This window comes from Dromiciops gliroides, chromosome 3 (genome assembly GCF_019393635.1).
Source record: "Dromiciops gliroides isolate mDroGli1 chromosome 3, mDroGli1.pri, whole genome shotgun sequence".
Taxonomy (NCBI): Eukaryota; Metazoa; Chordata; class Mammalia; order Microbiotheria; family Microbiotheriidae; genus Dromiciops; species Dromiciops gliroides.
Genome location: NC_057863.1, coordinates 341840793 through 341912881, shown reverse-complemented (window position 1 = coordinate 341912881; position 72089 = coordinate 341840793). Strand labels below are relative to the sequence as shown.

The 72089-nt window shown below is 41.8% G+C and overlaps 1 protein-coding gene and 1 pseudogene across 2 annotated transcripts; both read left to right on the top strand.

The window, feature by feature from the left end:
- The first annotated feature begins 32720 nt into the window (after positions 1–32720).
- AMOTL2 (angiomotin like 2) lies at positions 32721–61172 on the top strand. Of its 2 annotated transcripts, XM_043998308.1 has the most exons (10): positions 32721–33105; positions 36032–36850; positions 44095–44389; positions 46532–46676; positions 47626–47718; positions 53296–53591; positions 55733–56025; positions 57602–57816; positions 58242–58433; positions 59752–61172. In XM_043998308.1, the coding sequence occupies exons 2-10, from the start codon at positions 36108–36110 to the stop codon at positions 59808–59810; spliced, it is 2331 nt and encodes a 776-aa protein (XP_043854243.1). In that variant the 5' UTR covers positions 32721–33105; positions 36032–36107; the 3' UTR covers positions 59811–61172. The 2 variants fall into 2 exon arrangements, with proteins under 2 accessions (XP_043854243.1, XP_043854244.1); XM_043998309.1 differs by lacking the exon at positions 47626–47718.
- An 8302-nt stretch (positions 61173–69474) lies between these two features.
- LOC122752335 lies at positions 69475–69574 on the top strand (annotated as a pseudogene).
- The last annotated feature ends 2515 nt before the right edge of the window (positions 69575–72089 follow it).

Here is a 72089-nt window from a genome sequence, read left to right as displayed (position 1 = left end):
TAATTTGCCATTTCTATCTTTACAACATCTCTTAAATCCCACACCTTTTCTCTACTCATATGAAACAGCACGTGCCTTAGTTCAGGCCCCCATCACCTCTCACTTAGATTATTGCAACAGCCTCATAATTGGACTCCTTCCCTCAATTATATCCTCACTCCTCACACATTGCAGCCAGGCACAGATCTGGCCACGTGATTCCCCTTCTCAATCGACTCCAGTGACTTCTTATGGCCCATAGAATAAGATAAAAACTTCTCTGTTTAGCTTTTAAAGCCCTGCATAACCTGGCCCCAATCAATCATTCTTATCTTATTGGGCATTACTCCCTCCCCTACCCCACCCCCCAAAATTGACCTTTTCTCTGTTGCTCACACTCGACCTTCTATCCCCTCCCTCTGTCCTAGTGCCGCATGTCCTACATGCCTAGCAGGCTCCCCTCCTTGCATCTGCCTCACAGGGTCCCTCTCTTCCTTTAAAACATAGTTCCAGTACTATCTTTTCTATGGACCCCTTCCTGATCCCTCAACTGCTAGGGCTCCCCTTGCCAAGCTATTTTGTATATATTTCTACTTGTGCCATATGTATTTAAATATCTACTTCTTGTCTCTCGCATAAGGATTGTTACATTCTTTGTCCTTGAATTTCTAAAACCTAGCATAGAGCTTGGCACAAAGTAGGTACATAATACTTGCAGACTGAAAAAAATACTACATAGGATATAGAGCTGTGGGGACTTTAGGGACAACTTCATTCAATCACCTTATTTTACATAGGATAAAAATGAGGTCTGTGGAGGTGAGGTGACTTTTCCCAGATCTCACAGCAAGTCGATGGCTGTAGCCTGTATTCAAGTCCAAGGCACCTGGCTCCGAATCAAGTGCTCTTTCCACTATTTCTCATTAAAATGAAGAGTCAAAGTAATAGGGGTAGGGATAGTATTTTCTAGAATGAATATTTCTAGAAGGAATATTAAGAACATTTATTAAAGTATTACATAAGCACATAGAAAAGCCAGTATCATTTAAGCCATTTGATAAGCCAATGGTAAATTAAACTTTCACTCACACTGAGTATGTGGGTCTTCTACCTTCTTGTAGACTGCTAACATGGCCATTCCCAAGGGTGCCAAGGGTTCTTACTCGGTAGGAAGGTTATTCTTGTCTCTGAAGTTCTTTATTTTCCTTTTGGCTATATTCTGTTTTCTCTAAATAACTTTAATTTGTTTCTTTGTACTTTTTTATGCCTGATGCTCTATTAAGTTCCCCTAAACTTCCTTTATTCTCTTTCATTTTTTACCACATCTTCCTTCCTCTACTGAATTTCAATATATTTCTTCACCTTCACCTAGTGGGAATGGTATAAACCCATCCCAGGTCTCCCATTATGACTTGTGTAACCTTGGATAAGTAATTTACTCAATATGGACCTGAGTTTTCTCATCTGTTAGATGAGGGAATGGAGCTACTTGGCCACTAATTTCTCTTTCAGCTCTAAAGCTATGACACTATTATACCACAAGCACCTCCCATTCCTATCTGTCATTTGCCTTCTATACAAATTCCGTATTTTTGCCTTATGTTTTTGACTCCTAGGTTTTTGCTGCTTCTCTACTGTCTTCTAATAATTCCTACTGTGATCTTGACTTTTGGGTCATTCTCTCCAATTTTTCACATCTCTGAACTGGCTAAGCATCCTCAAGTCCTTTAAACTATCCTCATATGATATAAACTCGTGACTCATCTCTATCCTGGATACTCTCTCATTTATCCATCTTATTCCTAAATGGGGGTACTTTGCAAATGATCCTCTTGAAAGATTTACTCTTTGTTACTTCTTTTAATTTCTTCTAAGAAGCCAAGCTATATAACTCAATAATGAGGGCTTCTCCCTGAAAGCAAGAGGTTAGAAACTCTGAAAGACTTTGCTATGGAAAACAAAACATCCAATATAATAGCCAGAAGCACTAGGCCTGATTCTAGGATGCCTACTGACAGAGTTTTCTCCTTTGTCAAGAGGAAAACATATACTCCTTCAACTGGGAGAGCCTTGCAAAAATCCATCCATCTTTTTGCTTCTAACAATGACTGAATCTAAACCATCCCAGACAGATGAATACTGTTCTCATCTTAAAGTATGCTATTAATATTTTTCATTCTGATTCATCTCTGACCTAGGAAAGGAGATGCTCTATATTTCATGGACTAAATTAAATGATAGTAATAAAAAGAATAACAAGACCTTACAATTACTTAGCAGAGATTCCTGAGGTAACTTGAAGAGAGTAATCAACTTGCAATGTCCAGTCATCAAGCATAACTAACAAGTCTTGCTAATAGGAGAATCAATCAACCAGTGTTTATAAATCTCTTGCTATGTGCTAGGTATTATTTTAAGCACTGAGGATACAGAGAAGTACAGACTGTCCTTGACTTCAAGGAGCTCACTTTCTAATGGGGGAGACAACATGGAAATAAGATTTATATAAGATCTGTACAGAAGGTGAATGGAACTCTTCTCTTGTCCCCTTTAATCTGGTTAATTGGTTTTTCCCATTGGGTGTGCCTGAATGGGTTGACTTCCCATTAGTGTAAGCAAGTTTAAAAGATCCTGCCTGATTCCCTCCCTTTGTTTTTGTTTGTTTGTTTTTGGTGAGGCAATTGGGGTTAAGTGACTTGCCCAGGGTCACACAGCTATTAAGAGTCAAGGTCTGAAGCCAGATTTGAACTCAGGTACTCCTGACTCCAGTGCCAGTGCTCTATCCACTGCGCCACCTAGCTGCCCTGATTTCCTCCCTTTGAAGGGGACATGTATGGCTTGGCCTGAAATGTGGCAATGGCATCTGTACTGCAAAACCTATATTCAAACAATTATTAGCCTCAAGAGACCTGTTGAATTTCATGAGGGCAAGAAAATTTAGCAGAATCAAGGACCATAAAGGAACTTTCAGCATTTTGTTAAACATAAGAAGCACCTATATTTATTATTTGTAGTATCTTGTCCAGATAGATTTTTGTTCATTGATATTTATGTGTATAGAAACAGTGCTGCATATATGCAACCTATAATGTTCAATGTATAATATTCCTAGTATTCTCCCTGGATTAATCTGGAGAATGATGAGAATGGCCTTGAAGTCATCAGACTATTAAGGTGGAAGCATATTCCACTCTGTTCTGAGCAGGATAAGAGGGATTCAGGGTCTGGCCTGAAGCATAGGATCAGTCAGTGAATTCATGAACATTTATTAAGTGACTACTATGTGCCAGGTACAGTGCTAAGTGTTGGGAATACAAAGGAAAAGTTTAAAAGTCCCTACCATAAAGATCACATTGTCTCTTTAAAAAAAATAATAAAATTTGTTTTGTTCAATATTTCCTAATTATATTTTTTTAAATTTAACATTCATTTTTTTATTTGAATTCCAAATTTTCTCCGTCTTTTCTGTCCCTCTCCCAAGCCTTGAGAAGGTTACCAATAAGATATCAATTATATATGTAAAGTCATGAAAACATATTTCTACATTAGCCATGTGTCAAAAGAAAAATACACACAAACAAGAAAAATAAAGTTTAAAAGCTATATTTCAATTTACATTCAGAGTTTATCAGTTTGTTCTCTGAAGGTGAATAGCATTTTTCATCAATGGTCCTTTGGAAGTATATTGATCAGAGTAGCTAAATCTCTCATAGTTTATCATTGTTATAATATTGCTGCTACTTTGTACAATGTAGGAGATTTCATTCTAATCAGAGAGACATCATGCGTAAAAATGTTAAGTTAAATACAAAGTTAAGTGCAAAGTAGTCATACAATAAGTATTAGGGTGAGGTGGAGTAGGAAGACTAGGAAAGGTCTCCTGGTCATGCTTGGCTGATATTTAGCACATGATGGGAGCTTTACTCAATTGGATCAACTTGAGGTATACACAGTGCCTATCTTTGTTGAATATCTTTCTTCTGCTATGGCTAAATAAATCCCCTTTTGCTACTTTTAAATGATCTAGAAAGAAGTCTCTTGTTTAGTTCTAATATCAAACCTAAACTACCAGGCATCTGGCCTACAACAGGGCCAGCCCAGAACAATTGGCATAGTCTGGCAGGTTGGACTATAGAGAGTTTGTCCAAATGATAGAGATGTGCAGTACAGAGGAAGGTGAAACGGGATTGGCCTTCGTGCTGCTAAAAGATGGTACTTTGGGTGATGCCTCTATAAATGGTGGTTGGTTGTTTATTATGAGTCACTAACACATACACCCCCACACACCCCAACTCCTGAGAAATTTTTTTTTTTTTTGCGGGGCCATGGGGGTTAAGTGACTTGCCCAGGGTCATACAGCTAGTAAGTGTAAAGTGTCTGAGGTCAGATTTGAACTAAGGTCCTCCTGAATCCAGGGCTGCTGCTCTATCCACTGCGCCACCTAGCTGCCCCAAGAACTCTATTTTAAAGATAATTATGCTCAAATATGTTTTATTCCTCCCACCTTTGATGGGCCTTCCAGCCTAGTGCTTTAAGTCTTCTCCAAGTTCTACAAGGGGATTTCTTCAGAATTCAGTTTACCCTCAAAGCAACCTAGAGGGACTAAAATTAGGGGAATGGAGAAAGAAATGTTTCCCTTATTATTATTTTTAAAAAAAAAAAAAAAGGACAAATTTGGAGGAACTAGTTGTACTCAGTCCTTTCTGGGACTGAATGCCTTTTTATTGCTAATGGTCATCATCACCCAGTTGCCTCAGGGGAGATCAACTGAAAAGAGGCACATCCCATCTTTAAGGAATCATATTTGTGTAAACTGGTTTTGAATGGTTTTTTGGAAATGACAAATGGAGATAAACCAGAAATTTTCAGCTCTCTAATTGTATATGGACATAGCTAACCATTGATGAGTAGTGTGAAGAATCACCAAAGAGATTATAAACCAAGCAAATCCCTGGAATTTTCTAATTGTCTAAGAGCTCTCCTGAAAAATACTGAGTTTTGTTTGCATATTTGTTTTTTAATTTGGAATTTGAGAGAACAACCACAATTGTGCCACATGGATTTCATAGTGATTCTTTGGCACAAACCAGAGACGTTTCTAGAATTGGGGATATGGACAAGTACCCCATTGAAATAGCCGAGGACAGGCAGTTGTGCTACACTCCTGAACTATGAATTGTAATTCTCTCTGTGTGTTTGTCTGTCTCTAGCTTCCAGTGAGGGCCCCTTGAAAAATGCAGAACTCAGACCCCAAGAGCAGTTTCTCAACCCCAGAAGAAATAACCATAAGAATGAGAGCTCCTATGGTGGCCCAGAAGAGTGACTAACATTGTGGCTTTCATACAGCATAGGAGGACAAAGTCAGGTCCCAGTAGTATCAGCACCCCCGGTTCTCCTGTAGAACACAGTAAAGCAGTGGCAGCATTGATCTTCATCACCACAATGGGGCAGAGTCAGGCCCAAGCAGCAACAGCACAACAATACTCAGGCTTTACTCTAGTAGAGGGGACACCAACTGACTGTCAGAGGAAAGGGACCCAGAGAAGTGGGCCCCAGCAATTGCAGACAGTGGATCAGTTCTCAGCAGCAGTAGCAGCCCAGACCTAAAAGAGTGGATGTTGGCTTTGAAGGTGACAAAAGGCAGGGCCACTGTAGCCCTCTGCTGCTGGTATAATATGCAATAATTATACAACAATCCAGGAAGGACCAAGGGGAGGCATCATTGGGATGAAGCTTTATAGCAATAAGGGAGAGGTGAAACTAACCAGCCCCTGTAGAAGAAGGGAATACATCCCTCGGAGGCCTCTCATTAGGCAAAGATTTTGTATTTTATACTCCCCCAAAGGGGAGGTGCTGGCTGGTAGGCCAAAGAACACCAAATGGGTGACAGTACAGAGCAACTGACTATAGCCAGGGGGTACATATAGTGAGTGTAGTGATGATGACTATATTGAAAGTGACATCATCTTTGCTATAGTCCTGATTTTCCAGGTTCTGCTCCTGCTCATGGTCACCTTAATACACTGAGGGGAACCACTGTGAACTATAAATATTTGGCATCCCTGAATAGACAGTAAAACTATACTAGTGGAGGACCTTAACTTTCCCCTCTCAGAATTAAATAAATCTAACAAAAAATTAAAATAAGAAAGAATTTAAGGAGACAAATATAATTTTAGAAAAGTCAAACATGATACACCTCTGGAGAAAATTAAATGGAAATTGAAATGTGTCTTTTCCCCAGTGGTACATAGCATCTACACAAAAATTAGCCAAGTATTAGGGCATAAAAACCTCACAACCAAATGCAGAAAAGCAGAAATATCATATGCATCCTTTTCAGGTCATAATGCGATAAAAATTACATTCAATAAAACACTATGGAAAATAGATTTAAAAATTAATTGAAACCTAAATAACCTCATCCTAAAGAATGAGTGGGTTAAAGAACAAATCATAGAAACAATCAATAATTTCATGAAAGAGAATGACAATAATGAGAAAACATACTGAAATTTATGGGATGTAGCCAAAGTATACTTTGGAAATGTATATCTCTGAGCACTTAAATCATTAAAATAAAGAAAGAGCAGATCAACGAATTGGGCATGCAACTAAAAATAGAAACTAGAAAAAGAAAAAATTTAAAATCACCAATTAAACACCATATTGGAAATACTGAGAATCAAAGGAGAGATTAATAACATTGAAAGTAAAGAAACTACTGAAGTAATAAATAAAACTAGGACCTGATTGCATAAAAAAATCAATAAAATAGATAAACCATTGGTTGATCTGATTTAAAAAGGGAAAGAAGAAAAACGAATTACCAGTATCAAATATAAAAAGGGTAAATTCACCACCAATAAAGATGAAATTAAAAAGTAATTATTAGGAACTATTTTTGCCTAATTATATGCCAATAAATCTAACAATTTAAGTGAAATGGATGAATATTTATAAAGCTATCAATTGCCCAGATTAACAGAAGAGGAAATAAACTCCTTAAGTAACCCTATCTTAGAAAAAGAAATTGAACAAGACATTAATGAGCTACCTAAAAAAAAAAAATCACTATGACCAGATGGATTCACAAGTGAATTCTACCAAACATTTAAAGAACAATTATTTCCAAAACTATACAAACTATTTGGGGAAATAGGTAAGGAAGGAGTCCTACCAAATTCCTTTTATGACACAAATAACGGTGCTGACACCTAAACCACAAAGAGAAAAAACAGAAAAAGAAGACTACAGACCAATTTTCCTAATAAATATCAATACAAAAATTATTAATAAGATACTAGGAGGTTACAACGATATATCACTAGCATCATACACTATGACCAGGTGGGATTTATACAAGGAATGCAGGATCAATTCAGTATCAGGAAAGCTATCAGCATAATTGACCATGTCAGTAAGAAAAAAAAATCATATGATTATCTCAATAGAAGCAGAAAAAGCTTTAAACAAAATATAACACTCGTTTCTATTAAAAACACTAGAAAGCATAGGAATAATTGGAGCTCTCCTTAAAATGTTAAGTACTTTCTAAAATCGTCATCAAGCATTATGTGTATTGGGGATAAGCCAAAAGCCTTCCCAATAAGATCAGGTTGAAGCAAGGATGCTCATTGACACCACTAGTGATCAATATTGTACTAGAAATGACAGCTGTAGCAATAAGAGAAGAAAAAAGAAATTGTAGGAATTAGAATAGGCAGTGAGAAAACAAAACTATCATTCTTTGCAGATAATATGAAGAGAATCAGCTAAAAAAAATAGTTGAAATGATTGACAACTTTAGGAAAGTTGCAAGATATAAAATAAGCCTATATAAATCAACATTTCTATACATTAGTAACAAAGTCCAGCAGTAAGAGATAAAAATAGAAATTCCATTTAAAATAACTGTAGACTAAATAAAGTACTTGGGAGTCTACCTGCCAAGACAAACCAAAGAACTATATGAACACAATAGCAAAACAGTTTTCACACAAATAAAGCCAGATCTAAACAATTGGGAAAATATTCATTGCTAATGGGTAGGCTGAGCCAATATGATAAAAATGACATTTCTACCTAAATTAATTTATGTATTCAGTGCCATACCAATCAAGCTACTAAAAATTATTTTGTGGAGCTAGAAAAAATAATAAAATTCATCTGGAAGAACAAAAGTTCAAGAATATTAAGGGAATCCATGAAAAAATGTGAAGGAAGATGACTTAACTGCATCAGATATCAAACTGCATTACAAAGCAGTAATCAAAACAATGTGGTACTTGCTAAGAAATAAAGTGATGGATCAGTGGGAAAGATTAGGTACACAATACATAGTAGTAAATGACTACAGTAATCTAGTGTTTGATAAATCCAAACATCTAAGCTTTTGTGACAAGAACTCACTGATTGAAAATACTGCTGGGAAAACTGGAAAGAAGTTTAGCAGAAAGTAGTATAGTATAGTATATCTGACACCATATACCAAGATGAAGTCAAAATGGGTACATTATTTAGACCTAAAAGGTGATACCATAAACAAATCAAGTTTACCTGTCAGATCTATGAATAAGGGAAGAATTTTATGACCAAACAAGAAATAAAGAGCATTACAAAATATAAAATGGATAATTTCGATTACATTAAATTAAAAAGGGTTTGCACAAGCAAAACTAGTTGTAGCCAGGATCAGAAAGAAAGCAGAGGGGCAGCTGGGTGGCGCACTGGATGGAGCACCGGCCCTGGAGTCGGGAGTGCCTGAGTTCGGATCCGGCCTCAGACACTTGACACTTTCTGGCTGTGTGACCCTGGGCAAGTCACTTAACCCCAATTGCCTCACTAAAAAAAAAGAAAAGAAAAGAAAGCAGAAAACTGGGGAGAAAATTTACAGCAAGCTTCTCCACTAAAGTCCTTGCTTCTCAAATATTTAGAGAATTGAATCAAATTTCTAATAAAAATCATTCCCCAATTGATAAATGGTCAAAGGATATGTATGAACAGGCAGTTTTCAGAAGAAGAAATCAAAGCTATCTATAGTCATGAAAAAAATGCTCTAAATGACTACTAACTAGAGAAATGCAAATTAAAACAACTCTGAGGTACCATCTCACACCTATCAGATTGGCTAATATGACAGAAAAGGAAAATGACAAATGTTGGAGGAGATGTGGGAAAAATTGAGACATTAATGCATTGCTGGTGGAGTTATAAACTGATTGAACCATTCTAGAGAATACTTTCGAACTATGTCCAAAAGCCAATACAACTGTGCATGACTTTTGACCCAGCAATAGCACTACTAGGTCTATAACCCGAAGAAATTTAAAAAAAAAAAAAAAGGAAAAGGACTTATATGTACAAAAATACTTTAGCAGTTCTTTTTGTATGGCATCGCAACCCCATTTCAGAGGACAATTATAGTACATAAGATGAGAGCTATAACTCTGTCACAAAAACAACCTGGGTTTTGGGAGGCTAACTTTTCTTTCAGAAGGCTGCCTCTACTTATGGGCATGCCTTTTTTTTTTCGTGTCTGGCATCCTTACCCTAGTGTTTTCAGAAATTGTTCCACACTTAGAATTTTCCATGCTGGAAATATACCTATAATAAAGACCTATATAAAGAGGACTTGCCTCTTCCGCAAAAATCTTCATGCCCCAGTGTGACTACATTAGACTGGGATAGGCACCAAGGAAGATGACGCCACCTCTGAGAAAGGCAGACCCTCTACAATGGGGTTAAATGCTATTACTCATTCATTGATCAAACATCTATTTCCTGGCTAACTACAATGGAGCCGTCTAAGTGGTCTCTTGCTATCCCTCTAACAAGGTACTCTGTCTCCAGACTGCAAATGTTTTCACTGCCTGGAATTCTCTCCCTCCTCATCTCTATTTCCTGCTTTCCTTCTCTTCTTTCAAGTCCCAGCTAAAATCCCACCTCTTACAAGAGGCCTTTCCCAATCCCCCTTAAAGGTAGTGTTTTCCCTCTTGTTGATTATCTCCAATTATCCTGTTTAGATCTCATCTTACATAGTCATTTCCATGTTGACTCCCCTGCTAGACAGCAAGTTCCTTGACAGCAGGGACTGTCTTTTGCTTTTCATTATATCGCCAGTTCTTAGAATAGAGCCTGGAACATAGTAGGTGCTTAATAAATGCTTATTGTCTGATTGACGCTCCAGTAAAGCCCCTTATCCAGTTGGAGGTCTTGGTTCTCCCTTTAAATTTATAAACTGAAAGTTCCAGGTTGGGTAAAGGATAGTATTTGCCCTCAAGGAAGCCCAAGCTACCATATCTGACCCAGGCCAGAAGATTTCACACACAACCAGGGCCAGTTGAATTACATAAGATAAAAGTTCCCAATCTACAGATCTTCTTCCGTTAAAGCATTTATTTCCTTGATCCTGCCTGATTTAATGTGAACCATCCCCCCCCCCTCCCTCACCTCCACAGCCATTTGATTGCCAAAATTTTACCTCTGCAATATCTGATTGACTCATAGGACATTAGAGATACAAACGATTATCTAAATTACTTAGTCCAACCTCCTTATTTCACAGATGAGGAAACAGTCTTTTGATTCTGGACTCTCCTTCTTATCCCCACTGCCACTATTCTGTTCTTCTCACTTGGACTATTGTTATAACCTCTTAATTGGTCTCCTTGCTTCCAGGCTCTGCTCCTCCAATCTACCCCCACACTATGGCCGGATCAATCTTCTTAATATGGTTGGACCCTGGATTGACTAAGTCCTGCACAAAACATTGAATTGATTCCTATTTCCTACTGAATAAAATCCAACCACCTGCATTGAGTAGTAGTGGATAGAGAGCCTTCATGAGACCCTGGGCAAAATCATTTAACTTCTGGCAAAATTCTGTCAAAAATCAAACTCAAATGAAATGGAGTCACTTCTCCATGCATCAGGATCCCTGTGCCTGCATATTTACTTAATTTTAAAATGTTATATCATTTTTATTGTATTTTTATTTATTTTGTTAAATATTTCCCAGTTCCATTTTAATCTGGTTCAGGGGTAGGCCTGGGAAGTGTTGTGGGCTGCACCAGTCCTGCAGGCCTTGTGTCTGACACCTCAGCTCTCATCTATAAATTGCAGAGAAGCCACATTGGTAGAGGGCAGTTTCCTCCTCTGAGAGTTTTCTATAGCAATAAAATCCCAGATCCAGTCTCTATCACAATCCCCTCCTTTATGTAAAATTCAGGACCTTTCAAAATCTGGTTCCAACCTATCTTGGCTGCCTTATCTTATATTGCTTCCTTTCCGGTTCAGTCACAGAAGGCTCATTTAAACTAATCCCTCTATTTGTGCCCTAGATCCCATTCCTTCCTGCTCCCTTCAGTAATCATCTTGTTCCAGCAATCACTCCCTCTCCTATTTATCTTCAATCTCTGCCTCCAAGGGTCTGTTTTTGGCTCCAGTGTCTATTCTCTACATGCTTTGTGAAATCTCTTATGTATAAAACAAGGAAATTCTTTTTCTATTTACATTCCCAATAACTCCTTACTATACCCTACCTTCCCTACTATACATTACTTTCCTTAACATACTGCTAATGCTACTTCCTGCATTTAGAATGGTTTCTCTACTCCATGCCCCCGACCCTTGTTGAAATCCTATAGAGTAGGGGGCCAATCCTAGCAAGTGTGATGCCAAAAGAAAAAAATGGTCATTGAAATATTTTTAAATGATAAAAAGTGAAGAGAGAGAAGTTTAGAAGGAAAAACAGATAAGCAGGCTAGTTTTGAAAGTTATATGTTTAATGTATTATGTACTTAAAGGGAAAAACAAGATGTGCATAATAAGGCTTCACAGTTTCATGTAAAATCTTTTTCTATTTTATTTTGTGAATGGGATGTTCATTTTTTCTAGTGTCTGTTAAGAATTTTTTAAAATTTAAAAATAAAGAAACCCCATTCATTTGTTTTTTTGGTTTTTGATTTCGGGGGGCTTTTTGGTGGGGCAATTGGGGTTAAGTGACTTGCTCAGGGTCGCACAACTAGTAAGTGTCAAGTGTCTGAGGCCAGATTTGAACTCAGGTCCTCCTGAATTCAAGGCCCGTGCTTTATCCACTGTGCCACCTAGCTGCCCCCCCCCCCATTAATTTGTAAAGATCTGGATTGAATGCCACCTCTTCCATGAAAACTTCCAGAATTAATCTCTCTTTTCTGAACCCTCATAGCCTTTTGTTCCTACCACTTTTGTGAGCCTATCATGTGAGCTTATCTATATTCTAATTCTTTGTACACACGTCTTATATTCCTTAGAATATTGTGATCTCCTTGAGGAAAGAGCCCTTGGGAACACCCACAGTTAATTGGCTTGACTTGGATGAATATCTAGGGAAGAGACAAAGAACAGTCAGATAGGTAAAAGGTGAACGAGGAAAAAGGAGTGTCACAAAAACCCAGAGACGAAATAGTATCAAGCAGAAGAGAACAATTGACAGTGTCCAACACTACAGAAAGGTCAAGAAAGATGAGGATTGAAAAAAAAGCAATTGGATTTGGCAATTAAAAATATCTGGTGACTTTGAAGAGAGCAATTTTGGTTAGACAAGGTCAGAAGCCAGAGTATAGAGAAAAAGAGGAAAGGAAGTGGAAGCACCTATTGTAGACAGTTTTCTCAAAGGGTTTAGTCACACAAGGGAGGAGAGATATGGGATGTTAGCTTACCGGAATGATTGGATCAAGTGAGGATTTTTTTGAAGATGGGAGACATGGGCATATTTATTGGCAGTGAGGAAGCAGACAGGGAGAGAGTGAAGATAAATGAGAGAGTGAGGATGATAGAAGGAGCGATCTACTGGAGAAGACAGTATGTGATGGGATCACATGTGCATGTAAAGGGTTTTGCCTTGATAAGGAGAAGAGCTACCTTGTTATGTGAGATAGGTGGAGGAGATACTGGCAGAAGACATTATGTGAGATGAGGAGGAGAAGTAGAGAAGAGGGAGCTCTCAGCATTTTTTTTTTTCAGTAAAATATGAGGAAGGTTCCAGGAAGGATGAAAAGATTTGAAAGATCTGCTGTGGTGAGTGGGATAGTGAGTTAATTAGAAAGGTGTAAAAGAATTGCCTTGTAGCAATGAGTACCCAATCAGGTTATGTAACATAAATTTGTGGTGGACCCCATCAGCATAGTTGAGTGATTTTCTCCACCTTTATTAAGCAATACATGTGTGAGAATGAATGCTGTGTATGGTGGGATTGATCCAAGGCTAAGGCTTTGTAGGACAGGTTGGACAATAAGAGGTCAAAGGACCCAAGAGAAAAGAGAACATTGTAAAATCAAACTGATTCACCAAGTAATAAAGATGGTGAATAGAGGAGAGTATAGTTAATCCAAGGATGATGGTCTGGTAAAGGACTGAGGAGTTGAAGGATTAGAGATCATATCGGACAAAGAAAAGGGTTTGGGGTTTCCAGGCAGAAGAAGAAGCAGAATGACAATAGACTGTGATCAGATAAGGGAATTTCAGAAATCATTAATATGGAAGTGGTACATTTATGGGTGATAGAAAGATCCAGGGTATTCGCATCATTGTGTGTGACTTTGGTGGGGTGGAGGAGTAGGTCACGGGAAATGAGCAAATTGAGGAACTATGAGGTTAGGGTTCTTGAGAGTATCAATATGGATGTTGAAGTCCCCTAGTATGAAGGTAGGAATTGAAGAGGAGAGAAAAATTGTGAGCCAGGCACTGAATTAACTGAGGAAAGAGGAGAATTATCCTGGTAGCTAGATAACAGCTACTGTATTTTGATTAGATGGTATGATATGGATTGAGTCAACCTCCAAGGAGGAGATTTTACTGAGAGATGGTGGTCATGGAAGAAGTTGAAGTAGCAATGGGGAGAAAGGAAAGTTCTGGAAAGAAGGCCAAAGAGTCTGTGTCAGGATGGTGCTAAGTCTCAGTGAGTGTCAGAAGGTAGAAGGAATGAAAGCAAAAAAAGATGAAAGCAAGTTTGTTGCCACATTGTTGGTAGAGAATTGCTATGAACATTTTGGAAATCAATTTGGACTTATGAGAAAAACATGACTAAAATGTTCATAGCTTTTGACACAAAGATTCCACTCTTAGGCATATCCCACCAAGGATGGGGGGGGGGGGCTGGCAGGGGAGGGGGAAGAACAGGCAACTAGGTAGTACAGCCCTGGAGTGAGAAGGACCTGAGTTCAAATCCAGCCTCAGATACTTACTAGTTGTGTTACCCTGAGCAAGTCACTTAACCCCTATTGCCTCCCTCCATGCCCCCCCCCCAAAGTTGTGCTACATGAACATAATGGAATACTGCTGTGCTGTAAGAAAAAACAAGCATGATGAATATAGAAAAGCATGGAACGATTTCTACAAACTGATACAAAGTCAAGTAGGAAAGTCCATGGGTAATTTATTCCTATGAACAAAAAAAATGTGAAATATAAAAGGCTCAAACTATGCATTAACAGAACCGTCTAAAACCAGATTCAGTAACAACCTATAACTACTATGACAATTTGCTGGTTATCTCATCAGAACATAAAGTAGTTTGCTCCCTTAAGAAATAGAAATGGATGCAAGAATCATTGACTAGCTTAGATTTTTTTTTTAAAAAAGATCTGTACAGAAAATGGAAAGGCAGGTAATATAAGATAATATACAAAAGCCATGATTGTTTAAGAATAGCCTTAGAAACTGTGAATCTTGGAAAGACATAAGGCTAATAAGAAAAGCAAAAACAACAAAAAGGGCTTTTAAAGCCATGTTGGGGAAAGAGCTAAGAATGGGACTGCTACGAAGTGCATGTGAGTTGATGACAAACACATGACTGAGAGAAAGCAGAGGATGCCCCAATCCTCTCTGGCTTCTATTTGCTTATGCTGAAGAGATGGTCTTTGGACTGGAAAGGATAGAACAAAATAGGTTAATGTGGAAGGGAGATAGTAGGGGAGCACTTTGTGTCCCTTAATTGGTCCAAGTCATTAGGCCCAGAAAAAGCACATCCTGAGGCAGAATTAAACAAAGATAAATATTTTCCAGACTTTTAAGGAGAAAAGAGATGGGAAGGGGGTAGAATTGAGCATCTAAACTATAGACCAGTGAGTTTGATTTCTGTTGCTGACAGAATCTGAGAGTATATTAAAGAGATGGTCACTAAACATTTAGAAAGAGCCAGCTTGAGCTGAATGTGCCAAACTAACCTCATTTCTCTTTTGTACAGGGTTATTAGGCTAGTAGATCAGGAAAAATGTTGTAGATAAAATAACTAAGAATAATAATATGAAAAATATAATATTTTAATATTTGCAAATGATTTTACCAACATTGTCTCAGTTGATCCTCACAATAATTTTTTTAGTTAAATACTAAGATAAATAAGATAAAGTCTTTAATGTATTATTATCTCCCTTTCATGCTGACACTGCATTTTGACAAAACATATGACAAGCTTTCTTGGGTCTTCTTTTGTGGACAAGATAGCTGGGGGTAAGTTAAAACATAAAATTGAGTGGATTCAGAAATTCAGGGCTATACTGAAGATGATTCTAACCTGATGAAAAATAGATTGCTAAATTTTTCAGTGTAAACACTTACACCTTGTAAATTGGCTTGATTTCTCATTTTGTCAATTGTCTAGACTTAAGAAAGTGATGGAGAAAATGTTAATAATGTTGATTAAAATTAAGTGTTTTGGGGGCAGCTAGGTGGTGCAGTGGATAAAGCACCGGCCCTGGATTCAGTAGGACCTGAGTTCAAATCCTGCCTCAGACACTTGACACTTATTAGCTGTGTGACCCTGGGCAAGTCACTTAACCCTCATTGCCCCACCAAAAAAAAAAATTAAGTGTGTCTTGGTTACATGCACACACACACACACACACAGAGCTGATTTTTAAACATTTACCAGCATGTCTGAATGATGGAATGGCTACGTCCTAAGAATAGTTTTTAATTACTTGATGTCAACATGGAAAGGCATCCCTAGCAGGATGCCCCTGGGATCAGTATATAATAATTTTATTGACAACTTGGATAAAGTCATATATGACATGCTTGTCGATTTTGTAGATAACACAAAGCTTGGAAGAACAACTAATATAATGGATAAACATACCAGAGTCAGGATTCAAAGAGCTCTTGATAGGCTATAATATTGAGCCAAATCTATCTAATAAGATGAAATTGAACAGAGATAAATGGAAAGCCTTACTTCTGAAGTTTTTGTTGTTGTTTTAATCTTTACAAGTATAAGACGAGGAAGCCATAGATAGAAATTGGTTGACCCCCCTAAAAATAGATTTGGGGATTTTAGTAGAGTACAAGCTCAATATGAGGTAGTAGTGTGATATGGTGGCCAAAGCAAATGTGACCTTAAGTGGCACTAAGAGGTATTAGTGTCTAGGTCTTCTTACTCAGTTGTTTCTGACTCTTTATGAGCCTGTTGGGGTTTTCTTGGGAAAGATAATGGAGTGGTTTGCCATTTCCTTCTCCAGCTCATTATACATAAGAGGAACTGAGGCAAAGAGGGGTTAAGTGACTTGCCCAGGGTCACACAGCTAGTAAATATCTGAGACCAGATTGGAACTCAGGTATTCCTGACTCCAGGCCTACGGTTCTATCTGCTATGCCATCTAATTGTCCAGTATCCAAGACTAGGGAGGTGATATTCCTTCTGTGCTTTGCCAGGGTCCAAACACCTCTGGTATACTGTGTTCACTTCTGGATGCCACATTTTAGGAAGGCTATGATAAACTGAGGAGTGTCCAAAGTGGGGAAGGCAAGCAGAATGAACAATAGCCTGGAGATCATCCCCATACAGTAGGTGCCTGGAAAAGAAAAGACTCAAGACTGAGGACAAGGTCATTGTGTCTACTTCTTTGGAGGCCACACACAAAATAAAAGGAGGTATAGAACGTTGCCAAAAAACAGATTTAAGGAGAAACTTTTTTAACAACTAGAGTGGCCCCAACCAAAGTGGAACGGGATACTTCCTGAGGTGGTAGACTCCCTTTCAGTGAAGGTCCTCAGCTGAATTACCCTTGGTCAGATAGGCAGTAGAGAGCATTCTTGGTCAAGAAGAGGGAAAGAGACAGCTATAATGGGGAAGGAACATGATATAAAAACAAAGGAATCAGTCCTTTCAAGTTCCAAGTCACTTCGGGCTGGAAGAAGGAAGCAATCCCGCTTGAGTTCCACAAGGAAAAAACCGAGAAGACATGAGGGGAGCAAGGAGCCTCCATCATGTCCCTATCCCCAACTTACTACTCTAGAACTTTGGGGAGTTTTCCCTTGGGCATGGATGGGGAATCTCTCCCTTGTTTGAGCTGAGTTACCTTGCTCCCAAGGGAAGAACTCCTTCACTCTCAATTATTTGGTATATATTCACCTGTGCATACTTTCTCTTGTCTTTTGTTTTGTAACTGATTTTGGATGAATTGATTTCTTTGCTATTTTCTATATGTGTTCATTGTGGAACTGGTATTGGGTAGGGAAGGGGCTAAGCCTTGGATATAGATAGAGCTTGGGGTCCTCCTCCCCTCCCCTGAGGACAAAGCAATCAGAAGGTGGATGGAACCTGACCATATTCCCCTAGATGGGCAATATTTAAGGGAGCAGATAGATACACTTCTAGCCTGATACTCCCTCTGGCTTGTACCACTCTCCCTGAGGAGACTTGAAAGATCTCTAGCCCCAACATCCGGCTTCTCCTCCTGGCAGGAATGAAAGCCTCCTTTGGAGAAGACTAGAGATGTCTATTCTGCTTCCCTTTGAGCCACACAAGGACAAGCCCTAGACATATGTGGGCCACCCACCACACTTGGGCCTCTCTAGACATGTGGGACCCACTCACTTTCCCTACAAAGATAAGATAAAGTCTTTCTAAATGTTTAAACATGAACCAAAAAATACCCCCCAACCCCACCCAAACCCATGAAACAAGAAGTTCCTTAGCATTTTCTACACAAAAAGCTCCTTTAACAGATAAAAGAATCGATCAAAGACGTTGACCACATTCAGACAGCTAGGGACAGAGCCAGGATTCAGAGCCACTTCTCAAGTCGGAATTTAGCGTTCTTTCATTCCTCTGTTTTCCTCTTCCATTGTCTCTCTGCTTCTGCCCAGTGGTTCTCAGGGTCATGATGGAGGTCATCATACTACACTGAGATCATACTTCAAGGTTACAAAGCAACTAACTCCCTCGGGCTTATAATAGACCAACTCCTGGATCTGGTGCTGATAAGAAGCCTAAAGCCCAACTTGGCTGCTTGTCCTTAGGGGGCTTAGAGCAATCTGGAGATTTGTCCCAGTTTAGGAGGAATACATTAAAATTTGCCACCAGGTCCCAGAACTGCCAGAAGTTGACCCCCCACCCCCACCCTCCACCCCTGCCTCCGGTCCTTAAATCTGCCTGTGCAAAGAGTGAGCTATCTTTTACAAAGATATAGTCGGGGGACGGGGTGCTGGAGCCAGCTCAGATTCAAGAAACACCAATACCAATAGGAGGAAAATCTGAGACCATGACTAAGTACTAGGCCAACACAATCCTAAAGGAAGGTCAATGGCAAGTATGTTCTAGAGACAAAATAGTTGTGGGATTGAGTATGTCGCTGTCATTCAGTCGTTTCAGTTGTGCCTGACTCTTTGTGACCCCATTTGAGTTTTTGTGGCAGAGATACTGGAGTGGTTTGCCATTTCCATCTCTGGCTCATTTTACAGATGTGGAAACTGAGGCAAACAGGGGAAGTGCCTTGCCCAGGGTCACCCAGCTAGTAAGTGTCTGGGGCTGGATTTGAACTTGGGATGAGTCTTCCTAACTCTAGGCCCAGAACTTTATCCACTGTACCACCTAGCTGCTGAGATCAACTATGAAGTATAAGCAGAAAAGCTCTAGATTTAAAAGAGGTCTTGGTTTAAATCGTGGCATTGCTGCTGGTTATCTGTGTACCCTCAGTCAAGTCACGACTATCTGATTCTCATTTTCCTACTCTGTAGAGGTAATTGGAGTCAGGAAGACTCCTCTTCCCGAGTTCAAATCCATCTTCAGACACTTCCTAGCCCTGTGACCCTGGGCAAGTCACTTGCCCTTGTTTGCCTCAGTTTCCTCATCCGTAAAATGAGCTGGAGAAGGAAATGGCAAACCACTCCAGTGTCTCTGCCAAGAAAACCCAAATGGGGTCACAAAGGGTCAGACACAACTGAAACGACTTAACAACAGAGGGAATTGGACTGGGTGGTCTCTTAATAGTCAAGCCTAACTTGCTGGGTCAGTCTCAATTTAGCCCCCTGTTGTATACTAATATGGATCCACTAGAGGGCGGTCTTCTATCATTTTATCATTGCCCCTACAGGGCAGTAGCAAACCCAGGATTGAGGATTGTAGTGCTAGAGTTGAAGCTTAGAGCCAAGATGATCAAAGTAAATTTAACAAACAATCCTCTGATCCAATCCCTTTTTTTATTTTTCAGGGAAAGATCGCTGTGATGCAGAAAGAAAGTTATCCTTTTTTGAAAGGAAAACACTGATGTCTTCAGGGCCAGAGAAGGACTTTTATTAATGCAACCTGCCTTTTTTTTTTAATAGGCTACATAGGAGGGGCTTTCCTGACAAAAGCCCTGGGAAGTAAGCATTATTGTCCCTATTGTAGAGATGAGCAAAACTGAGGCTCAGAGATGTTCACTGACATTCAAATTGGCCAAGCTAGGAAGCAACTAGAACTGAGGCACAATGGCGGGAATAAGAGGACCCAGATTCAAATCCTGCCTCTGAACCTTACTTTCTGCATGACCCTGGCTCAATCTCTTAACCAACTCGGGTCCCAGGCTCTTTTTCTGTAAAATGAGGGGGTTGGGCAAGTTGGCTGCTAGGATCTCCGGCTTTTGTTGGCAATTCAATTCACCTGATATTTATTGTACACCTACTGAATGTAGAGAACTGTGCTAGGCACTTGGGAGAAGCAAAGATAAATAAGACAAAGTCCCTGCCATTTAGGAGCTCATAGTCCAGCAGGGGAAAGTAAGACTTGCGTACAAATAGCGATGATACTAAATAGAATATGAAAGTACCAGAATAGTTACAAAGCCATTGGGAAAGTTTACTGGAGAGAGGGATCAATGTTAGCTGGAGGCTGTCCAACATACACCTTGTAAAGGACTTATAGAGAAGAATCACATAAAATGAGAAAGGATGAATAGGTCGTAAACCATCCCATTCACTTGGTGCAGTGGGAGAAAGCATGGATTTTAAATCAGAGCACCTGGTTTCAAATCTGGGCTTTTCCACTTATTACTTATATGATCTTGGGCAAGTTAGTTAACCTTTTGAGACCTCAGTTTCCTCATCTGAAAAATGAGGGGGTTAGAATCAATAATCACACTTTAAAAAAACATGTTGTTTAGTTTTGCAGGATTTTTCTTTTTCCCTTCCTTTTAAAACCCCCTGGAGTGGGGGGGGGGGAGAAGAAATTTACATAATTTTAATTTTTACAAGGAATAACAAGTTGTACATAATAGATTTGCATTTTCATATACAATCATCTTTTTATTATACTATGTTATGAAAATGTTTGTTTTATTCCATAAACTAAAAATAAAATAAATTTTAAAATATATTTTAAAAGGACCTTTTATTATAATGGATTGTATTTCTGCAAAAGGGAGGAGAGTAGAAAATGTAAGTGATGTTGGGGCAGCTAGGTGGCGCAGTGGATAAAGCACGGGCCCTGGATTCAGGAGGACCTGCATTCAAATCCAGTTTCAGTCACTTGACACTTACTAGCTGTGTGATGCTGGGCAAGTCACTTAACCCCACTTGCCTCACCAAAAAAAAAAAAAAAGAAAAGAAAAAAAGAAAAAAGAAAAAGAAAGAAAATGTAGGTGATGTAAAAGCAAAAATGAAAAAGTTAGTAAAAAGTTTATTTTTTAAAAAATAATGCTATGCTTCAGAGTCTCCAGAATTTTTAGAGTTGGCTAGCTCAATGTTCGTTCTTAGCCTGAGGTGGGTAGATGTATTTTCCAGGCAGATAAAGCTCATAGCTTGGAAATAGGCGGAGATTCCCCCAGGAGGGATGATATAAACCCCAAAGTGATATTTTTGTTACTCAATGAAGCCTTGCAGAAAGATGCAAATCAGGAAGTCTTGATAACAAGGAAATCTTGATAGCTTGTACAATCTGCATTAAGAAAGTATTTCAGAAAATGATTCGCCACTTACCAACCAAAATGTTGGCAAACATCATCCCACATTTCCAATATAAGACATTTAGTCTTATATAAGAAATGTGCATGCTGTTCTAGGACCAGAAATACACAGGCTAGACTATCATCTTGGGTTCTACAATTATTAAATACTGAAACTCCTTCATGACTTTTGGCCCACCCTGTAGAACGCTATTAAAGAGCAATAGTCTAGGGGCAGCTAGGTGGCGCAGTGGATAGAGCACCGGCCCTGGAGTCAGGAGGACCTGAGTTCAAATCCGACCTCAGACACTTAACACTTACTAGCTGTGTGACCCTGGGCAAGTCACTTAACCCCAATTGCCTCAATTTAAAAAAAAAAAGAGAGATTTAAAAAAAAAAGAGCAATAGTCTGGCAGATTAGGTCAAGCTGCAAAGATCTCAAGGATGGGATGGTCCTTTGACATGTTTGTTGTTCCTGAAGAACCTTAGATAAGAATGGAAAGGCTTATAGCCAGAAGGTTGGCAGTTGGGCTAATTAAGTTTATGGTTTACCAAGGAAGTAAATGAGAATACCGAATGGCCCTAAACTGGGGAAACACCCTGTTCTAACTTCCTCCAAAGACAATCAACATGTCCCTATTAAGCACCCATGCACCAGGTACAGTTTTAGGTTCTGGGGACAGAAAGACCAACATGAAAGTTCCTCCCCTCAAGGAGGATGCAATGTATATGTAAATACATTTATACAGGATACATGCAGAATAAACACAAAGTCATTTTAGATGGGGTGAGGACACTCAGAGCTGTGGAGATGGGGAAAAGGCTTCATGTAGAAGGTGGGGTTTAGACTTTGTCTTAAAGGGTTTCTAAGAGGCCAAGATGAAGAGGAAAATGTGTTACAGGAAAAGGGGAACAGCAGGAATAGAGTTGAAAAGGCTGTTCTGGGTGAGGGACAGAAACGGGGACTTTTTTCTGTAGTCAAGAATTGGGAAAGGTGAGGCCCAGAGAGTCTGCCCCTTATTCACTCTCAATTAATGAGTCTATGGACTCTTAAATCCAAATCACTGATAGATTTTCCCAGAGGGTTATGAAGCCAAAAGCATCAACCTTCATAATACAGGCATTAGATCAGATTAGAACCTTAAAGATTATCCAGCACAGGGGTTGCTTAATTAATTCAACATGAATTTAGGGCCTTTTACCCCAGTATGTCAGTAAACATTTACTAGCACCTATCATGTGCTGGGCATGGTGCTAATCTCAGAGGATAGAAAGAAAGATTAAAGATAGTCCCTGCTCTCAAGGAGCTCACAGTCTCATCAGGGAGACAACATGCAAACCACTATAAATCTACAAACAAGCTACATACAGGACAAATTGGATAAAATCAATAGAGGGAAGGCATAGAATTAAGGGGGATCAGAAAAGCTTCCTGGAGAAGGTAAGATTTTAGCTGGGACTTGAAGGAAGTCAGAAGGCAGAGATGAGGAAGGAGAGCATTGTAGGCATGACAGACAGTCAGTGAAGATGTCTGGAGTCTGGAGGTGGAGCCTCTTCAACAGCAAGGCCAGTGTCCTTGGATCATAGACTACATGATGGGCTGTCTGTGTAAGAAAACTCAAAAGGAAGGGGTTGGGGTCGGAGTGGCAGGCAGCAAGTATGTGATCTCTGTCAAATGACCGCAACAACTGACACACTGCCCAAAGAGCTGAACTTCATCTCTGTCATCACATTCACTCTATAAATGAAGACAGAAGTAAAAGTCATATATCCAGGACATGTGAGATGGAAAAAGGAAATCGGTTGGCCATTGATGGGGAATGGGAAAGAATAGTTAGACAGTCCAAGCAATGTACTGGTACCTTAGTGATAGGAAAAGAACCAGAGGAAAGTCTATACTGGAAATTCTTCTTCTTCTTCTTCTTCTTCTTCTTCTTCTTCTTCTTCTTCTTCTTTTTGCAGGGCAATGGAGGTTAAGTGACTTGCCTAGGGTCACACAGCTAGTAAGTGTCAAGTGCCTGAGGCGGAATTTGAATTCAGGTACTCCTGAATCCAGGGCTGGTGCTCTATCCACTACACCACCTAGCTGCCCCCTGGAAATCCTTCTTTTTTTTTTTTTTTTCTTATGAGATATTTTATTTTTTCCGTTACATGTAAAGATAGTTCTCAACTTTTGTTTATACATGCTTTACAATTTCAGATTTTTCTCCCTCCCTCCCCTCCCTCCCCCCTCCCCTAGACAGCAGGTAATCTGATATAGGTTATATCTATATATCTCTATACATATACATATAGATATATATATACACACACACATATATATACACATAATAACATTAATCCTATTTCTGCATTAATCCTGTTACAAGAGAAAGAATCAGAGCAGTGATGCAAAACCTCAAAATAGAAAAAAAAACACAACAGCACCCAAAACAAAAGAAATAATATGGTTCAATCAGCATCTATACTCCACAGTTCTTTCTTTCTTTTTTTTTTTTCTTGGATTTGGAGATCCTCTTCTATCATGAGTTCCCTGGAACTCTTCTGTACCATTGCATTGGTGAGAAGAATATAGTCCATCACAGTAGGTCAACACTCAATGTTGATGATACTGTGTACAATGTTCTTCTGGTTCTGCTCATCTCACTCATCATCAGCTCACGTAAGACCCTCCAGGTTTCTCTGAACTCTTCCTGCTCACCTGGAAATCCTTCTTAACCTGTTTTGTGGCATAGACCCTTCGGGCATTCTCGGGAAGCCTATCGATTCCTTCTAAGGACAAGGTCTTTAAAGGCATCGAGGAAATACATAGGATTCAAAAAGAAAATGATTATATTTAGTTTTTTAAATATTTTTAGGGGCAACTAGGTGGCCCAGTGGATAGAGGACCGGCCCTGGATTCAGGAGGACCTGAGTTCAAATCCGGCCTCAGACACTTGACACTTACTAGCTGTGTGACCCTGGACAAGTCACTTAACCCTAATTGCCTCACTAATATATATATATATATATATATTTTTTTTTTTTAAGAGCCTCATGGACCCCAGATTAAGAATGTCTGATCCAGGTAAAGAGGAAGAGGATTAAGTAAGAGAAGGGAGCTTTTAACTAGGAATTTTTAACTAGTCCTCATATGATGGGGAGTGGGGAGCCTTAATGATGTGAGACTTTTATTATGAGCTGAGACCCTACCATGCTTGACTGAAATGCCACCAAAGGCTCTGCCTATGTGAGCTACTGAGGCAGAAAGTTGCAAAGGAAATAGAAACAAGCTTCATAAAATCCGAGGGGGAGGTGGGTGGGTGTCAGGGGAGGTGTTGTTTCCTGAGCTGTTTATCATCTTCTCCCATCCTCCCTCCTTTTCAAAGAGCAGGTGGAATTAAGCTTTCTAACGTCCGTCGTCCTGGGCTGTAGCTCCCCAAGAGTGGCTGGAGAGATAGCCTTAAATTAACTCACAAAGAGATAAACAGCACATCGGGAGCCAGCTAATCAACTAGACTCCAGACTGGGGCGGGATGGTGAGTTAACATGGAAAGAGACCACCTGGTTCAAACCCCTCATTTTACTGTGGCTTAAACTGAGAATCAGAGGGGAAAGTGACTTGTTCAGAGTCACACAGGATCTGAACTAGGGCATAGGACTAAAGCCTCTTTGGAACCTCTACACTCTCCCCAAATGGGAAACCAGTTTTCATTCCCATCCTCTTTCATTCATTCACACAGTTCGGCTTTGTTTTCTGGGACTGGAAACCCCACTAGACGGATATTCTTCTCCCCGCCAGCCTTTCGATTCAAATTCCTAGCCTTTGAATGTTAATTTGTGACCCTCTGGTTCCTGTGTACTAATTGCTAATGAGATGCTAACCTGTAGACAGGAAGTTGTGGGGGAGGGGGAGGTTGGAAATGGGAATTTCACAAGTGTAGGAGCTTCCTTTGATGTAGCCACCTAGCCCTTTGAAGTCTCCTCCTCCACAAAGAAGCACATTCCTGTCTTGCTGTTGTTCAAGGAATCATGCTGGGCTTGTAGCTCCTGGGGAGCTTTCCTCTGTTGGCTGAATCGGGTGGCCTACAGAAAGTAGGAGATGAGACCCAAGTATCAAAAATACAACCATTTCCCACCCCCACCCCTCCTTCCCTACCCCACTGCCTCTTCTCTTTTTCCTGGTCTAGGGAAAGGAGAAAGGGAAATCATCGTGGTATTAGGAGTAGCTAAGGTGGCACAGTAGGGATATAGAGCTCTGGGCTTGGAATCAGAGGCTCCTGTTCCTAAATTCAAACACAGTCTCAGATGCTTACTAGCTATGTGACCCTGGGTAAATCCTTTAACCCTGTTTGCCTCAGTTTCTTCATCCATAAAATGAGGTGGAGAAGGAAATGGCAAACCACTCCAGTATCTTTGCCACGAAAACCCCTGGGGGGGGGGGGGGGGTCACGGAGAATCACATAACTGAACCTGGGACTCAAGTCGCTTAATCTCACTGTCTCTCAGTTTCTTCATCTTTGTCATCAGGTTAATAATACCTGATTTCTCCTAGAGTTTAGAACTGGGAGGAAACAGAGATCATCCAACAGCCTCATGTTACTGATAAGGAAACTAGGGCTCAAATAGGAAGAAGTGACTTGTTGGAGGTCACACACATAGTCATTTTATTCCTCTCCAGTAGAATGTAAGCCTCTTGAGGGCAGGGACCGTTTCATTTTTGTTTGTTTTTAATATCTTCACCACTAGCACAGTACCTAGCTGTCAGTCAATAAACAATTATTAAATGTGCAAAGAACCTAGGCTAGGTATGAAAAATAAAAAGCAGAAACAAGGGTCCCTGCTCTAATGAGAAGACAATATTCAAATCAATGATTATATACAAGCTATACGTGGTATAAATGGTAGATCATCCCTGAGGGTTACTGCACTAGCAGTTATGGGGTGTTTGGGGGGCTGGAGGGAAAGCCTCGAAGCAGGGAGGGAAAGAGGTGCCACTGGAAAGGCCTCTTGCTGAATGTTAGTTGAGCAGATTCTTGAAAAAAGTCAGGGAGGGAACCCATGAGGTAGAGATGAGAAGGGAGAGGCACCTAGTGGGTGCTTCACAAATATTGAGCAGAATTGAGATGGAATTCAAACCCACAACTTCTGACTCCACCCCTACTACTCTTTCCATTATCAAGGGGCATCTCCCTCATCTGATAGTAGTAGAAAAGGTGTTTGTTGTTAAGCGTATAGTGTTCTAAGACACCTTGGAGTTGCTATTATTATTATTGTTGTTGTTGTTGTTTCTATTATCATTTCTATTCACATACCATTAGCTAGGGAAGGGCATCTTCTCTTCCCCCAAGTGGGTAAACAGAGGTGCAGGAAAAATGTTAGCTATAAAATGACAAACCCAGCAGCTGCTATGCCTGGTCTAGAATCCACAGTTTCTGAGCCCCATGTGTGCACTTGGAGACAAAAGGAGTAGGGCTCAAAAGTGAGCAGCTTGGAGAATAGCTCATTCTATGAAGTGGATCAGTTAATAAATATATCTTTTCCAGGCAGACCGCCCATAAGGGCCAAGCCACCTTGCTGTTTCTTAATAATCATTACCTGCAAGGGGGAAAAAAAAAGCTCCGCAGAGGGAGGGGCAGGAACAGGGGTGGGTTAGGGGAGAGCAGCAGATGGTCAACGTGGGATGGAGCAGACTGGCTTATTTGGTATTAAAAACAGTGCAGAGTCTTTCCCAGCTTTGATTAAAAAAGATTTATTCCCTAGACAGCTGGCTAGCACAATCCTTTCAATTCCCCACCCCTTGTTCTTCTTCCCTTTACCCCCAGGGCTTTGGGACCAAAATTCTCTACTTCTGTACACATGGAGACCAGGGTGGTGTCATGGAAATATTCCTGCCTTTTTGGAGTCAAAATGTTGAGTTACAGACATTGGCTCTTGCTAACTGTTTGATCCTGGATACCTCATCTTATACCTCTGCACCTCAGTTTCTCCAGCTGTAAAACAAGGAATGCTTGCCCTGATTATCTCATATGGTTATAATGGAAAAAAATATTTTGCAAGCCTTAGAATGTTCTTATATATGAAATCAACCTAGTTTATTGATTAATTTCACATAGACAATCACATTTATTAATTGCCTACCAATCCACAATATTGAGTCACTTCCTAGAGTGTCAGCTAGGTGGTGCAGTGGATAGCATGCCAGGCCTGGAGTCTGGAAGACGTGTCCAGATCTGACCTCAGAAACTTACTAGCTGTGTGACTGTGGGCAAGTTATTTCATCTCTGCCTCAGTTCCCTCATTCGTAAAAATGGGGATAATAATAGCACCTACCTCCCCAGGTTGTTGTAAGGATCAATTTAGATAATAATTGTAAAGTGTTTAGTACAGTATCCAGCATCTGGTAAGTGCTATAGAAATGTTAGCTATTATTATTATTATAAAAATGAGTTAGAACCAAATGTGATGTCTTCTTTAAAATTTCCCAACCTCCATTAAAAAAAGGGCCCAAAGAAATTTGTCATCATTTCTTAAATAGAAAGATAAGAATAGGAAAAAGTGAAATAGAAAAACACTGGACTTGGAGGCAAAAGGCTTGGGTTTGAATCACAGCTCTGCCATTTAATTGACTGTGAGACCTCAAACAAGTTACTTCACCTTCTCTGGGCCTTAGTTCCCTCATCTGCAAAATGAGGAGTTTGGACTAGATGACCCCAGAGATCTTTCTTGGCCTTAAAATTCTGTGTGACACCAGACTACCTTGTGACTGGCAGGATGGGGCATCTGGGCTATATTTCTTTGGAATTTATTAAAAAATAGAAATACAGAACCTATATTGTGTTTTGCTGGATCATGGAATTTAGAGATGGAAGGGATCTTTAATGCATTTTTTTTTTTTTACAGATGAGGATAGGATACAGAGTTAAGTGACTTTTCCAAGATCACGTGTTCAATCCCCAGCAACTGAACCCAGGTCTTCTTACTCTAAAACAGTCATCTTTCCACTTTTTCACTAGTTTATCCTCTTAGAAATGAGAGAAAGAAAAAAGGCTTTGCAGTTTTTCCAATGACTGTTTTAACTTAAACTTCCCCTGCAAAATATCCACTTAACTTTAGTCTAGATGGACACTTTGGACAACAGCCTCTCTTATTTTAAGTGCTTTTGGGGGGTGTCTCCTCAAACACTTCTGAATAACCACACTACATGCCATATCTTCTCTTTCCTCAAAAAGCAATATTAATCACTCTCACTCACACATATGCATCGGCTACAACTCACCATTTCCAAGCAAAGCTACTGCCTATACAGTTGCCAAAAACATATACACAGATAACTTGCTGTGCAGCATATGGGCATAGAGCAGACTACATAATCAGCTAGAAACTACATACACACATGCACACACATACACACACAGAGTATGTATCTGTCTATATCCATCCATCCATCACCAGTTAATGTTAACTATGAATCAATAGCCAGTTGACTTTAGCAAAATCTCCTTTTGCTGATCAACCATTCAATCTATTGACCTATTTTATCACTGCATCCCTCTAGGGATCACTGGCTCAGTACCTCCCAGTCCTTGGCTTTATTTTAGGGCACCACAGAGTTGGGAGAACAGAGCCTGCCCTGTGAGTCCCTCCTTTGTATTTTTTATGCTGGAATCTGACTGTTCTACTTGGGAGCTGTAGAAAACCACCTGAGCTTTGTTTCTCTCGACAACCAAAACTCATGGAGACCCTGAAAAGAGAGAGCTAAGGATCCCCAAATTTCAGCCTCTAGATTCTCCCACTGCCGGGACCATCCATCACACCCAAGTTAGAAGACAAACTTCTTTTGCTACCATCAAACTGTGCCGTGTTTATTCATCCATTTATTTATTGATTTTTGCTTGCTAGGTAACCATGTGAACCTACAGCACAAGGGAGAAGAGAATGCTGAGCATGCACATGTGTACATAGGCACAGGTGCAAACACGTATGGTGTTTAATATTCAGCAGAATGTTAAAGGAGGGCAGACCCAATGCCCAGTTTAGCTAGGGAAGAAGAGGCTGAAAAACACACTTATACTCCCGGGCTGTGAGGAATCCAAGGATCCTTTTCTCTTGAGTGTTGATTTTTAAATTTTTTTTTGGTCATTAACATTTTTTTAATCCAGTAAGAATAATTCAGGAAGCAATATATTCAAGTGGTGACTGCAAAAGAAGAAGAAAACTTCTGCCAGGTCCTCTCAAGTCTCATTCCCTCCCCCAGCTAAGCTGACTAGGGGTTTGTATGCCCTAGAATAGGGCTTCTTCAATTTTTTCCACTTGAGACCCCTTTTTGCCAGAAAAATGTTTACATTACCCTGGGTATATAGGTATATAAAATAGGTATACATTACCTCTTACTGGTGCCAAGACCCTAACATTCAGTTGCTGGGCCCTAGTTTAAGAAGCTTTGCCTTAGGGGCAGCTAGGTGGCGCAGTAGATAAAGCACCGGCCCTGGATTCAGGAGGACCTGAGTTCAAATGCATCCTCAGACACTTGACATTTACTAGCTGTGTGACTCTGGGCAAGTCATTTAACCCCCATTGCCCTGCAAAAAAAAAAAAAAAAAAAAGAAGCTTTGCCTTAGGTAAAGGTTTGAAAATTGAAGGTTCCTTTTCTATTACTCCCCCTCCCCCACTAGGGGCTTTCCGCTAAATACCACATTTTATATATCACAAAGTAAAGGCCTACAGACGACGGAAATGAGGTTTTTTATGATTATAACATTATCATCTATGATAAGTAATATGGAATAGCAAAAAAAATGCCCAACACATTTGAAGTGTTCTATCTTTTTCATTTCTTCTTCCCTTGTTGGGACCTAGGGGGCTTGGCTAACTTGCCTTCTTATAGATAAGCTTACAAAATCCTCCCTTCATTTTGAACAAAATTGAGTTTTATGTAGAATCACAGATCTAGAGCTGGAAGGGACTTTGACATCTAGTCTACCCCCTTTATTGTATAAATGAAGAAACTGAGGCCCAGGCATATAAAGTGACTTGCCCATGGACACATAAGTGGTAAGGTCTGCACTAAAGGCAGGAAATAAATTCAGGGGCTCTAAATTCAGAGATAATCCATTTTTTTAAACTTTACTCTGTTTACTTTTCAAAGAATATGAGAGGTAAAAGGATCTTAGAGATCATCTGGTCCCTCCCCCTCATTTTGCAAATGAAGAGAGTTAGGCCCACAGAATCAGGGACTACCCCTGCCTGGCCCTCACTGCTCTTAAGTGTCAGACTCTGGACTCACCCCCAGGTGTCCAGATTCCAATTCCACGGGACCATACTCCCTCCTGGGACTGTAGCACTCACTTTCCTTTTTTTTTTTCTTTTTAAATAGTAATTTTTTTCTAATTACATGTAAAGGCACTTTTTACCATTCATTTTAAATTAAATGTTGAGTTCCAAATTTTCTCCCTCCCTAAGATGGTAAGCAATTTGACATAGATTATATATATGTGCAATCGTGTTAAACATATTCCCATATTAGTCATGTTGTTTAGGAAAAAAAACAGAACAAAAGGAAAAAACTATGAAAAAATAAAGGAAGTGAAAATAATATGCTTCCATCTGCTTTCAGACTCTATCAGTTCTTTCTCAGGATGTGGAAAGCATTTTTCAACATGTCTTTTGGACTTGTTTTGGATCATTATATTGCTGAGAAGAGCTAAGTCTATCACAGATGATCACCACACAATGGTGCTGTTACCCTGTATAATGTGATCTGGTTCTGCTTACTTCATTTTGCATTGGTTCATGTAAGTCCTTCCAGGTTTTTCTGAAATCTGCACCCTTATCATTTCTTTCTTTCCTTCTTTCTTTTCTTCTTTCCTTCTTTCCTTCTTTCCTTCTTTCCTTCTTTCCTTCTTTCTTTCTTTCTTTTCTTTCTTTCTTTTCTTTCTTTCTTTCTTTCTTTCTTTCTTTCTTTCTTCTTTCTTTCTTTCTTTCTTTCTTTCTTTCTTTCTTTCTTTCTTTCTTTTTTGGCTGAGGCAATTGGGCTTAAGTGACTTGCCTGGGGTCACACAGCTAGTAAGTGTCAAGTGTCTGAGGATGCATTTGAACTCAGGTACTCCTGAATCCAGGGTGGTTACTTTATTCACTGGGCCACCTAGCTGCCCCCCACCCTTATCATTTCTTATAGCGCAATAGTATCCCATCACATTCCTATATTACAACTTGTTCAGCTATTCTCCAGTTGTTGGATATCTCCTCAAATTTCCAGCTCTGTCATAAATACTTTTGTACATTTGTACTTTCTGCTTTTTTATAATCTCTTTGGGATACAGACCTAGTAGTGGTATTACAACATTTACTTTCCAAGAAACACACACACACACACACTTCAGTGGGCTTTGTTAATAGCTTCTTGTCCATTAGACATCTCTTGGGAAGCCCTGTATTGATAAACCCCATCACTGGGACTATGCAGAAACTCTGTGAATTGCAGTCAGGGAAATGCAACAATTAGGTAACAAATGGGCATCGTTGGTCTTTTTGAGTGAAGTGTTTTGATTTGGGTTTGTTAAAGAAAAAAAACTACTAAGAAAATTATCCAAATAACTAACTGTCCAGTTTTGTATCTGCCTCTGTAGTCTACCCAAAACACCACTGGGTCAAACTCAGATGGAAACTGGGGCCACTAAACTGTATATAAAAAGCCATATTTTAACGTTAACCATGTTCAATTGTATTTTTCTTTATTTTGTTGAATATTTTCCAATTACATTTTAATTTGTGAGGGTCTAGAAAATTTGGAAATGTACTGAATTCTATTGAATGGAGTCACCAAACTCTAAGTTCAACTTCTGCCTTAGACAAATTTAGTAATAGCTGTGTGATCCTGGCTGGGCTCATCACTTAACTCTCTTTGCCTCAGTTTCTTTATCTGGTAAAATGAGGATAATAATAGCACCTACTTCACAGTGTTGTTGTAAGGATCAAATAATGTGTGTAAAGCGATTTTGCAAACTTTACCTTATATATAAATATGATGATGATCTGCAGCTTGAACCCAAACCTTCAAAAACCAGCCAACTTTCCTTAGAGCTGCATTTTCATTTATTTATTTGTTTATTTATTTATTTTTTTTGTCAGGGACACCTACGGCAGTCTAGTCACTACGTGGGATTATATAGAATACAAAAGCAGCCAATAATGTTTAAATATTGTTTTAAAATTTTTTTTAAAAAGTTCACCGACTCCAGGTTAAGAACGCCTTATTTAGAGGGTCTGCACTAATTAAAAATTTAGATACCTAGATGTTAGGGTCCAACAAAAATATCCATTGGAGACTACTCAGACACAAGTATTCATTTGGGAGTGAATGAGTTAATGGCAGCGAGAAGCCTGAGCCAAGTAGAAAGAAAAAATCAGAAGAAAAGAAGAAAAATTGGGGGGAAGAATCTCTCTTTGGGCTGTGGAGCCATGTGGTGAAGGGGGCGGGGGAGCCCAGTTAGTCGCCCCTGCAGTGCGCAGCCTCTCACTGCTGCCGCTGGAAGGGCCGAGCGCAAAGAGGTTATTTGTGGTTAGCTTTGATCCCAAGGGGGAACCTGAAACTCTCACATTCCTGGCATAGCAGCCGCCTCTTGCACAGTCCAACCTCTGTGGCTCGCGGTACAGCTGGAGGAGCGCAGTCTCGCTTCCAGCAGTCACAGAGGCAGGATCTCTGTGCAGGGGAGCTGAGCTGCGTGCGGACTTTTCCTTGCGCTCCTGTGATTTTTCCAATTCTTTTAAAATTTTAAAAAAATTATTATTAAAGTTTTGTTTTGGCACTTCGGCAGCAGGGGTAGAAAGGGGCCGCAAATAAGTCAAGACACGCACGCATTCTGCATTTTCTCCCTCCGAAAGAGCTCTGTACGGCGAGCTCCCCAGCGACTTCTGTGTGGCTGGGTCTGAAGTTCTAAGACTGAGGCTCTCAGGCTATGGGTTGGTAAGTTTCACCAGGGAAATTAACGCGTTCTGTTTGGAAGTTCGTAACTTCTAGAGTACAGAAAGCCGGCAGTGAGGGCTCGAGCACCTCGGACAATTCAGAGAGATCCTAGGGGAGGTGAGAGCGGATAATTGGGAGCTGGGAAAGGTCCCATTCTTCGGTTCTTCTAGCGATCCCAGTGCTTTGGCTACTTTGCGCGACTTTTGGAGGTTTTTCCCCGGTTTGGATTGGGGAAACCTTCCCGCAAACTGGATCATTCCAGCCTGGGGATACTTAGGGATAGGGGGACACGGGGGGATATCTTAGCTCTTGACCCTGGCTCTTGCAGTGTCCTTGAAGCCTTTGGATTTCCAAGTTTCCTGGTATTTGGAAACGGGAGGAGCGGGGAGGGGAGAGAGAAAGCTGGAATTGATTAAAGAAGGGGGGGAGGGCAATCCAAGAATTATTTGGTTAGTTTTGAGTTACAGGTGCTTTTGCCCCCCAACTAGTTAAAGAAATCCTCTTTGTCTTGTTTGGAAAAATGCTTTCCGGAGCCATAAGCCTGGCTCTCACTTAGAAAAAATGTTAATTGCAATCCAAACCCTGATGATGTCAGGGCAGAAATATTTGGAAAACAAAGAGGGAGCAGAGCAGCAAAGGAAATATAAATACTTTTCAGATGGCAATCGGTCGAACACTTTGGAGGTGAATGAATGTTCCCATTGGTTCTAAAACTAGACTCAGAAGTTATTTGTATTGGGAGAAAGGGTGGAATCTAGTTACAGTTTGGGGACTCTGTTGCACAATTTGTTAGAAAGCCTGGTTTAATTTAGGCACCTAGGAATCTCAGTATTTTGGAGAGGATTTTCAGGGGATTCCTTTTCCCCCCATCCCGCCTTATTTAGTGGAACATTAAGTGTTACAAAAAGCAAGAAAATTAATACTTTGGGGGGAAGGTGATTATTTTTACAATAATTTATAGCTCCAGCACCCTCCCTAAAAAAACAACCCAAAAAGGACCTGTAGTTTATGATGGTCTTATGATTTAGTTATTTGATATTTGAAATGCGTGATTTTTCATCAGATCCAACATTACAAATAATTAGCTTGCCCTCAAGATGGGACGGCTTGCATAGCACACCTTGGGTGCTCAAGTGATGGAGTGTCCGAGGTAGATTCTGTATTGTCTTAATATTCTCTTCTGACAATCTTCATTAGTGAACCGACTACTTATTAGACTGTGATTATTTTAGAAAACGGCCTCTTAATTATGAAACATAAGGGTGGTTTGGCTCCTGAGGATTTTTGTTGGTTCTGGTAAATTGTGGATTTCAGAATCTCTCCACTCCTTGCCTAGGAGTGGTAGGCTGGTATGATGAAAAGATTGGGTGGAAAGTTATGCTGCTTATGCAATTTCTAACTTACCAAAGATCCTTCCAGTGTCATAATTAGGTTGTGGAGTTTGGTATGGAATGAGGGGGAGGGGAAGGAGGATGGTAGCCTCCATGAGCAGCTAAGTGACACTGGATAGAGCCTGGAGTCAGGAAAACTGAATTCAAATCCTGTGACCCTGGGCAAGTCACTCAACCTTAGTCTGCCTCAGTATCCTCCTCTGGAAATGGGGATAATGATAGCATCTACCTCCCAGGATTTCTGTGAAGAGGAGAAAATATTTGTCAAGTGCTTTGCAAGGCTTACGGCTCTATATAAACGCTAGCTGCTCTTATTGTTGTTGTTGTACTCATCAAACTAAACTGGTGATTTCTAGATATCACATCAGCTTAGAGACTTGTATGGATGCTAAGGAACATCCCCAAATTCATCCAGCTCTCTTGAGATGGTCACTTCAGTATAGCTTGGGAAACAAGGCCCCTCTTCAGAATCACTATCATAGACTTCTATTTTACAAATAAGTTTAATGTACAAATCAGTTTGGTTTTTGATGGCTGAAGAGCTAAGGAGCATTGTGGTGATGGTGTTGCCTTAGGAGTCAATAGCTTTCTACCTGCCAGAGATGATGATTTGGAAAGTTCTTCCCTCACACACCTTCACTGCAGCCAGGCCATTGGGCCCCTACTAGACTCAGTCCTGGGCCATATTGAAATTATGGCCTTCCCTCACCCCTAGAATTGCCACTGTCGGGAATGTGCTATTACTGTTAATTATGGCTACAGCTATTATGAATTACTATTAGCAGACTGAGGAGGAGAGCCACTTAGACTCTGTACAGATAGTGTAGAAAAAATATCCAGGGAAATTACCTCTTTGTTACCTTGGATTTTTCTGCTGCATTAAGACACTGTAGATTAGACCAGGTGAAAGGGTGTATGGTTTTTAGCTTCCAGGGACCATGTGACTTAACTAGTGCCTGTTGGCAGGACATTCTTGCTCCAGTGGCTTGTTAAATAAAGTCTCTGTTCACAATACCATAATTCATATTGGATCCTTTCCTCCTTTATCTGACACTGTGGATTCATTTCCTCCTTCTTCATTTCTAATACTCACTGTCTCAGAGTATCCCCAAGGTCAACCCATGACATTGGTTCAAACATGGAAAGGTTTGTACAAGTCAGCTTAGCTTGTGCCCATTCCATTTGGGGGGGGGGTGGAACTAACACTTAGGCTAACCTCCTTGTGCCATATTGATGTGAGTTATAGCCTTTTCATGATTAGAATTGGTTCACCTTCCCTAGGGAGTGGGAATGGGCATTTTCTATAGGCGTCACTGAACTCCTTTGAATGACAGAGAAGGCAGACCCTACAGGGGAGTTATTGGCCCTTATCTGGGGTGTAGGGCTAAATGATATGTTTTTCTGGACAGAAAGAATAATGGGGTTCCATGAAAATGAAATCCCATTAAATAGTGTTCTATGGAAAGTCCTTCTCCCCATTCTCCTGGGCCAGTGGAAGGAACCCCACCCTTAATGACTCTACGCTTCCCTTGCAGGTGTTCATCCCTGGCCAATCGCTATTAGATCGTCAGGTAATCAGGAGACCTCCGGTTGTTTACAAAAGAGCAAAGAATGAGAACTGTGGAAGATTCTTCGGGGACCGTCCTGCACAGGCTCATCCAGGAGCAGCTGCGCTATGGGAACCTGACAGAGAACCGAACCCTGCTGGCTATCCAACAGCAGGCCCTTCGAGGAGGAGGTGGGGGCACCGGGGGCAGCCCCCGCTCCTCCCTGGAGAGCCTGACTCAAGAAGAGAGTCAGATGGTCCAGCAGTCCACCCGGCAGGAGCCCCAGGGCCAGGAGCACCATGGCGACCCTGCCTACTTGGAGAATGCCCTCTACCGCTTCTACCAGCCCCAGAGCAAGGGCGAGGAGCTGCCCACTTATGAAGAAGCAAAAGTCCACTCTCAGTATTACGCCTCGCAGAGAGGACAACAGGCCGGCTTGCCTTGCCCGGGGGCCCCTGTGGACAAGGAGCCCCGCCGAGGCAATGTGGCCAGCAGCAAGAGGCAGGATGAGTCTCTGAAGGAGCTGAAGCATGGGCATGTGAGGTCGCTGAGTGAGCGCCTCCTCCAGCTGTCCCTGGAGAGGAATGGTGCCAAGGCCTACAACCACATGAGCTCCTCGCACAGCTTTCCTCAGCTTTCTCGCCACTATCAGCTGTCAGCCCCGAGGGGGCACCATACTGAGGGCCTGGAGCCCCGGGGTCCCCCGCCAGAGTACCCCTATATCATCCCGCCCCAGGAGCCCTTTCCAGGCGGTGACCCCAGTCACTATTCCAGAGGCAGCCCTGATTTCCAGCATCCTGAAGTCAGGTAACTCACAACAGCTCTCCTACCTTGATTCAGAGGTTTAATGGGGGAGGGGGTGTTTCTTTCCCTGACCCCACCCCCACAATTAGGTTTTCTAAGCCTTCCTTAGAGTCATAGACCTAGGGCTAGAAGGGATCTTAGACTGTGCTGATGAGAAACTGAGTCCAGGGTTAAGTGACTTGCTCAAGGTCAGATAGGTAATATGGATTAAAAGCAGTATTTGGACACAAGTTCTGTGACTCGACTCCAGAGCCCTTTAACCTGTATTCAGAAAACCATGTGCTCTTCTGTTAGCCAGGTATGTGAAGCATTCCAGGTACAAGTCTGTCTGAATGAGCCAGAAGAAATAGTAGTGGTGGCTGACATTTGTGTTTTCTATGCATGCACACCTTCCTAACAGCCTGTGAAGGTAGTCTAGGTAGGGTGCTTCATCGTCATTTTCATTATTCAAAATATTTTGTATCGGCCTATTCAAGAATACACAGGTGGGAGGTAACCAAGACAAATCTCAAACCTGGGGCACCCTGACTCCAAATTTAATGCTTCAGGAAAATCAAAGTAGAAGCAGAAGGAATGATTTGAACTTGGATATATATTAGGAAAAGCTTCCAGCAACCAGGGGCTGTTGCATGTTGGGGATATATTTTATTATTTTAAATTGATGCCTTTTGTTTTTAGATTACATTTATTTCTGAATATCACCTCCTAACTCCCACTGATAACAAATTAAAAAGAGGGAAAAAAAGTTCAGAAAGACCAACTACTTCCCAGCTACCTACTTAAGATCAAGATGCCTGTAGTTCCCCCCCACTGAGCCCTAATACTAAGCCAAGATAAGAATAATAGCATTTATATGACACCTACTATGTGCTAGACACTGCTCAGAAAATATAATCTCATTTGATCCTCACAACAACCTTGGGAGGTGGGTGTTATTATTATCCTCATTTTACTGTTGGGGTAACTGAGGCTAAGAGGTTAAGGGACTTGCCCAAGGTCACACAGCTAGTAAGTGTCTGAGGATGGATTTCAACTCAAGTCTTCTTGACTACAGGCTAATCCACTTTACCAACTGGCTGTCTGTAGATGAGTCCGTGCAGAGTCATCTTGAGTTGGGAATGTTCCTGTCTGGAACCACAGTTTCTACTTTAGAACTGGGGCCTTTCCCTTTCTGCCTTGGCTGCTTCCTCCCTTATTAAGGAAGCAGTGAGAGCCCTGGGAGGTGGGACCAGTGTGTATCATCTCCATTTCATACTTGCCTTCTTTGGGGTTACATTTCATTTTCATATTTGAAACTTGTGACTTTGTCTGTGACCTGTTTGCTCAGGGGAAGAGATCTCTTTCTTTAGTGAGAAGGTAGACTTAGAGAATGTACCTGATGGTAGAGAAGGAGCCAGGCGACATGTTGACTTATAGTTAATGGTTAGGGATTCGGAGTGTTGTGTACCCACTTTTATCTTCTCAATCTGTAGGTTATCTTTGTAATTTTAGGAATATGGACAATTGTCTGTAATCAAGAATTGGGAAAGGTGAGGCCCAGAGAGTTTGCACCTTCTCCTAACCAGCCCTCTCAAGTCGAGTCTGTGGACTCTTGATTCCAGATCATTGATAGATTTACAGAGGGGGCTATGAAGCCAAAAGCATCAACCCTTATAATATAGCCATGGAATCAGAGTAGAACAATCAGAGATTATCTGGAACCAAGGGTTCTGAATGTTTTTTTGGTCTTAGACCCCTTTGGGGGACTGGCGAAGCCCATAAACCCCTTATCATAATAAAGTTTTTAAATGCCTAACATAAAATACATAGAATTCCAAAAAGAAAATAAACTATATTGAAATACAGTTAGCAAAATTTGAAGAAAATACCCTAGTTGATTGATCTCAGGTTAAGAATCAGTAATCTGTGGTCTCATATCATTTGACAAGTAAGGAAAGTAAAGACCTGAGAGTGACTTAACCAGGGTCACAAAACCCCAAATCTCCTGGTTTTTAGTCTGCTCTGTTCAGTGGTGCCTTTTTCTTTCTGTTAATTATGCTATTCTTAACTCCTTACTGCTATCCATGGCATTAGGGGGACAGGTGTAACATGGGTAAGGCTGCCTGGTTTTAATTTGGAGAAACAGGACAAAGTCTAAATAAGTTAAGGAGGAGAGGTTATTTGATGAGAAAAGTCTTTGGCAAGTCTCCTTGGGTTTAAACACAGGCTCCTTATGTCAGAACAAAGTAGACTATGGGACAAGATGCTGATCTAATGAATTGGTCTCATATTTGTGTATAGAGGACTGACTCTTACTTACATGGCGAATGGTGACCTTAAGAAGTAGCCATTTCCAGATGGACCACAAAGCCAAAGGCATCCTCTTGCAGGTCATCCATTGCATATTAAAGGAAAAGAGATTGTTAGGGGTGGGGGAGAGAAGGGATTAGGGCATAAAAAGAAAGGGGAGGGGTCTGGAGAAAGAAGATAAAGCAAAAGAAGAAAAAAAAAAAGATGCCTCCCCACACATAAATATACCTACATGATTTTCAGGACCTAGTTGTCTGTTGGCCACCCTGTCTTCTCAGTGCCTGAGGTGCCCCTGATCTTCATTCTTCAATCCCTAGACCTCTAAGACTAACTGGTTAATTCTCAGTTAGGACCCACCTGGAAACCCTACCCTGGGTGACTTTAGCTCATAGAGAGATAGCCAAACTTTTTTCAATTTGCCTAACTGGTTAAGCTTCTAGTCTCCTCCTTTGTTATTCTGTGTTTAGGAGAAGGTAAGACTTCTGACTGTAGGTGGCCCCCAGAAGCTCTCTAAGGACAACCCAAGAGCAGTACTCAGCACTGTGTTAAGCACAGTGGGCACAATGAATTTTTGTTGTGTTGAAAGTAGAGTAGTCTCCTAGACCACATAGAGGATCTGGTCATTTGACCTAAATAACCCATTTTATCTGGCACCTTCAGTTCCTTCCTTTCCTTTCCCAAGCTTTTACTTAAATTCTGTTCAGTAACAATGGTGTACACTTATATGTTGGCCGAGCCCGTTATTATCTATATTATCCTATATTATCTTTATTATCTCATTTGATTCTCACAACAGCCCTGTGAGGTAAGTGCTGTTATTATCCCCATTTCACAGATATGGAAACTGAGGCTAAGAGAAAGGTTAAGTAGTGCCTTGCCCAGGGACACACAGCTAGTGTCTGAGACAGGATTCAAACTCTGGGCTTTCTGACTCCAGGTCATCTATACCACCCAAGGTAAAACAGACAGATTTGGGTTTATCCTTGATTTACTCCACCCAGTAGACATGCATCAAAACGTTACTCTTTGCAAGTAGAGAAATGGCCAGAACGAAGTTGGAGAAGAGCAAAAGAGGTTCGACTGGCTTGGAAAGTCCCCCTGACCCTAATGCTATATGCCAAAGCGGGAATGAAAGTCCACAGATAACAGAGCTTTTGAACAACAAGGGAACTTAGTGATCATCTGATCACTAACCTTTTATTTGACAGAAGAGGAAACAGATCCAAAAAGTTCAGAGTGGACTTCTCCAGGCTTACCCAGACCTGGAGATTGTTGCCCCTGTATTGGGCTTTCCTAAACACTGGACTGTTAGCTCCTTGTGGGCAGGGACTGTCTTTTTGCCTCTGTCTGTATCCCCAGGGCTTAGCCCAGTCCCACCCCACCATATAGTAGTTTAGTAGCTTAATAAATGTTTAGTGATTGATTGACTAATTGATTACTTACTGGCTTCTTCTCCAGGAGGAAGCATTATATTTTCCTCAACCAGGTACAGCAGAGAATGCTTTGCTTTGGAGTTAGACAGCACCAGGGTTCACCTGGCACCTCTGACTCTATTTGAGTGACCTTGGCCTCCCATTTAACCTCTCCCCTCAATTTTCCCATCTGTGAAGTGAGTGGGCTACACTAGCTGGCCTCTGAGGTTTCACTCAGTGCTAGATTTGTGATTCTAGGAATCTGCTTTCCAGGCTTTATTCCGGGGCCAGTCAGGGCCCAGGGTCAAGGGAAAAGAAGCTTGTTTTCTGCCATTTCAGCACAGATACTTCCTTTTTTTTTTCTTTTTCTTTTCTTTTTTCAGGGCAATGGGGGTTAAGTGACTTGCCCAGGGTCACACAGCTAGTAAGTATCTGAGGCTGGGTTTGAACTCAGGTCCTCCTGAATCCAAGGCTGGTGCCTTATCCACTGCGCCACCTAGCTGCCCCAGCACAGATACTTCCTCAGGATAGGAACCCCTTGCTGAGCACAACAGTCCATGTTATTTTAGGGCCCTATTGTTCCATCTTGACAACCCTTGGCCTTTGCCTTTCTTAGGCCTATAGATTTAGACTTGGAAAGGCCACCTTGTTCAACTTTCTCATTTTACAGATGAGGAAACTGAGGTTAAGTGACTTGTCCAGGGTCACAGTATTAGTGGCAGAACTCTTAAGATTCAAACCCAGGTTGGAGTGACTTTGTAAAATACCTACCCAGAAAAGAGTTTTCAGAAAACGCTTGGCTCCCAGAAATGATCTGCCCACCAGGGAAGCATTGACCTTATCTCTGTTTTCTGTTCTTTGCTCTTGCTGGGGTCCCACCTTCCTTCCATTCCTCTTTCTTATCACCAAGGTAAGTGGAACCGAGCAAGTTTCTCCCTTGTAAAATCCAGCTCTGACTTCTCCTGGTTCTGTGATACCCATACACAGAGACCTATTATCCTCCCTTCCCCATGAATCCCAAGGATTTCCCTCAACACTCAACAAAGAGTTAAACAGGGGGAAAAAAGAGGTGGGCCTGGTTCACTTTTCATTGTCTGCCTGATTTTCATTCTGCTTGCTTATTTCACCTTTAAGTCATATGGTTTCTCGGTTTCTTAAAATTAATGACTTAACCTAGTTGGAATGAAGGGGGAAAGAAAGCCTAGTTATCCATTTCGCTGGTCCCTTCTAATCCCTCCCACTCCTCTCCACCTTCCCCCACCCCCACCCAAAACAAATGGGGGGAAAAAAACCCTACCCACATTATCTTTGGCTTCTCAGGGAACTGTCTGGGAAGGATTTTGGAAACTAAGTAGTGGTTTCTCCTTTTGGACCAGCCTTATTGAACTCTGACAGGAAAAGATAATATCACAGAAAGGAAGCGGACTGTTTTCTGGAGAACAAAAAGTAAGGGAAGGGGGAGGGGAAGAAAAGGAGAAGGGAAGGGAGGTATGGGGCAGAAAGGAGACTTCTTTATTCTTTCTTGGAGCCAAGTCATCACCGAAGAATGCAGGCTATGTTTAACTAATCGTCTTAGAGCCAGACCAGAGCCAAATGGAGGTGTGAGTCCCTAAGGAAGTGTCTGCTAGCCAAGTTCCCGGAGAGCAGCCATGTTGAATTTATTGGGGTGTGTCCATCAGTTTAAAAGGAAAAGGAGAATTTTTTTGAACTGCAAGAAGTTCTAATACCTATTTGGCCAACATTCCCAACCTTTATTCACAATCCCAGGCACAAACCCAGTGACCCACAAGCTCATGGTGTAAGAGGAACAAACACCAGTCTTTGTTTTTTACTATAGTATCTTAGATTTTAATAGGTATCTGGGGGGAGGGGAAAGGGGTGTATGGATTAGAGTTTTTTGTAGGTAGATGTTCTCTTACTCTAAAGATTTGGGGAATAGTAGAAGCAGGTGATGGAATACAGTTGAAAAAAGCTTTTGACTCTGGAGAGAGAGGATCTGCCCCTGACACTTTACCTTAGTGATCCTGGGTCATTCACTACATCCCTGAGGCAGCCGCCTCATCTGTAAAGTGACAGATGGACTACTTGGTCTGTGAAAGTCCCTTGTAGCTTTGAGGGTTGGGAGTTGTTTGAGGATAGGGCTTGGCAAGTAAGGGGAGTGAAACTAGTGGTCAAATATCATCTTTGCTCTGCCTCAAGGTTTAAAAACTAATAATCTGATAATTTGGCCTTCATTTCAATAGATTCTCCAACCCCCAGCCAAATCCCTGGTTTCTGAACATATGTTCTAAGAAGTTCACCACTTTGCAGACTCTGGAGAGATTACTCTTATAGGTGATAATGTCCTGACTGCCTTTTCTTTTTGTCATGTACTATCATGTGGCATCAGATTTCAGTTTGCATTTGGTGTTGTATTAGTTTCCTCATATTTGTGAAACGTTTTCTGCTTCTCAGAGACCTTTCCCATTAAACCTCAGAAGGGCTCCCTAAAATCTGGCTAGTCACCTGAAGAAAGCAGACAAAATACCAGGGTTGCTTAGTACTGCTAAGTCATAAAGCAGAAATATGATTTCTTGGAAAAAAGTGATCATAGCATATATATATATGCCATTGGGTGCTAGGTCCCTGCTAAACCCAGGTGCACAGGAGGGTGGCAGGCAGGAGCAGCAACAGTTGGGCTGGTGCCAGGCTCCCCAAAGAAACTCATTTCATTGTCAGAAAAATGGCAAGAGAGAGACAGAGACAAGGAGAAAGGGGTGGGGGAGGAGAGAGGGGGAGAGACAGAACGACAGAGACAGAGAGAAAATGGCCCATGGAAAGCTAAAATGGTTGTGGCATTTAAGAGAGAAATTTTCACAGGTCTTATCACCCCATGATGGTGTAGAGAAGCAAGTCAGAAAATCCAGGCTTGAATCTTGGCTCTCCCAGGATACTAGTATCACTTTAAGGACATTATTTATCCTCTCTGAAATAAGGGGGTTGGAGTAGGCAATTTCTTTGCTTCCTAAAGGCCCACAGTAATAGGACGCTAATGATAACTCACGTGTATTGTTCTTTAAAGCTTACAAATTAAATGGACCCATTTTACAGACAAGAAAACTGAGGCTCAGAGAAGGGAAACAATTTTCCTGGGACAACTAGGGAAGGTCAGAGGTGATATTCAGACCCAGGTCTCCTGATTCCCAGTGTGGCCTACTGTCCTTTATGTTTTTTTTTTTCTTTTCGGTAAGGCAATTGGGGTTAAGTGACTTGCCCAGGGTCACACAGCTAGTAAGTGTTAAGTGTCTGAGGCCGGATTTGAACTCAGGTCCTCCTGACTCCAGGGCCGGTGCTCTATCCACTGCGCCACCTAGCTGCCCCTACTGTCCTTTATGTTGATGATCTCAGAAAGAGTGCTTCATCCTCAACTGAAGTTCCCCCAAAATAATGATGGCTGGGGAAAGTTGAAACCCACACAAGATTTCCCCAACCCTTCAAAAGAGCAGGTAAGGCTACTAATGAGGTCATGACTAATGGCTTCTTCAATTGTTTCTGAACCTCTTGTAGGATCTTACAGGCTCCAATGCCACAGCCATTCCTGCAGCAACAGCAGCAGCAGCAGCAGCAACTCCCACCACCACAGCCTGCCCACCCCCACCCTGCTGCACTGTGCCACAGCCCCATGGGCTCCCTCACCCCAGCTGGGGTTGAGGCCCTGATGTCAGCACAGGCTGCTTCCACCAACAGCCACCTGGCCCAGATGGAGACCATCCTGAGAGACAATGAGAAACTACAGAGGGAGAATGAGAAGTTGCTGAGGGAATTTGAGACTTACAACGAGAAGGCGAGCCGCATTCAGAAGGTATGAAGGCTCAAGAGAGACATTAAGAGATGTATGGTGTTGAGTAGGGGGCCTACCAAATGTGTGCACCATGGATTTGGGTTTTTTCCTTGGACCAAGGTCAGGAATGTGCCTTTCTAGAGCCACTGGTGCCCACTGCCTCCTTTGGCTGACTCTAGCTGACCAATAAGAACTGGCAGACCTAAAAGGGACTAGGGAGCCATGGAGCCATAAAGAGTTTTCAGAAGATAAGACAAAAATTAGTGGGAAGGTTCAAGCGACTGGGATTGGACAGATTAAGAAAAGGGAGCAGAAAATGCTAGTCTCCACTGACTGTTGATCTCTCAATTGAAGTTTTCAAGCTTCTCACCTTTCCAGATTCACTTGGGGCCTCCCTCCCCTAACACTCCTCCTACATACACATACACACACACACACACACACACACGAACCCTCACACTCTCTCTCTCTCTCTCTCTCTCTCTCTCTCTCTCTCACACACACACACACACACACACACACACACACACACACACACACTCTTCAAACAGCTGTGAAGCAGCACCATACAATACCAGGGGTCTGGAGCAGATGCAGTTGTTGGGCTGATTAGAAAGAGACCATTCACCATCTCCCATCACATTTGCAACTTTTCTCTGTCCCTCCCTCCACAGGGCCTCCCACAGAGAGCCCTTTGTGTTAAAGTACACAACGGGAAGTCTGTTTCAGGCTAGCTTCAGCCAAAGAGAGAGCCCTCCTCTCCCCCCTCCATACCGGAACAAATGGGTGACTTGTAGGAATTCTGAAGACTCCAGGGAGCACGTGCAGAACCCGTAGTAACCCGAATAAAAATGGAAAATTAAGCGGGATCACGCCAGACCAGGGGCTCTTAACCTCTTTTGTCTCATAAGCCCCTTTGGCAGTCTGGTGAAGCCTGTGGACCCCTTCTCAGAATAATGTTTTTAAATGCAGAAGATAAAATAGTATTTCAAAGAAAACCACTTATACTGAAATAGAATCATCAGAATACTTTTTTTAAAAAAGCTCACAGACCCCAAGTTAAGAACCCTTCATCTAGACCCAATCTCTAGTTTCCCGGTGTTGGATGGATGGGGCTAAGACGGAGATGAAGATCGAACTGGAAACTGACTTGGCCAGTTATATCCTTAAGAAAATCTGATTTGCTAGTGTTTGCTCTCTCTTTTTCCATGACTTAAATTCTGAAATTGGCAACTCTGAAGTTCAAGACACCGATGGGGAAATCCCAGGGAAGGTGACTTTAGGTCTGCTGTTAAAAGCACAGGAGACTTTTTCCCATGGGGCCTGACACAAAACAAGAGTGGGACACCAAATCCTTGACAAAATGCGCTGTTAGTGGGAAAGAGCCTAACTGTCCACATTCTCCCCTGTGCTTCATGGGAGAGGCTGGTCTGAAAATGAATACTTCTCTCTGGAAATTTTGCATTATTAAAGGCAGAAGGTCATAGTGATTCATGTCCAAAGGAGCCATGTAGTGGTTAGAAATAAATCACCCCACCACCACATGAGCCTTCAGACAGTTGTTGGATGGAATTTTTTTTATAGGACTATCAGAGAAAGGGATAGCAAATAGGGGTCTTTCTAGCATGTATTCCATGAAATCTTGGTTCCATGTTGAGTTGGGATGGGGGAGGAGGGGAGGAGATAAACAACCTCATTCACTGAGGTCATATAGACCAGTGATTTCATGATCCAGTAAAGCCGGGTTTTATTCTAAATGCTGTGCTTGCTGGGAATTGATGGGATGTTGAAGACCAAGATCAAAGCCAATTTTTCTTTTGACTTCTAAAGCAAAGATATGTCTTTTCTGCTACTGGAAGTGGTTCATCCCACTGATTTATACCTTCGATTTTTATTCCTGTCTCAACCATTCTGTTGAAGACAGGAATGAGAATGCAATGAGCCTATGCAGCTTCCTCTATCTCCCCTCTCTGCCTCTCTCCTTAAGCTTCTTAGGGCATAAGAGTTAACTCATGAATACACTTAGACATGGAAGGTTTCAGGAGTGTTAGAAAAGGAAGAAAAAAGACTAATACTATTTGTGATCACCTTAATTATTGCTCTTCCCTGCTTTCCTGAGAAAAGACTAATCCCTTGTGTCCCTTTGTGCCCCCCTCCCCCCAGCTGGAAACAGAAATCCAGCGGATCTCTGAAGCCTATGAAAACCTGATGAAAGCTTCTAGCAAGAGAGAGACCTTGGAGAAAACCATGAGGAACAAGATGAGTGGGGAGATGAGGCGGCTGCAAGATTTTAACCGTGATCTAAGAGGTGAGAAAAAGTCAAAATGATAGGGAAAAAAAATGATAGAAGGAAAACAGTGTGGAGATAATTACTATCTATGACTCCATATAGTGGGGGGGAGGGGGGAGGCCTCATTTTCCAAAGATGTCTTCGTTTGCCTCCTCTGCCATGGGAAAAGACTTAGAATTTCCATGTTTAATCAAAAGTCAACAAGCATTTATTAAACACTTACCATTTACCAGGCACTGTAGTAAGTGCTGGAGATGCAAAGAAAGAAAAAAAAAGTTCCTGATTTCAAAGATCTCACAGTTTAATGGGGGAGGATGGGGAGGACAACATAAAAACAACTCCACCTTGTATTCAAGAAGAGAAGGGAGACTGAGGCATTCCAGGTTATGGAACTTACTGTTACTTCTCTGTCTACTTGGATACCAGCCATACTATATGTCCTAGGCAGTCTCTTCCTGGAGGTGGGAGTCATCCAGACCAGTGCCCCAGATGTGTTCTTAAAGCTTTAAAGCCTTTTCCGTGAAGTTACCACTAGTCACTGCCATTGGAAAATATGGATCGGCTCTCTGGTCCCCAGATAGACACAAAGCCCTTGGTCCTTTGGTAGTTTGTGGGAGAGCTCTTCCCTTGATTTGAATCAAAAAGCATTAGTTTGGGAGTGAAAGACCCTGATTCTAGCTGGTCCTGTCTGCACCCATAACTCTTTGTGTGACTTTGGGGAAGTCATTTCCTCTATATGGGCCTCATTTCCTCATCTGTAAAGTGAGAGGATTAGATCAGGTTACCTCTGATGGATATTGCAGCTCTAACTTAAAGTGTTTCTGAATTCCCATTTCAACCAGGCTCAGTTTAAGTGAAATTTTTTTCCTTAAATGTATTACTTGGGAAAAATTTGGGTTTCAGCTTAACTAGAGTCTAAAGAAAAAACTCCCTTTTTTTGTCCTCCTTCTCTTAACATTTGAAACAGAGAGGTTAGAATCTGCAAACAGACAACTAGCCAGCAAGACACAGGAGGCCCAGGAGGGCAACCAGGGCATGGTGGCCAAGCTTCTTGCTCAGAGTAAGTACCAAATACCCTTTTTTTGGCCTGTTCAGGGAGGTCTTGGTGGGGCACTTTTTAGCTAAAGATACAGCCTTGTGCTAGGTACCATGTGGGGTACAAAAACAAACAAAAAAACCCCAAGCGTGCCCTCAAAGGGGAGAAGGGTATTGCCAGAATCCAGGCATGAATGAGGTCATGAGAGTAATGATGTGGTGGTAGGGTTGGGAAGGAAAGCATGAAACTGAGAAGGACTTTGGAGGAAGAAATGGTGGACTTAAGAGCAGATGCTAGTTAGAGGAGGAAGAAAAGGAATAATCATTTTACCACTTATAGAAAATAGTAAAGCTGGGAGGGGATTGTGCATTTGAGGGTTAGTTCAGACTCCTTGGGGGAGTAAAGAGTGTTGATGTTGAAGATAGGGAGGAAAGAAGAACCAGCAAAGGAGCTATTAGAGGCCCTAGGTTCAAATCCCACCTGTGATGATTGATAGCTGTGTGATCTTGGGCTAGGTGTTTTCTGAGGGTCCTTCCAGCTCGATATCTGAGACAGTAAAAATAATGTCCAAAAAGGGATGTGAGGGAGACAGACCAGCAAGGTGCTGTCTCAGAGAAACCAAGTCAAGAAAGAGCCTTAAGATGGGGAAGCTAGGTGGCTCAGTGGATAAAGCACCGGCCTTGGATTCAGGAGGACCCGAGTTCAAATCCAGCCTCAGACACTTGACACACTTACTAGCTGTGTGACCCTGGGCAAGTCACTTAACCCTCATTTCCCTGCAAAAAACAAAAACCAAAAAAAAAAAAAAAAGAAAGAGCTTTAAGAAATAGCTGTCGGGGCAGCTAGGTGGTGCAGTGGATAGAGCACCGGCCCTGGATTCAGGAGGACCTGAGTTCAAATCTGAGCTCAGACACTTGACACTCAACTAGCTGTGTGACCCTGGGCAAGTCACTTAACCCCAATTGCCTCACAAAACAAACAAACAAACAAACAAAAAAGAAATAGCTGTCAGTTAGGGGCATCTAATACTGAAGACATGTCAAAAAAGGTAAGTACAGAGAACTGAGCATTACTATCATTGATCTATTAGGTTCAGGAGAATTGTGGGGATAAAGCACTTAAATGAGAAGTGGAGGCAGACGCTATAACCCTCCCATTCAAAAAGTTTGGAAAATAGCTGGAAATTAGTTTGGCCATGAAAGGAAGAAGTTAGAGTAGGTGGGGTCAAGTAAAGCATTTGGGTTTTTGTTTTTGTTTTGTTTTTGTTTTTCTAATTTTTTTTTTTTTGGTGGGGCAATGAGGGTTAAGTGACTTGCCAGGGTCACACAACTAGTAAGTGTCAAGTGTCTGAGGCTGGACCTGAACTCAGGTCCTCCTGAATCCAGACCCAGGGCTTTATCCACTGCGCTACCTAGCTGCCCCTTTTGTTTGTTTTTAAAAAGAACACAGCAAATATTTATTAAATACCTAGCATGCAAGCTGAGCATATCTGAAGGTAGAAGAGAAGACCCAAGGGAAGGAGTTTTTAGCTTAATAGAACTAGAAAAAAACCACCTTCTGAGACTGGAGAGAAGAAAGAGATGGAGAAAAGATTTAGGAAGACATATGTTGGGGTAAGGGCAGGAGGTCACAAGGGTGTACCCTTTTAGTCTTCCTTTACAGGTAAGATGTGAAATCACTGTTTGGGGGGCATGGGGTTTGGTGGCAGGGAATTAGGGTTTTAGAGAAAGCAAAGAGGTTGTTCAGAGATGCATTCTTCTGAGGGTATGTGTTCAAGAGAAAATGAGAGAAAAAAGGAATTTTATGAGTCTCTGATGGGCCTTGTCTTCAGGGTTCACTGTGTTCTCTCCCAACATTACCTGTGACCTGAAAGAAAGCAGCCAGTGGGGTGATCCAGAATTGGGCATTGGTGACCTACTGTGGACTTATAAGGAGTCTCAGGTGTTCCAAAGGGGAACATTCAAATAGCTCGGGGTAGAATCTTGAGCAGAGAAGAGGGAATAGGTACCTGGAATGGCCTAATGGAGCAGGCAAAGTGAAAGGGATTGATTAAATGATTTAAAAGTCTTAGGGAGGAAGAGAAACTCAGGTTTGGGCAGTGTAGGAGAGTAGGGCGGTAAAGAACTTAGCTGTGGAACAGTTTCCTCTGGTGTGTGGTTGTACTGGGGATAGGGGTAAAGGGTTGAGTGTGGGTATGAATTCAGGTGAAGACTGAAAGGAGACATGGGATGGCGGACTGGGGATATAGGCTTCTGGGAATTTTGCTAGAAAGAAAGGAAAATGGAAAGGAGGGAGACAGGGCGAGTTTTCTTTAAGGCAGCAGAAGAGGCCAATCTGCTCTTGGAAGTTTTTTGAGTTCCCCAGGGAGAACTAAGCTGTTCTTGGCACTTCAGCCAGAGTTATTAATCACCACAGCCATCAGTGTGACCTGCATTCTTCACATGCCAGAGCCTGTTCCTGCTCTTCCACTGTGTAGTCTCTCCTCCCCTCGGCTCTCAATGCTAACCAAGTCTGTTAGCTTCTTTCTCTTTACTCTGTTGTCTTTAATATGTGTGTATGTGTGTATGTATTATGTACATGCATGTGTATGTGTGCATATGTATATATTTAATATATCTTTATATGTGTGTATGTGTGTGTACACACATAGAGTTTACCCAAGGGTTAATTTTCTCTAAAAGTCACCCCGTCCTATCACCTTTCCCATTCACTAACCCCCTCATTACAATTGTGTTCCTTACTCCCCCTCCCTCTCTGTTTCATCAGCTCCCCCACAGACACAGAGAGATAGCCAGACAGACAGACACACACACAGACACACACACACACACACTTTGGTGAACTTTCTCTCTCTAAAATAAAAACTGCCTTACATTGTTCCATCAGGGTCCTCTTTGGTCAAAGCATGACTTTGTATACAAAAAAGGGGGATACACCTGAAAGAAAGCCCATTCTAAGCAAGGCTCTTTAGAACATAGAACTTTGGATATTTGGGAAGGGGACGTGTTGACAAAATTCCTTCAGCAAAGTTGTAGCATCCTACGAACAAGGCTGCATTTCTTTGCCTAGTTTTCTAGCCCCTCACAGCCCACAGGATGAGAACTTTTGAATTTTCACATCAAAGGTCTCCACTATTTGCCACACAATTTTTTTTTTAAACCAAGAGGTAGCAAGCTGCTTTTAAAAGGCAGCCATTATGCTAGTCTTATTCTTATAAAATTTAGATTTGACAGACACACACACACACACACACACACACACACACACACACACACACACACACACACACACACGGGACTGATAATCCTGAGTGAGAGCTGTGACCTTGAGATTGTTCAATCAAAATCTGATCACTGCACATGGCTATTGTTCTCCTAAACTGGCCTGGGCCAGTCTGACAATACCCATACATAGTGCAAATGGGGTAAGGTATAGAACAAGGTGGCAGCATCCTGAAGTTTTTCCATCCAAAAACACTCGTGTCTATTTCCTCACAAAGATCAAACTTGCTGGGGTTTGGGAGAGGACATAAAGGTAAAATTTGAGCAACATTAAAACAAAGATCAAAATGTTTTTAATTTTTTTTTAATCAAACTCATTTTTTCTTCCTCTGCTAGCCTCCTCTCCTGTTATTCAGACCTATAATACTATAACAATTAGAATGAATAAATCAATTAAAACCTATTTGGGCATTTCCCCTCCACAAATAAACCAAAACTTTCTCCCAAAGAGCCAGAATGGCTTTGCCCAGAATGTTTTTTTATGCCTGTATATACATCTGATGATTTCACTGAATTCCATAACAGAAGGAAACAAAAGGCTGGTCTTGGATAGGCCTGCATTCCCCTTCCCCACCCTCCCAACCTTAAGTAAACTGATCACTTAGGGCATTAGGGTATTATTATACTTCTCAAGGCTCTCTACTTTCCTAAAACTCTTGACATCAGAAAAAAATGCAGGCCATTTCAGCGGCCCCTATTGCAACTGGGCTTGTCTTTCAGTGAAAAACCTGTTTTCTAAGCAGTCACAAAGCCAGTCAGTTCTGCCCTTACTGTGTGTTTGTGTACCTGATCTCTTGCTCCCTTGCAGTTTCATATATTTGGTAGACTCTTGACAAATAAAAGTGACAGGCTATAGTGGAAATTGTCCTGGGCTGGAGAGTCAAGAGACCTGAGTGCTAGTTCTGACTGCCCCTAATTGACTTATACAACCTTGACCAAGTTATCACCCCTCGCAGAGACTGCAAATGAAGGAATTGGACTGAATGAACTCTTAAAATTGTCCAGCTCTTGGGGGCGGCTAGGTGGTGCAGTGGATAGAGCACCGGCCCTGGATTCAGGAGTACCTGAGTTCAAATCCGGCCTCAGACACTTGACACTTAACTAGCTGTGTGACCCTGGGCAAGTCACTTAACCCTCATTGCCCCACAAAAAAAAAAAAAATTGTCCAGCTCTGAAATTGGCTAATGGTGACTGTCATGGAAATCTAAGACTGAACTGAGGGTTTGGGAGATGAGGAGGAGGAGGAAGAGGAGATGCCCTGGGATGTCGATCCCTTTCCTTATCACCAGTTCTTGGGTTTTAGGGAAAATTCCACATGCAGTTAAAGGCCTCCCTCCTACCTTCATGGTCTAGGCCTCAGGGTATTTATTCTATCTGAGAGCCTGATCTTGGCATCTTGACATATCTAGGAGGGTCACTGACCTTAAAAACTTAATAGAATGTTGTTTTTTAAAGCAAAAAAAAAAAAAAGAAAGAAAAAGAAAAACTAGAATTTCCCACTTGTCCAAAAATATTTTTTGAGTTTTGATATTTTCACTAAAAGTTACATTGTCAGACCACCCTGTCCTAAATATAAACATTCCCTCCTACAAATTTCCAAATCCATACTTTGTAAGGAAGCACAGATGTGCTTGCTTGCACTCTCCCCCTTTACCTTCCCCACTATTAAAGTTGGATTCCAAGTTGGAACAGAAAGGAGCCATTTCACATTTCTTATCACAATGCTGATGTAGCAGCACTGATGTTGGAAATGGAAGACTCAGCTCTGATGGTTATTAGCTGTGTAACTTTGGACAAGTCACTTGACCACTCTGGCCCTAATTTTCCCCATTTATAAAATTAAGGGATTGGTTCTAGATCTATGATGTCAAGCCCCAAGTAGACATGGGGTCCACTCTCCATAAGGATCCCTTGCAGGATACATATTGACTTAATTTTGAAATGTAATATTACCTAGGTTTTATTGCATTTTATTGATTTATTTTGTTAAAAATTATCTGGTAGGATCTGCTAGCACTAAGGAGTATTGTGAGCTATGTGTTTGACACTTCTGGTCCAGAACATCTCCCAAGGTCATTTCTAGCTCTGAATCTTGATCCTTTCATTCCCTTTGGAATGAGTTGACCAATTGCAATAGCTCTTTCTGCATACAACAGACAGGTTGGGTGAAAGGACCTCTATTGCTATGTCCCAGCAATCTTCCTGTAAGGAACAATCTTCTTATCATTCTTTCCCCCTTCATGCCTTGTGCATTTTAGATTCTTATCAGATGTTTGAACAAGGGAATGAATGGATTTCTTCTTATTCTCTTCCCTCCCAGATTATGAGTCTCAGCAAGAACAAGAAAAGATGGAGCGGGAGATCTCATTGCTCCGAAGCTCCAATGAAGACCAGCGGCGACGGGCAGAGCTGTTGGAACAGGCCCTGGGTAATGCCCAGGCCCGAGCCGCCAAGGCAGAAGATGAGCTTCGGAAGAAGAAAGCATATGTGGAAAAGGTTGAGAGGCTGCAGCAGGCCCTAGGGCAGCTTCAGGCAGCCTGTGAAAAGAGGGAACAGTTGGAGCTACGTCTTCGGACCCGCCTGGAGCAGGAGCTGAAGACTCTTAGGACACAACAGGTGAGTGAGTAACCCATCCTAGGATGGCATAGTGGATAGAGGTTTGTACTTAAGAGTCAAGAAGACCTGAATTCAAATCCTGACACAGACACTTGGTAGCCTTGAGACCCTGGGCAAGTCATCTGATTTCTCTTTGTCTCTAAGGTCCCTTTTAGCTCTAAATATATGACTAACCCTTTCTTCTTTGATCCTAACCTTCTCCCCACCCCCAGGGTCCATGTACCTGGCTGGTATCCTCTAACCCAGGACTTTTCAAACTTTTTCCACTCACAGCCCCTTTTTGTGAAGAAATTTTTACACAACCCCAGCTATATAGGTATATAAAATAAGTATATATAATCTTTCACTATTGCCAAATTTTTCAAGACCCTATATGATATTTCACAGTTTAAGAAGTTTTTCTCTAACCAACCAAAAGTTCCTTTGCTCATTTGCTGCATGCATAGCCCCTCTGACAAACTGATGTTGACATGAGCTCTGCCAACTGGTGTTTGGTTAACTATGAGGAAATTGTGACCTTGACATCTGTTTTCCTATAATCAGACTTCTCCATGTCCCAATCCACTTTGCGGACAGAGTTGCTTCCCAGACTAAATCAATAGGGATTTGAGTTCTTCTTCAGGCCCTGTTTTAAAAAGCGGGGTGGAGGAAGGGGGGGAGTGGCAATCAGTTATTATGCTGGGTGGGAATGTCTACAATTAGAGAAAAGGTTTCAAGGCCAAAGAGTTTTAAAATATGATAATGAAGGAGAAGGTTCAGTAGGAGCACAGTAGCCTACCCCAGAGTGCTGGACCTAGTGACATGAAGGTCTGCCTCGGACGCTTACGAGCCATGTGACCCTGAGCGAGTCACTTAACCCTGTTTGCCTCCATTTCCTCATCTGTAAAATTCAGATAATTCAAGTAATTGTGAGGATAAAATGAGAAAGTATTTATAAAGTGGTTTCAAATGTTAATATGCCATATAAATGCTGACTCTTATTGTTAACAATAATACTAATATTGCACATTTGTATAGATCTTTATAGCTTAGCCAGCCCACTTGTTTTAGAGGCATTATTTCATTTGATCTTCTCAACAACCCTATGAGATAGGTAGCATAAATATCATTGCTATCTCCATTTTACAGATGAGAAAACCGAGGTTTAGAGAAGTCAGGGTATTTACTTGGGGTCACTCAGCTACTTGATGTGACTCATTTGACCCTCAGAACAACCCTGCTGCGAGATCAATTGCCTGTATGCTAAGTTCTTCCTCTGCAATATGACCATTGACTCTAGGATTTATTAAACATCTCTGTGAAAGTCGCCGAGATGCAGAGACAAAACAGAAAATAGCCCCTGTCTCAAGGATCTTGCCTTCTGCCATTTCTAATAAGTATCTCTCTTTCCTAATCCACTCTTAGCAGAATTTTGGCAGTTAGCTAAAAGTTAGGAGGCATGGTGTAAAGGGTTGGACCTGGAGTCAGAAAGACCTAGTGGATTTGAATCTTGCCTCAGACACTAGTTGTGTGACTGACCAAGTCACTTAATCTTTGTTTGTTTGTTTGTTTTGGTTTTTGTTTTTTGTTTTTTGTGGGGCAATGAGGGTTAAGTGACTTGCCCAGGATCACACAGCTAGTAAGTGTCAAGTGTCTGAGGCTGGATTTGAACTCAGGTCCTCCAGAATCCAGGGCCAGTGCTTTATCCACCGTGCCACCTAGCTGCCCTAAGTCACTTAATCTTACTCAGCCTCACTTTCCTTATCTGTGAAGTGGAGATAATTGCAGCCCCCTACCTTCTAGGTTTATTGTAAGGTTCAAATGAGATAACCTATGTAAAGCACTTTGCACCCTTTAAGATGTTATATAAATCTGAAGTATGATTGTTGTTATTATTGATGTGACTCAAAAGCACTCCTAACTTTTCCCATAGTCTGTCCTGAGCCCATTTATGAGTTTGTAGCCAATAAAACTTGCAAAAGGATCTGGACCCAATTCCTTATTCTAAGACCTATCTGAATGTCCCACCCTGAAAACATGAAATTGTATGAGAAGGGGGAGGGATGAAGCAGGCACGAGTGAGGGTCTGGCTGCTCACCAGCCTCCTCCAGGATGGGTTGGCCGGCAGTAGGTAACCTTAGCCTCATTTTGTGCCAATGCAGAGACAGATGGCAGCACCTAGCAGTGGATCCCCCGAGCTCAGTGTGCCGAGGCTGTCGGAGCAGCTGAGGGAGAAGGAGGAGAAGATCTTAGCACTCGAGGCAGACATGACTAAGTGGGAGCAGAAGTACCTGGAAGAATGTACCATGAAGCAGTTTGCCATGGATGCTGCCGCGACAGCCGCTGCTCAGCGTGATACGACCATCATCACCCACTCCCCTCAGCACTCCCCCAACAGCAGCTTCAACGAAGATCTCCTCCTGGCCAACCACAAACACCAGGAGATGGAGAACAGGTAGGAACTTGTCAAAGCACCTGACACTATTCTTTTTTTCTATACCTCCCCTAGGGAATTTAATTCAGTAAAGTGCCAGTAAGCCATGCCATGTCATGCCAGGTGGGATTTCTTTAGCTTTTAGTGAAACACTGTTTGGGGCAGTTATCCTGATCACCCGAACACTGGGGAGATTTCTTTGATTGAGTGTGGCATCATGGAAAGAACACTGGACTGGCAGGTGGGACACCTAGCATCCTGTCTGTGCTCTGCCTCTAAGTAAGACCTTAGGCAAGCGCCTTAGGTTTCTCACTGAGTATAAATGATAACAACAATTAATAATAGCTAGCATTTATGTAACGCTTTAATGTTTGCAAAGTGCTTTACAAACATTATCTCATTTGATCCTTGCAATAACCCTAGGAGGTAGGTGCTATTGATATCTGGATTTTATAGATGGGGAAACCGAGGCAGACAGAGGTTGTGATTTGACAAAGGTGACACAGCTGATAAGTGTCTGAGATAGGATTTCAATAAGTAAGCATAATGATAATAGCAGCTTTCATTTATGTAGTAATTTAAGACTTATAAAGCCTTTTATAGACATTCTCTTCTCTAAAATGATGATAATCACATACTTGTGTTACCAACCTCATAGGGTTATAAGGTAAATGCTTTGTAAACCATCAAGAGCTCTAGAAATATGAGCTATTATATAGTATTCTTTATAGTATAGTATTCTTATAGTATAGTATGTTATTATACTTTAAAACCTATTCTCAGGCATAAGTAAAACCCTGAAGGTAGTCAGCAAACCCTATTTGTCAGTGAAGACAGTGATAATGATATGTTTCTAAAGATACAGGTTCCCAAAATTAGTCACTATTTGACTCTACAAAATTTGTAGTATACTTGGACAGGTCAGTTTTGCCACCAGGTAAAACAGGTACGGTTAACAACAACTGTGCTGTAAAATTCTCCAAATGTCTTACGTTGGTTTTCTCATTTGATCTTAACAATGACCTAGTGAAGTAGGGAGCTAAACACTCTCTAAAAATCTTCCCTTTTATATATGAGGAGATTGAGATGAACTTATCCTAAGTTTATGAGCTCATGGGTGGCATGAGCCCCCACTATCTTGAAACATTTTAGGCAAGAATCTGACTGTAGTTCTGAATGTAGCTGAATGTTTCGTTTCTGAGCAGATGTCAACTTATTTGATATTTCCAGTTGATTTGGTGTTTGATCCTAGCTCTTTGGTCAGTGTATACAGCAATAGGGGGGAGTCAGAATGTAATCCAGTATCCAGAGGACCTCTAGCACATCATAGTCAGTAGCTGTTTTCAGCTCAATCCAGCATTCACTTATTAATTGTCTGCTGTGGGCCAAGCTCTGTGCTAGGCTCTGGGGAAAACAAAGATGAAAGAAACAAATGCCCCCCCTGCCCTCAAGCTGTGTGCATTCTTTTGATTTTCCGATGGTACCACAAGGCAAGAAGGAGGTTGAGATGGGAACTTCTTCAAAAAATGTTGCTGTTGCTACTGTTTTTTGACTTGCCATTAATTTGATGCTTTCTTCCCTCCCCTCCCTACCCCAGGTTAAAAGTGCTCCATGCCCAGATCCTGGAGAAAGATGCCGTGATAAAAGTACTTCAGCAACGTTCCAGGAAGGACCCTGGCAAGGCCTTGCAGTGCTCCCTGCGACCTGCAAAGTCTGTGCCATCCATCTTTGCCGCTTCAGGGACTCAAGGCTGGCAGGCAGTCTCGACCATCAATGAGGGACAGGCTGATAGCCTCTCCTGGGGAGCAGGAGGTAAGCAGATCTGGGAAAATGGAGGAATGCAGAGAGGATTTGGCCTTGTGGTCTTACAGCATAGTTTTTTCAGGGTTCCTATTTGATTTAGTTTATCTCATTCAAAAATCTGGGGACCTGGAAAGCAAGAAATGGATGTCTTGTGAGTTTCTGAAGAAGGTAGAGCTGCCCTACTAGAGTAGGTGTGGTGTGGTGGAAACACACTGGATTTGGAGTGTCAGGAACTGGGATGAGATCCCAAAGGAGAAAAATATCTGTAAATTTTATTTATAAGGCACTCAGTACAGTGCCTGACATGGAGCAGGCATATGACGTAGCCATTATATAATTACTTATTCCCAATATAAGTTTCCCTAATGTTCCCCAGTAAGAATCATTTTGTGGGGATACTGATGCCAACCTAAAAATATCCCATGTTCTTCCAGGAGGTCGGGTCCTAGCAGAGGAGATACCCACTGGCCCCCATCCCTCCCACGCCAAACATGGAAGCAAGGATGGAAGTACTCAGACTGATGGCCTTCCTGACAGTGTCATCGCCAACCAGGGGCCTGGACATGAGGGCCCCCTGGGCTGCAGCAGTGGTGGTGGCAGCAGCAGCCATGGTGGAGCCTTAACTGGTAAGTACTTCCACCCTGTTGGGCTGCCCTGGTCACTTGTCCCTAGAGAGCAGGAGTGGGGGGAGGGGTGTGGGAAGGAGGGAGGGAGGAGGCAGGGGGGAGAAAAGAAGGAAAGGAAATGAAACAAAACAAAACAAAAAAAACCCTTGTCTTTCTACCAGCTGTCTCAATCTCTTGGCACTTGATTGAGCTTGGCCTTGACTACCATAAAGAGTAACTCATAATGTGCTGCTTTAGCTGAGATCATAGAAACAAGTTGGAGGGGGTAGGGAACAGAGAATGATGAGAGAAAAGTCAAGAAGGAAAGGGGAGGGGGCAGTGAGGTGGTACAGTGGATAAAACACCAGCCCTGGATTCAGGAGGACCTGAGTTCAAATCCAGCCTCAGACACTTGACACTTACTAGCCGTGTGACCCTGGGCAAGTCACTTAACCCTCATTGCCCTGCCAAAAAGAAGGAAAGGGGAAAGGTGGGGAACAAGGAAGGAACAGAATAAGAATATGTCTGATGTTTCTTGCTCACTGCATTGTAGAGATGAGAGTCATTACTTCATTCCTTCAGCAAACATTTATGAAGTGACTACTTTATGTTAACTATATGTGTCTACTATGCTGCTTGCTGGAGATAAAATAACAGTTCCCATTCTCAAGGAGCTTTTGTTCTCCTAAGGGTTGTAGGTAACATGTCAGACATGTCACATATAAGTAAAAGTAAAATTATAGTCAAAGTAAAATGAAAGAAATGTTGGAGTAGCAACTGGGATATAGAAGGGCTTCTTAGAGGCTTTAGAACTTCAATTTAGCCTGGAAGGAAGGCAGAGGTAGAGGTGAGAAGGGAATGCATTCCAGGTATGGAAAACTACTGGCTAATGAGGACGGGTAGGGAGGAGCATGGAGAGGATAGCATTTGTCCCCTCCTCACACACCCCTTCTGTAGTAGAATCTACATAGTTCAGTCTGTGCCTCATCAGCATAGAGAACCACAAATATGAGAAGAATTTCCAGGCTCCCCTTCCTCACGTACTGCTTGCATACTCCCCCCACCCGAAGCCTCCAGCCAAAGGAAAGGAGGTAAACCAATCTGCATGTTGAGGGCAATTAACATACCCAAGGGAGAACAGGCCCATATCTAGGAGGGAGTAGGTAGGAAGCAAATTCTTCTATGTTCTCGGAATTAACACTGATGTCACCAAAAATGTCTAGGCGGGTCACAGTGTAGAAAAGAGAAGGCTTATCTTTAAATTATGTTTCTATTTTAGAAGAGGGAGCAAATAAAGGCCTTGATAGATTCATTTATATGTGTGTGTTTCTCCCCTCAGAGTCTTCAGCCACATCCAAGACTCGGGACCTATCTGAGATGGTGGAAATCCTGATTTAAAGAAGGAGCCGGCTGTGTGGCCCTCAAAATAACTTTGTGCCCACCTCCACAGATCTCATCAGATCTCCCTCAAACTACTAGCTCCCATAGACCTGAGGAATCCTTCCTACCCCTAGACCTGGGGACTCACCATATTTGGCCAGATTTAGGCCATGGAGTTTGGAAGGAAACTGATCCGGTGGGAACAGAGGTTTTGTAGTGTGATCTTGCCTCCTGCGTGACTCATTGACCACAGTTCTCCCTGAACAAGCCGTTGGAAGTCAAGATCCCAGTCAGGGCTTCCTGGAGCCATCCACAATCCTACAGGCAGATAAGGAGTTGCAAATAGTTTGGGGAGGGGCTGAGCCCCCCTCTTGATCCTGACCTGCCTTGAACAGTGAGAGGGAGGCCAGTTAAGACTGGGAAGGTATGCAGGAAGGCAGTGTGTGAAGAAGACACCCATGTCTGGGTCCTGGAAGAACTGGTTGTTCAATTTCCATGGCAAGCCACCTTGTTGGTAGCAGAACCTCAAATGCAAGTGGTCAGAAGAAGTCAGCCTGTGTTTGTGTTTTGCTGGCTCTGCGAGATTCTTACTCCTCCTCTGTTCTCCAGCCCTTGCTTCTTCCCCTTTCATCTTACAAGGACTGGAATCTGGTGGGGCGGATATGGTTTTTATTGGTTTATCAACTGCTCCAGCCAGCTTGCTAGGAGGAAAAGTCCCTTGACACTCTTGGACTGGACTGTGTACCCTTAGGCGGCTGGACCAGGAGACGTGCTATTATTTGTATATAATTCCTTCTTGTGGGGAACAGAATGAATATTTTTCATTTCAGGTTCTTTCCCACATGCTTTGTTCTCCCTGTCCCTGTCAGCTGCTCTCTTTGTCCCTTCCCTGTCCTGTTCCTTCATAATATTTGACTTCTTAGATTTTTTTTTTAATCCTTTTGATTGCGGATACTCTGATCTTTCAAATGTTTGCCATCTTATCCTTTTCCTCCATTTTGCATCCTGTTTCTTTCGAACATTAAATATCCATCTGGAGAGCCCTTCAGATGCCATTGCCTGCCTTTTGGACAGTCTCCACAATTCCTGTCGGTGGAATTTCCCTTCTGTTTGTTTGGTTATAAACCATGAGCCAAATGGAATGTATCAGTGTGCGTATCTGAGTGTGTCCCGTGTGTGGTAGATGAATCCCAATGTTCCCTTCTCTGTTTCCATTCAGGAGACAGATGGCATCAACCATCTTAAGTTCAGCTGACTTTTTTTCTAAGGTCACAGAACCCTGAGCTGGAGATGGGATTATGCTTGGGGAGGCGGGGGAGGGGGGTGGAGAAAGAAAACGGAAAAAAAAAAAAAAAAAAGCAAAATAAAACCAACCACCCACAGCAGAATTAGGAGGTTTGATTTAGCTAGATAGCACCCCCCCCCCAAAAAAAAAAAAGACTTCTGAGATAAAAGCCATTTTAAACAGGCAGAGGATTAATTGGATTATTTTAGCTGCACATTTTGACCCCCCACACTCTGGAGTAATATCAAATACACTGATAATATAGAAGTGAAAATTCTTTTCCATACTCTTGACTACTGACAGCTGGCTTCTGACAGTAGTGGATTTTGACTTGTATGTAAGTCACACAGCTCAGACCCCAGGAAAAATTATGTTTCCCTGGTTTGTCCTTCCGGTTTTCAGCTCTCTCTGTATATCTATCCCTCTCTTTGTTTTTAGATTTTATATATATATATATATATATATATATATATATATATATATATATATATGTATATTTTTTTTCCTGATTCCTTAAGTTTCCCTTTAAAACATCTGTGCATTTGCTGGACAACTGCATTTTTTAAAAATCATCTACCGTTCCCCACACGCTTTAAAATGGATTTGGTTCCTGTGCATTGTTTACAAAGCAAAAAACAAAAAGCAAAACAAAGCGGAAAAATATTGTGAAAGAGGAAGACAACTTAATATATTTTGGATTAATATTGGTATTTCTTTTAAAAGTATTTTTTCGTGCTGTGAACTTTTTCTGCCAAAGACAATGATGTTTGTTTGTATGTTTTAAGTTATCTTAAGTATTTAAAAATGTAAACTTGGCTGTGTTGCTGTGCCACCCTGTACCAGGATTGCTGTAGCATTCCACTTGGTATAACAGTATTTTAATTAAAAAAAAAAAGTAAAAATGTTGAAACTAGCTGTTCTCTTTGTTTTTGTCCCTGCCTAGAGAGAGACCCTGGGGCAAAGAGATCTGAACTCCAAATCCTAACTTTAATCAGATTTGCTCCAGTCAAGTTTTAAACAATGACCAGGATATTTTCGTGAACAACAAATACTAAGTAATTGCTAAACATTTTCTGAAAGTGGGGTAGGCTACCTTGGGAGGCAAGTTGTAGACTAAGGTAGCCCTTGAGTTCGTTTCCAACTAGGAGAGTTTATAATTTATGTTGAATAAATTAGGGGCCACTAAGTGAACAAGTGCCTCAAACCTGGAGTCAGGAAGACTCATCTTCCTGAGTTCAAATCTGGCCTCAGACACTTATTAGCTGTGTGACCCTGACCAAGTCACTTTTTCCTCAGTCTCCTCATTTGTAAAATGAGCTAGAGAGGGGCAGCTAGGTGGCGCAGTGGATAAAGCACTGGCTCTGGATTCAGGAGGACCTGAGTTCAAATCCAGCCTCAGACACTTACTAGCTGTGTGACCCTGGGCAAGTCACTTAACCCCCATTGCCCCTCAAAAAAAAAAATGAGCTAGAGAAGGAAATGGCAAACCACTCCAAGAGCTTTGCCCAAGAAAACCCCAAATGGGGTCATGAAAAATCAGAAATGACTGAACTAACAAAAAATTATAGTCCTGTTCTGGGAAGGGACCCATCAGATTCCCAAAAGATTCTCCATCAAGTTGATTGATTGGGGAGTTAAAACAAATTGATCAGGGATCTCCTCTAACTTCTTATATATTTATTTGAGTATCTAGGATGTCTTCAGGGGAAATGGGCTGGCACATTTGGGTGATAGGCATCTATTTGCAATGCACAGATAAAATAGGGCATCATCACCTGGGAAACAAAAGCCTTTTAGTAATGTAGCTTAAAGGAAAAGTGTATAATAGTGTTGTTCACCTAGAGAACCAAGACATGGGAAGATGATGTCATGGCTTGCAAGGAGTTGGATTTAAATGAGGGAGGGCAACCTCACTCTTTCCTCCAGAGTCATCTGGGTCCAGTGGCAAGATATACATCAGAATGACTACTGATGGCCGCAGATGTTTGAGGCAATAGGATTAAATGACTTGCCCAGGGTCACACAGCTAGTAAGTATCTGAGGCCAGATTTGAACTCAGGTCCTCCTGACTCCATGGCCAGTGCTCTATCCACTTTGCCACCTAGCTGTTCCCATGTTCCTATTTAATTTTAGCCCAAGGAGGAGTGAGAAGGTACAGAAATATGTTTATCCACTATATTCTTCCTCCTGGCTCTCCCCTCCCTGCCCCACCCTATCAAAGATTAGCTCTAATGCCACCTCCTAAATGAGGACCTTCCAAATTCCCAGAGCTACTTCTGCTTCACCTTTCCCTCCAATGGACAAAGTCTTTGCTCTCAAATGGCTTACATTGATTTTACTGGGGGAGAAAGAAGTAAAGAAGTAAATAGGGAATGTGTACAAATAAATATAAAATGGAAGCGGGCAGGGGGGGGTGGCGCAATCAGAGGAACACAACAGGCTGGGGAGGAAACAGGAAAGTCTTGTAGGAGGTAATACTTAGAATGAGCCTTAAATCAATTCAAATCAACTATATTCCAATCATCAAGCTGAGTGGTGAGGGGAAGATCAAGGCCAACAGTTTCTGCTCTCAGGGAACTTACAGTGGAATGGGGGAAACAATATGCATAAACTCTACAAATGAGAGAGAGACAGAGACAGAGAGAATTGAGGGTAGTCTCAGAGGGAAGATGCTAAGATTAAGGAAGATTTGGAAAGGCTTCTTACAGAAGATAGGACTTTAGCTGAGATTTGAAGGAAACTAGGCTAACTAGGAGGCTGAGATGAGGGGAAAGAGAGTGCTAGGCATTAGGGCCAGCCAGTTAAAATGTTTGAAGTTATATGATATGTCCAGTTTGAAGAAAAGCAAGGAAGCCAGTGTCATTCTGCAATTGCAGAATCTTTTTAAAATGTTTATTATTTCTAAATTTTTTTTTAATTTTTAGAATAATTTGGGAGATGTAAAGTATAGAAGACTGGAGAGGTAGGAGGGGGCACAATTAGGGAGAGCTTTAAAAAACAAATAGAAGATTTTGTATTTTATCCTGGAGGAAACGGAGTCACTGGAGTTGATTAAATGGGGAAAAGAGTGACATGATTAGACCTGTGTTTTATGAAAATTACTTTGACAGCAGAATGGAGAATGGACTGGAGTGGGGAAAGACTTAAGGCTGGGAGACCACCAGCAGGCTGTTTTTGGTTTTGGTTTTTTTGGTGAGGCAATTGGGGTTAAGTGACTTGCCTAGGGTCACACAGCTAGTAAGTGTCAAGTGTCTGAGGCCGGATTTGAACTCAGGTCCTCCTGAATCCAGGGCCTGTGCTCTATCTACTGTGCCACCTAACTGCCCCCCACCAGCAGGCTGTTGCAATAATTCAGGTGTGAGGTGATGAAGACTGCCCCTAGGTAATGACAGTGTCAGAGGAGAGAAGGAGGAATACATTAAAAATGTTACAAGTGTGGAAATTTATTTTGATTTGGGGACCCTACCTTTGGGCTGAGATCGGAAAGCCTTAGGCCCTCAGGGTCTCTTCTGTGTGGGAGGGGCTGGTGCCCCTCCCCCTCTGCTTCAGCTGAGCCAAAGAGCCCCGTGGGCTGTGCCAGGTCAGACAGCTGGGGGGAAAAAGTCCTCAGCTCCCTCCAACCTGAGCGGAGCTATCAGATCCTGGATAGCCTGTGCTGAGACTGAGCTGCTTGAGCACACCGCCCCCCCCCCCCCAACCGCAGCCCTGGCTAGCGGATTAGCTTGGTCTGTGGGGGCGCAGGAAGCCCCGATATTTGAGTGGAGAGAAGAAAAGGTATATATAGACCTGGGGGTTAGACTCAGGGGGAGCTGACAAGGTACGGGGGCTGACAGGAGGACTGGAGGCCACGGACAAGACAGCAAGGGGTTCGGATTGAGGAGAGGAGGCGGAGAAGAGGTCAAGCGGTGGCGGACTAGAGATGGGGCTACAAGGACACAGGAGAAGACAAGAAGGACTAGGAGCAGGGAAAAGAGAGGCCGAAGGGCAGACTGACGGAGCAGACAGACAGAAGGTCGGTGAGAGAGTAAGTTCAATTGCTTGATATCAAAAGCCAGATAAAAGAGTTAAAAAGAAAGTGAAGATACCAATTACAAATGGCCCTCTTCAGGCATTTAGCCACAAAATGGAAGAGAGATGTGGGACAAGAGCAGAGATGATTGATGGATCAAGCAAGAGTTTTTTGAGGAAGAGATGAACATGTTTCTAGGCAAGTAAAGAAGCCATCCGTGCACACAGAATGATTGAAAATTAGTGAAAGAGTAGAAAAATGAGGAGTTAGACTAGCTGAAGTCCTGGCACATTGTAAGCACTTAACAAAACCTTCTTGAATTGTCTTGACTAGGCCCCTTTCCAGCTCTAAATTCTAAGATCATTTCACTCATTACCTACTATTGCCCAAAACCAGTATAGATTACTGGGGGCTAGTTGGTGGATTTTAATTTCTGTCTGTGATTTAGTCCTAATGTACTGTGGATGAAGTGGGAGTTATTTCTTAATTTTGTTATGTAGGCATCTAGAAGCTTTTACACAAACAGGGCTAGATATCTCTGGCAATGTTTGAATAGGACCCAGAAACCTCATATCATTTCCTCTTTCTTGTACTATCAGCCAAGGCTAGATCTGTCTCTCAATCAAAATATTGGTATCAAATGGTGTGAGTTTAAATGATTATGTCCCCAGAGAAAAAAAAATGGGCAGATAAGCCACCTTCACATCCATCATCTCTGGAATCCTCACTTATGTTCATGATGGGTTTACCTTCTTTCAAGAACCTCTGACCCTTACAGGAACTACACAGACAGCCAGGATCCTCTGTGGTCAATTAAAAAACAAACAAACAAAAACACCCACAATGAAACCCCAATTTCTCCACTTGCCAATGCTGGCCTCAAAAGTTATAGCAGTTTCCATACAGATTCATTGGGAGTGTTGGTGGTATTTTTCTTCTTTTTAAAATCAGGGATCATTCTGATTTTTCTTTAGAGCAGATTGGGAGAATGAGTACATTCCAAATGGCCAAAGCATGTAAGTCTTCAGGGTGCACATGTGAAAGCTTATTTACATGTTCCTTTTACTCCAATAACCCTTTCTTGGCAGGGATTGCACAGTGAGGTTTCATGGGAATAATAACAACTATAATAACTCACATTTTTGTGGCATTGTAAAAGTCTACAAAGTCCTTTCCTCACAAGTTACAGGGAAGCATATTTTGGCTGAGTAAGAGGACATTTTGATAGGACTGTGGATTTAGGAGCTTGGAAGGGGCTTTAGAGATGATCTAATCCAGTTCTCTCATTTTAGAGATGAGAAACTGAGGCACTGAGAGCCACTGAGTCACTCAAGTTTGTCTGCTTGCAGAGCTGAGATTTTAACCCAAGTCTGTTAATGTCAAATTTGGTGCACTTTCCACAACATGCTCTTAATGAAGAGATAAGCAGCCTTATGAGGAAGGGAGGCTTCAGTCACTGAAAGGAGTTAAAGCAGTAGTGCATAGGAGACCTCCTTCCTCATCCTCCACCATTTAAGAAGCCCCTCAGGGAATTCTCCTCCTCATTTCCCACCTGGCCACTTTCCTGGACTTTATGATCTCCCAAAACTCATCATTTTGCACGATGAAATCAATGCTAAAATTTTCATCAACTCACATGATTTTTCCTCCATTGCTTCCCTCTCCCCTTTTCAACTTTTTTTTTTTTTAGATTGTGAGCTCCCTGAGGGCAGGGACTATCTTTTGTTTTCCTTTGCGTCACCAGGCTTAGCACAGTGCCTGGCACATAGTAGGTGGTTATTAAATGTTTATCCCTTTGAGGTTCATGCTATTCACTCCTACCGTCCAAATCCTGGTAGCTGTTGTCTATAGAACCCCTGGTCACCCCCCTTCCTTCCTCAGTGACTTGGAATCTGGCTTACAATTTTTCTCTCCTCCCCAATTTCTGCCCTCATGCTTGGGGGCTTCAATGTACATATTTGTTTTCCCTCAAATTCTCTCACCACTCAGTTCCTTAATGTACTCTCCTCCCATAAGGTCCTCCTCCACCCCATCTCAGCCACAGACAAAGATGATCATATTCTGATCTCGCGATCACCCACAAATGTACCACCACTTTGTTCAAGAATTCCAAAATTCCCATATCTGATCACAAACTATTGGCTTTTCACCTTTCTTTCTGCCTTCCCTTACAAAACTCTACTCTTCTTTCATAACTTTACCTTCAGTCCCTTGACCCTTAATTATCTCCATTTTCTTTTCTTCTCCCCATCTTGACCCCTTGATGAACCAATTCAACTCTACATTGTTACCCTGTCTTGAATCCCAGCCCCCACTTCTTCTATTGCTGATTGTGCCCAGCTAAGTCTTAGCCTTGGATCACTTCCACCATGCATTTCCTACATGCATGCTTCTGAACAAAGGTGGAGAAAACCAAGCAACTGTTCTGATTGGATCCAATACAAAATTATGTTATACATCCTTACCTGGGCCCTCACTGCTGCTAGGCAATCCTATCATGCCCCCCTTATCTACTCCCTTTTCTACTCTCCACAGTGGCTCTTCCAAACCTTTTCATCTCTCCTTAGACCTTCCAAAGACTCCTCTCAGCCAAGAACCTTACAGAAAAAAAAATGGGGCAATTCACCATAAACTCCCTCTTCTCCCTTCTTCCTCATCTCCCAGCATGCCTTGTGCCACTATCTCCTCCTTCTATTTTCTTTCCCCCACAGGCTCCCCTACTCCTACCTTCCCTATTATGGTAAGGGGCAACACCATCCTCCCAGTCCCTCAGGTTCTCAATAACACCTTAACTCCTTACTATCCCTCCCACCCCCATATCCAAGCTGTTGTCAAGGCCTGTTGATTTCACCTTTGCCACATCTCTTGAATATTCCCCCCTCTCTCCTCTGATGCTGTCATACCCCCTAGTACATCACCTTCATTACAATAACCTGATGGTGGATCTTCCTGCCTTAAGTCTCTTCCCACTTCATCCATTCTCCATTTAGCCACCAAAGTGATTTTTTCCCCAAAACACAGGTCTGATCATGCCACCCTCCTACTCAGTGTTTTTTGTTTTTGTTTTTGTTTTTGTTTTTTAGTGAGGCAATTGGGGTTAAGTGACTTGCCCAGGGTCACACAGCTAGTAAGTGTTAAGTGTCTGAGGCGGGGTTTGAACTCAGGTACTCCTGACTCCAGGGCTGGTGCTCCATCCACTATGACCCCCACCCTCCTACTCAGTAAACCCCAGTGGCTCCTTATCACCTCCAGGATCAAAAACATACTGCTCTTTTTGGTGGTCAAATCCCTTTATAGCCTAGTCCCCTCCTATCTTTCCAGTCTCCTTGTACTTTACTCCCTGGTGCTCTTTGATCCAGTGACACCAGTCTCCTGGCTGTTCCACAAACATTGGCTCCAGGCATTTTCTCTGGTTATCCCCATACCTAGAATGCTCTCCCTCCTCTGCTCCTGCTACCGATCTTTCTGGCTGTGTTTAAATCCCAGTTAAAATCCCACCTTCTACAAGAAACCTCCATAATCCCTCTTTTTTTTTTTTTTTGTAGGGCAATGAGGGCTAAGTGACTTGCCCAGGGTCACACAGCTAGTGTCAAGTGTCTGAGGCCAGATTTGAACTCAGGTAGTCCTGAATCCAGGGCTGGTGCTTTATCCACTGTGCCATCTAGCTGCCCCATCCCTAATCCCTCTTAATTCTAGTTCCTTCCCTCTATTATTATTATTATTCCCTATTTATCCTATGTATAGCTTGCCTTGTATATATTTGCTTGCATGTTTTCTCCCCCTTTAGAATGTAAATTTCTTGAGGGCAGTAACTGTCTTTAGTTCCTTTTTTTTTTTTTTTGTGGGGCAATGGGGGTTAAGTGACTTGCTCAGGGTCACACAAATTTTAGTCCCTTTTTAATATCTCAGTATCTACCACAGTGCCTGGCACATAGTAAGTGCTTAATAAATGTTTATTGATGGACTGATTGACTCATTGTTTATTGGAATGGATTTGAACTCTGGGTTCTGCATGTGAACTACAATGACAAATCACTTTATCTTTTGGTGCCCAATTTTCTCATCCTGTAAAATAAGGGACTTAAACCTTTTTTTTGGAGGCAATGGGGTTAAATGACTTGCCTAGGGTTACATAGCTAGTAAGTGTCTGAGGCTGCATTTGAACTAGGGTTTTCCTGACTCCAAGGTCAGTGCTCTACAGGGTTTAAATTTGATGACCTTCCAGATCCCTTCTAGCTCTAAATGTATGATCTTGTGAATCCTCTGAGACTGGGACTTTGAGAGAGGGAGAGATAGGCCCAGAGATGAAGGGACTTGCTCTGGATCACAAGGTTAGCAAGCTGGGAAGCTGAACCTTTAAACTTCCACCAGATACATCCCATGTATATTTGCTTCAGCAGCATATATACTAAGACAGAAAGAAGAGAGAGATGAGCAATGTCCCTGTTCAAAGCTGACATGTGAATTCATGAAGGGTTCCCTAATTTTTTAAGGCAGAATGGTGTAGTGGAGAGGATATTGAAACAGGAAGGATGGAAGGTCTGGTTTCAAACCTCTCTTTGGACAATCACTGCCTGTGTGACCTTGCCAAAATTTAACTTTGGGGCTTTACCTTCCTCATCTAGAAAATCAGAGGATTGGATTTGGTGGCCCCCAAAATCCTTCCATCTTTAAATCTATGATTCTATGCAATTATCTTCAGAGAGGGTTACAAATCCATATTCCCAAGGTAAGATGTCTCCCTTAGGACTCTCAACAATTTTCCTGTGGGGTAGTTTGGGTGGAACCCTTTAAGGCTCTAGGAAAATCAATCAAATTGTTCAGAGAGTGAGTCCCAACTATTTTGAGAGGTATGTTGAGTGTGAAGTGAACAGGATACTGTTTGGAGTCAAGAAGACTTATGACAGAACATGGAAAGAAATTGACAGGATGAGCAATTATGGATGAGTTGCAATCTGCATTAGTGAGATCACAGATCCATTGGAGTATTTGAGAACTCAGAGAACTTAAATGTGTCTTCCAAAAAACTTTCATCAAAAACACAAGCCAAATCACTATCAGCTTACTCTCAGACACTGTGAGTATTTGGGATTCAGACATGTTAATTTGGCCCAAATTTAGATGTGGTAATTTCAGATATGTAGTAATGTATATGTTGCTGCTTATGGAAAATAAAAAAAGGGGAAATGCAATTTCATTCTTCCAATCAGCAATATATATTAAGGACTTAATAAGGCCCATGTGCTGCTCTTAGTACTGAATTATGATGATGTCATTATAGTTCACATTCATCTACTACTTTAGTGGTTTCTACCCTAATCCAATGCTATCTGCTTTCTCTTTGTTGAAATCTTTCTCTTCTTTTAAGGCCTTTCTTGGGTACAAGGCTTCCTCCATGAAACCTTCCCCAATTCTCCCACTTAACAGTGATCCATCCCTCCTTCCTTGAATCTATCATCCTACCATTCTGTTTGACCTCTCCTTTGAATTTATCATATTCTAACTTGCATTCTAAGTATTTGTGTACGTGTACATTCTTGTCCCCACCCTCCATCTACCTCTCCATTTTCCTACCTAACACTAGATATAGAGAATAGTCACTTAGTAAATATTTGTTTAAGGAAAAACAATGAATGAATGAATCCATGTTTGGAGATAAGACTATTATTATGTGGATAAAAGATTACTGATAAAAATAAAAAAATTATGATCTCCTTGGATTTGCTAAAGGCAGGAGGAAGAAAATGGGAGTGATACTGTGAATAATCTAGATTTTCATTTTTCAAGGTGATTACACCTGTACTTTTATAATGAACTCCACACAATTTACAATTCCTTATTTGCTCCCCTTAAAAAAAAAAATCTTACCCAAAGACCGTAAGTGACAGTCTCCTATTTCTGCCCTTCTTGCCTCCTTAGATTGTTGGAAGACCTTTCCAGTCTTCTTAAGCCTTACTATCTGCTGCATAGTCTGCATGCAATCCAATGGCATTTGCTGTTACTTGCTGTTCCTCAAACAAGATACTTCATCTCCTGACTCCAGGCATTTTCACTGTCTCCCACTGTCTCCTTCTGACTCAAGTCTACCTACTACCTTAAGTTCCAGCTAAAATCACACCTTTAACAAGAAGCTTTTCTCATTGAACCCTCTGTGATTACCTCCAGCTTATCCCGTCTATTTGTGCATCAGCTGTTTACATGTTGCAAATTATTGTTTACTGTGAGCTCCTTGAGAGCAGGGAGTCTTTTGCCTTTGTATCCCTACTGCTTAGCACAGGGAATGCCACATTACTTGGTTCCTCATGGGTAGAAGGCATGGGGCTTCTGGGTTCTTTTCTGGTGTATAGCACAACAGACACTTAATAAACAGGAATGAATGATGAAAGGGGCCTCAAGAGATCCTCTCAAGTCCATCCTTTTTACTGATTCAAGAAAAACGGCAATTAATGAAAAACAAAAGGGTGTCTATCCTACTTTTAAAGGTCTGTAGGAAAAGAGATTCTACTCCAGCCTTTCTCATTAGCCTAAGCCCCTGGTCTGTATTCTGGGCCAAATTCTTTCAATACTCATGGTTAAAAATTCCTACCTGAAGTCTTACTTTGATCTCTCATCTTGCAATATAGGATCATTTCTCCTATTCAGTCCTAGGTGGACACAAGGAATTAGGGATCAATCTTCATAGGAGCTTCTCCCAGGGAGGTGGAAAGTGTGCTGTATTTGAGTCCCAAATTTGGCACTAGGGTCAAATTCCAGCACCTCTACTTAGTACTGGTGTGTCCTTTGGCAAGTTATTAAACTTCTCTGGGCTTCAGTTTCTTCATTCATAAAATGATCAGGTCAGGGTAGATGGTCTCCCAGATCCCTTTCAGCACTGACTGCATTATCCAGTGATCTTTACTATAAACCCTTCTAATCCTCTTAATTTTTGTATTTCTGCTGTTGGCACCACTGTCCTCCCAGTCATCTAGGCTCATAACCTCAGGGTCATCCTGATCTTTTCCTT

Coding starts and splice junctions, on each gene's coding strand:
- AMOTL2 (XM_043998308.1), top strand. CDS start 36,108: ATGAGAACTGTGGAAGATTCTTCGGGGACCGTCCTGCACAGGCTCATC. Junction 47,719..53,295: donor GGCCAAGCTTCTTGCTCAGA/GTAAGTACCAAA, acceptor CTTCCCTCCCAG/ATTATGAGTCTCAGCAAGAA. Junction 56,026..57,601: donor CACCAGGAGATGGAGAACAG/GTAGGAACTTGT, acceptor TCCCTACCCCAG/GTTAAAAGTGCTCCATGCCC.